The following is a 72,089-nucleotide window of genomic DNA, read 5'->3' on the forward strand; positions in this document are numbered from 1 at the left end:
TTAAACCAATAATCATGATTAATATTAAAATAAAGTATAAAAATATAGTCTTTGACGAAATCTTGAGAAAGAAGAAAAGAAAAAGAGTGAAATACTGAAATCGCGACTGAAATTTGGCAGCAAAATTGCGAAACTTGAAGAGGCCATAACTGATAGAATAATAATCTGAATCGAGTGATTCTTGAGCCTGAGTTCAATAACTTTTCGAGATCAACAATTTCTAAGAAATAAGTTTTGGCTAAAAATAAATGGAACTATGAGAAATCTGGACAATCAGATTCGGGTGAGAGAAAAAAAAACGAGTGAAGGGAGGAAACGAAAACCATGAGGAGAGAGAGAATACAAGGGTCGAAATTCTTGAGTGTGAGGAGAGAGAAAATAATCTTGTGGAATAAAATAATTGGGTATTAGGATATTTATAAAGGGCTTTCTTTTTGGGCTTACGAAAAGGAGATAAGGCTGAATGAAAATTGATGAGGAATAGGATAACAAATTAGAACTTTAATCATCAATATGACTCCTTTTCCTTATCCTTTTAGGACTTTGGGTTCCTCAAGTCCATTAGACTTTTTTTCCAATATAAATTAGTATTTAAAACTTTTATCAAAGCATGCTTAATTAAAATATTTTTCTCCTTTCTTAAATCCTTAAAATAATTTCATTTGACTTTTAAAATAGTCAACCTTTTTAAATAGTCAAATCATTTAAAAACTAGATTATGTTTAAATATAAATATATAAATACTAAAATATATTTACAAAATCCTTTAAAATTATGGGGGATTACACGTAGTGCATCTAGTTTGTTTTTATTTTATCGTAAGTATACTCTTGATATTGTTTCTAAAGCAGGTTTTCTTGGTGCCAAGCCCTCTGGTTTTCATATTGAGCAAAGCCATCGTTCAACACATGCTTCAGGCACACTTTTCGAGGATCTCGTGTCCTATAGGCAGCTCATTGGTCACTTGATTTATTTGTCAGTCACTCGTCCTGACTTGGCTTATGCAGTTCATGTACGTACTATCATAGTTTATGCAGGCACCTCGTTAGGAACATTGGGACGCTTGAAAGGTACCCCTGGTCAGGGTATTCTTCTTCGCGATGATAATGCTTTATCACTGCAGGGCTGGTATGATTCCGATTGGGCAGTCTGTCCTCTCACTCGTCGTTCTTTCACAGGTTGGGATTGTTTTCTTGGGTTCTTCTCCTATTTCTTGGAAGACCAAGAAATAACATACCGTTTCTCGTTCTTCTACAGAGGCTGAGTATCACTCTATGGCTGCTATTACTTGTGAGTTGAAGTGGATAGTCAATCGGCGTTGTATTTGGCTCATAATCTTGTTTTTCATGAACGCACAATTCACATTGAGGTTGATTGTCATTTTGTGCATGACGCCATCGCTGAAGGTCTCATTTCGCCATCTTATGTGTCTAATAAGTCACAGTTAGCTAATATTTTTACTAAGGCTCTAGACAAGTCTCAGGTTGATTTATTGCTGTTCAAGTTGGGCATTATGGAATATCCGTACTCCAGTTTGAGGGAGGGTATTGGAGATAAAATAGGACTCTATTTTGTTAGAGATAGTTTTTAGTTTGGTTTCCTTTTTCATATCGGATTCCTAAAACTATTGTATATATATTGTCATGGCTCAATGAGAAAAGGCAAGCTTGATGATTAATAATGTTTTATAGCCTTCGATTGGACATTCCAGGTTACAATTTGAAAATTTTGTTGTGTTTTTCTTCCATTAAGATTAGGTTTCAAATGACAACCTATTGCTGATGAATAATGCAGAGTTGGTCTTCAAGTAGTCTGGAGATTATAGTGGTGAGTTGAGTATTCAAATGATAGAGAGTCGTGGAAGTCCTTAAGTCCAAGAGGCTTCTTATTTGACGGTGCACGGGATGAAGAAAGCCTTCTAACAGCTTTTTGTAGATGAGATTCTTTTGAATCCTTCTTCTTTTGTCTAAAGTTAAAATTTGATATGATTCTCTTCCCTGTATGAATTTGCAATGTATTACAAGGTCTGAGCAGAAAGTACCAAAAAAAAAATACTTCCTCTGTTTTTTTTTCTATTACAACAATGTACCTCCATTTCTTTTTAATAGTTATGCTTACATTTTTCATGCATGTCAATGCACTAATTTGATTTTTTATATCTCTAGTTTTGTATTTGTAAAAAATATAAAAACTCGATACTGTAAAAGTACATATCGAGAAGAATCAGACAAGACCCGACATGATTATATATTTTCTTAACCATAAATAACAAATGATAATCAAAGGAAAATTTGTGAATAATGTCAAAAGTGAAAGTGTAACTATTATAAAAGAACAAAGTTAGTATTCACTCACCACCCTTTAACTATCTATTGTAATTTTTTATGTATGGAAAATATAATCATATGAAATCTTGTTAGTTTCGTCTCGATATATACTTTCAAATATCAAATTTGTATACTTGTTACTAAAAGATATTAAAAAATATTAATAGTTGAATTTGTGCATCGACAAACATGAAAACTCAATTGTTACAGTAGAAAAAGAACGGATGGAATATAGTAATAGTACAATAGAAAGACAAAGCAAATTTTGATTTGACCCAAAAGTAAACATATTGGGCAAAATGAGGAAATTAAGGTACATAAATAATATAACACAATGGTACAACAAAATCCGATATAAGCTAACACCCAACTTTGTACAACTTGTGATGTGGTCTAATTGAAAGTTTTGCTGCTCATCGCCCACTACGATGATGATATCTATCATCTCTATCCCTACCTCTGGAAGAATAATCAGATTGATCAACTCTGCTACCATCTGAACCGTTGTTATGCTCTGAAAAACGTCGACTCGAGTTATACGAATAGGAGTTGTATAGACGGGAAGTTAAAGAATCTTCCGCATCCAAAGGGTCATTTCTACCTCTATCAACCCCAGACCTTCCAGAACTAGGACTTCTTGATGCAGGAGCGTTTTTTCTTGAGCTGTTGGATGGGGAACTAAAGTCTTGATCTCCATACCTTGGTGTATACCTGGAAGCTCTCTCAAAGCCAAATGGGTCATCACCTCGGTTATTATGCTCTCGATTACGTCCCCTACTAAAAGGTTCTGAATAATGATTAGAGTGAGCATTGTCACCATTCCGATGACGGTCAGGATTTGAAGATCTTGCTGCCCATACTCTTTCATCTGCATCCTTCGGAATAGGTGCATTTAAACCAGGATACTTCACACTCATTTTCTGCGGCGTTTCAACGAGGTCCGCTTCAAGAATTTCACCATCCTCTTTGTCCTCTTTAATTTCCTCATCAGCATATATGGTAATTCCAGAAGGCAGCTTCTCATCTTCCGGCTCTGAATTTCAGTAGTTCACAAGTTAGCTATGATGATGAAGAGATTAAAGAAAAGATCAAGCAAGCAACAGAAATCAAAATAAAAAAAATGTGGTGTCCATTACCTGCATTTCAGCTAATATGCATTAAGCTATTAAAAAGAAAACTTGTCTTAACTCAAAGACACCGATTCAGATGATGACGTTATCTATAGGCTTCACAAGAAAACTGATTTTTCACACAAGTTACCCAAGCAGACATCATCACACAATATACAGACCCCAAAGGAGCATTCAAACAGCAGACATGATCATGTGAAGGTTTCTTCTGTTACCTCTTAACTCTTTAGAAGTACAGACAGTTTTGATCATAAAATACCATTCAAGGAAAAGCAGTAATTTTGACACATCCCCAATTATTCTAGCCCACTAGAAAACCTATTTTTCATGTATGTCTCAAAAGTGGAAGCAAGCCAGCTAATAAACAAACCAAACAAACACTTCTAAAGTGGAAGCAAGCCAACCGCCTGTACTGAAATCATTTTGGACTTATTATCTTAAAAACAAACAAGCAAAAGACCTGAAAACCAAAAAACATTTCGACTCCCCCTTCTCCAACATAAGTGTCTTTTAACAGAATGCAGGAGATACAAGGAGTTAGCTATTGCATTGCATTTCAAATTGAGAGGTAATAATACTTCTATATATTAAAGTTATAATTACCATGGGATGAGAAAAGTTAGTGGACAAAGAACGTGAAGATGGCATGGAGGGAGTTTCTGCTCAAAACTGGTCAAAAACCATGGAAATAGGCAAATCACTGGAAGATAAACCAATCAATTCAAATGACCGCACATAATTTTACTGTTGAAAGGAGAGAAAAAAAAAACAAATTAAGTGACGAACCATGCCAAGTACTCATGAATTCTATTTCACAGAAGTTACAACCAGCTAGGAGACCACCTTGTTATGATACATTTACCTAGTTGCATACACCTGTGAAACTTCTTGCAATCACCTCGTGTCCAGATTAATATTTCTACTACTAGCCTCCTAATTGATTATATTATACTCCCTCTTTCCCGGATCAAGAGTCACCGAATCTTTTTCTAGGATGTTTGGAGAAAGCCCTTCACATGTCCTAAGTACCAAGATCTGTCTCTATCACATGCTTCAATAAATTCCCGTAATAAAGGTTATAGCGAACTACAACTTCTGATAGCGAATTTCTTAGTACTCCCTCCACCCCACATTAGGTTTTAGACTTTCCTTTTTAATTCGTCCCGCATTAGATTTTACACATCCACTTTAAGAAAGATCCCCCTAATATTTTAATACATTTCTCTTCCCCACAATCAAGAAGTTAGAAACTTAAGGTCTGCTTGGTTCAAGTTATGGAACAGAAAGGGAATGAAATCAAAAAAAGGGGAATAGTCACAAAGATTGCTACCTTTATTAGGCGTTTGGTTTAAGCCATGGAATAGAAAGGGAGTAGTAACCATTACCACCATGAAATGAATTTTGTTACTTCAGGGGAGAAGGGGAGATGACAAACTAGGGAATCCATTAGTACCAAGTAAACTTCTACCATATCTACTTTTTTCAATAAAAAATATACCCGACTAACTCCTATGACATCTAAAGTTCTAATAAAATCACAATTGATGATTACACAAAAAATCAAAAGCTACGTACCGCAATAAACAAATGTAGGTTTCAAGGATTAATCTTTTATGATTTGATGATCAAAAAACACGGCTTCAATTATATAATGGAATAAGATCAAAATGACAATTATCATAAAAAGCTCCTCTCTATACAATCAAATAATATCCTTAATTATGTGGATTAGGACAAGGTGACAACAATTGGCAGACACAAAAAGAGTATTTAGAAATGTGTCACATAGTGCTTTAAGAGAAAACAATGACAAAGATTTAAGGCCTCTAGATCTAGCATCCAATGACTAATGAGCATGCTCCAACAAAACAATATGAATCAAGTAAATAAAACGAACACTTCTACCAGGGGAAGGGGGGGGGGGGGGGAGTGCTGCTGCTACTCACTCGCACTTCTCTTACCCCTCTCCAAAACAAAAATCCCCCAGCATGACCACTGAGATGTCACCAACAAGCTATGTTACCTGGTCTTGTCTGAGATTATTCTATACAGGTACATATATAAGTGCCTAATACTGCAATCAGATTTTGGGACACGGGGAATCTGTCTAAAATTTGGACAAGGGTACAAGGACACGACATTTATTATATTGTTTAATTTTTATTATATTTTTGAAGGATCATAATATCGTATCTATTCAGAAGTTAACTCCGTTTAATAAGCTAGTCCCCAAGTAGCCACTGGTAATAAAGCAGAACACTGAAAACCTAAACGAGCAGCACAGAAAGAGCCAAAAAACCAAAACAGCTTCATGTTTCCAAGTAATGAAGGATAAATGATAACAAAAGCATTAAGTATTCACATGCATAGGGAGGAATATAGAAAAAAAGATAGCAGCCCATCCACATGACTGAGAGAGAAACATTGAGAATCGTCACTGACGCCGGAAATGACAACCTGCTAGAGCACAGACCATAGCAGTTGCTTCTTCTTAGTCCCACAATTAAAAACCCCATATTTTACTTTCTATTTGAAGTATCTCCCTTTTTATTGGCAGATCTAGGTTTCAGACCCTGAATCTGAAAATTAGGTCGAATTTGGATAAATTCATTCGGCGAAGACCTTCTTATCTTCCTATCTTTATCCTTGTTTCATGGCCCTCACAAGCAGTATCCAAATGCATTTTTGCCGGATATGACAGTTATCATTGTCGTGTCGTATGAAGCAGGTACGTGAAGCTATCTACCTGAGTTCGGGTAACATAGCTGGCAGGATAAGGAGACTGTGATGTTGGTCATCCCCTAGAGCCACTACCGATATCTATCAATAAGGCTCAGCTGTCACAGTTTACATCAGCAGGCAGCAACTGCTGCCAGAAAAAAAAAATCGACAGTTACAATTTCTGAACCACCACAAGGCTAAACATTCTGACAACCTAAAACACAACCGGCTTCATTAGAGAGCTCCCTTGACACCTCTTTGCGGTGGTTCCTTATAATTTCCGCCAACATTTCCACAACCTTACTTTTCACAAAAGCCACCTTAGAACAGAGGTGGAGCCAGGATAGAAACAAGATACCCTATGCTTGGGTTAAAATATAGATAGACCTTAAATTCAAGGGGAAAGGAACTATTAGACCCAAAACCCTAGGCTCCATCACTCTTTTGGACAAACAGAGGGTGGCGTGCTCCTTTTCGATCATCGGGGTTCATATTAGAGGGAAGTCAAGAGAGAAAGAATGAAAGAAGAAGGCGCGGGCGCGAGCGCAGGCGCAAGCATATGCATATGCATATGCATATGGATATGGATATGGATATGGATATGGATATGGATATGGATATGGATATGGATATGGATATGGATATGGATATGGATATGGATATGGATATGGATATGGATATGGATAAGCATATGAATATGGATATGCATGTCTGTATTTTTTTTTCGAGGACCCCATGGTAAGATGAAGGGCCCTACTAGACCGGCACCTCTCACAAGTTAATCTGGCCTTGATTTGCGGGCTTACATTTTTAGATTGGGGGGATGGTAAGAGGAAAACCTCTCCCAAAGTGCCCCTAGTGGGGATCGATCTCCACTATGCATATGCATATGTATATGTATACACATGCACATATGCATGTAAGAATCAAGGTTGGCCTAGTTGGTTGGAGGCCCTCCTTCCAGTGACTGGGTTTAATTCTTTCCCCTCACGAAGTAGGATCCCCAAATTTCCCCCCACTTGTGCAAGGGATTTCATTAACAAAACTCATATTAATGTTAACCAGCAATTTACCAACGGTAATTATTAGTTAGTTCTTTTTCAAGCTGATGACTTACTGATGTGCATTGAAGTACAATAGGCTGAACTTCTTATGCAAGCACTTCAATATTCACTGATTTTGTACACATTCGCAGGGTAAACAGAAATCAACCAAACTCTTCTCCCCCCAAAGGAATAAGTGAGAAGATTATCGACAGAAGAGCAAAAGGGATTTCAGCACTAGAATTACATGCCAGGAAATATTACTAAGCTCATAAAACCTCATTGTAAACATTTTTGAGCGCCACAACCACAAATAAGGTCACAACTAGTGTTGGGGCCAAAAGAGCTTTGCCGAAGAGCGACACCAAATGCTAAACGGATGAATAATGAAGATAGAGAAGTGACAGATTGAAATAGCAATCTAGAGGATGATTTGATGTAGAGATTATTCATTTCTTGAGTTCTAGCTTAGAGACTATTGACTTGAAAACAAATAGAGCTCGCAACGATTATGCATTCTTAACTAAACTCATATTAATGTTAACCAGCAATTTAGCAACGGTAATTATTAGTTAGTTCGTTTTCAAGCTGATGACTTACTGATGTGCATTGAAGTACAATAGGCTGAGCTTCTTATGCAAGCACTTCAATATTCACTGATTTTGTACACATTCGTAGGGTAAACAGAAATCCAACAAACTCTTCTTCCCCCAAAGGAATAAGTGAGAAGATTATCAACAGAAGAGCAAAAGGGATTTCAGCACTAGAATTACATGCCAGGAAATATTACTAAGCTCATAAAACCTCATTGTAAACATTTTTGAGCGCCACAACCACAAATAAGGTCACAACAACCCCAAATAAAATCACAACTCACAATAGCCACAAACCATTTGCATTACCCATGAACAAGGTTCAGCGACCGCATCCAAGATTTAAAAACCATATTTTACCAAAATCCAAGATAGTGACTCAGATAGAAGAAAACAAACAACTTCAAAATGATATATGACAATCCACTTACCCATATATCCTGGAGGATAGCCAATTTCTCGCATTCTATTAAGCCATGGAGGTGGATCAAACTCCTGTTAATAGAGAAATACTAATAATTAACCGAAATTGGCAGAAACACTAAGCCTACTAAAAGCAACAAATTTAAAATTTAGAAGGAAGTTCATAGTTCCCATATGGTGAGTACCTTGAAATACTACATAGCGGTTGTACCTTTTTGCAGTAAACTTTTTGTTGTTAATATGTAAATTATACTAAATCGAGAACTAGAATTCCAGGTTTATTATAGGCTTTATACTACTTGTAAGTATAATAAATGAATCTGATTTAACCAGTGTTGAGTTATTCAGAAAGGGGCAAAGAAAGATCACAAGATTCTTATGGATTTAAAAGACCATATGAGTGCACACATAAACATATAAACAACAGAAATTCTAGGGTGCCCCCAAGGTTTAACAAAATTGCCAAATACCCTTATTTAAAGATGACAAGATTCTTATGGATTCAAAAGACCATATGAGTGCACACATAAAAACATAAACAGCAGAAATTTCTAGGGTGCCCCCAAGGTTTAACAAAATAGCCAAATACCCTTATTTCAAATAAATCCCCGTGAACCCCTTTGGTATTTAATAGCCAAAATACCCTTAGAGACAGGCCAATGGCGTTGAAGGTAGTTTTTCATAAATAAACCTTAGTCTGTTTTTCCCTCCTTTTTCTTTCTTTCTCTCCTTTACCCTCTCCCTTCCCTCACCCCTTCCCACATTGGACTAGCTCCAATATCTCCTCTATTGCCTCTGGGGTTTTCTACCCTCATCTGTCTTCAGATCCACCTCTTCATTTTCCCTTTTCTCATTCTTACTTCCAAATTTTGTCTAAAAACTTTTCTCAACAAGTCAAAGGGGTTGTTTGGCAATCGATTCTTGGCTATTACTTTTGGCTAGTTTAGTTGGCTTGTTTTACTGGCTCGAAGCATTGGTTGCATGTATTGGCCTTTTAAGTTGGCTATTTTGCAAAATTGTTTGGTAAAATTAGTTGTGGTTGTTGACTTTTAATTAGAGAGTTTGTGGGCCAACAAGCCAAAAGTCAATCCAAAAAACTGCTCCAGGTAGCTTTTTCATTTTCGCTTAAAAGTCAACTTTTCAACCAACCAAAAAGCCAATAACCAAATACGTTTTTGGACTCTTCGACCGAATTGAAAAGCCAAAAGCTAAAATCTAATGAAAAATTCATTTATCAAACATGACCAAAAACAATTTCAAACAAACATGGCCATCAAGTTCGGCCAAAGTACTTCATAGATATTGGTCCTTCAAAAGAAAAAGGTTTACTATTTACCACTCCTATTTACTAGACACTGCTCATATTTTGTATTTTTTAAAAAAAAAATATTTTTTAATTAAAAATTTCAAAAAAAATTGCATGGATTAAACCAATTTTTTGTTTCCACCATGGTGGAAACGACAATTCTTTTTTCTTCCACCGATTTCGGTTCCACAAACAGTGAAACTAAAAATTGAAATCTCAGAACATGGGAGGAGAAAGAGGGAGAAGAAGGGGTGGGGGGGATTCGCGGGGGGGGGGGGGGGGAGAGGAGAGGGGGCAAGGGCGCAACGGGGTGGAGGGTGAGGTGGGGTGGGGCCTGGGGGGCTGCGGCCTGAAGGGGTGGAGGGAGGAGTAGGGGCTACTGGTGGGGGTGGTGTGGGGGGCGGCGGCTGGTGGGGTTGAGGTGGGGACTGGGGTGGGGTGGGGGCTGGGGTGGGGTTGGGGCTGGCGGGAGGTGGTGGTAGTGGTGGCTAGTGGGTGTTATGGAGGAAGAAGAAGTAGAGAAGGGAGAAAGGAGAAAAACAAAAGACCGTATAAATACGTACGATATACTACAGCAGATAACATGGCATACAGAAAATATCCATATATTGTTGTAAAGCAAATACTTGAAACGAATAATTTACTTTTAGGCTGTCACTATTGACCTAATACACGTCAAACATGTTGTAGTGCTACATTTCAGCACTCAAGTTCCTTTGTGGACAGTTGGGAAAGGCCAGATAATGAGGTGTAATGTAAGAAGGTCGGGCTGGACCCGCATAGGTGGTTGAGTTGGCTGTTGTTACAGTTAAGGTGGTGGCACCACTAGTGTTGGGGCCAAAAGAGCTTTGCCGAAGAGCGACACCAAATGCTAAACGGATGAATAATGAAGACAGAGAAGTGACAGATTGAAATAGCAATCTAGAGGATGATTTGATGTAGAGATTATTCATTTCTTGAGTTCTAGCTTAGAGACTATTCACTTGAAAACAAATAGAGCTCGCAATGATTATGCATTCTTAACTAAAAGCTTGATTTATTTCTCCAGTATTAAATTTGTTTTCCAAGATCCAAGCCATCCAACAATCGAAAGAGGGGAAGGAGAGAGGGGACCCCATTGGTGATGGAAAGTGGAAAGAATGGAGCATCAGAGAGAGATGGAGAAAGAAGACAAGAAGAGCTGATTTCCCAGATAGTGTTACGAGTATGTTGGCTGCTAAACAACCTCAGGGGAAGCACAGGAGAAACTCAGACAATAAAATTAAAGATGATTAATCACTGCTGTACCTCTAGATATATAATTATTAATTATTGCATGGAATGACCAACTAAAACGTAAAAGGGTCCTTAACATCAGCAAACTTACATTTACATTTTTCAGTTCCCACTATTATGCAGAAACAGACTACAGATCTTTGAAGAGGGAAATATAGAAAAAAACTTAAGAAATCCTTACCCCGAGACCCAAAAGGCGCCTTGTTTCTGCATCAAGAACACCAGGCATTAATCCCTCATACTTTCCCCCAGGGGAGTCCTGATAATATCTAGTAAGATTGCGCATTCCAGAAGTCTGATTACGTTTGGACTTAAGCTCCTTCCGAGAGTTATTAACAGCAGCATTGTCCCGAGGCTTTGGACATTCCTTTAGAGAATGGCTATATGAACCACAATTGAAACAGCGTGGGGCATCCAATAGTTCCAATCCCCTAGAACATTGACAAAGAAAACGGAAAGTGCTACATCAATAAATAGCTCAATGACAAAATCAACATAGCACATACAATCTATGAAGCACAGAAACCTCAGGGTTTCCCATTTACATAACATTTTTATTCCTGAGACTCCAGCGGTATCCATGCTAGTGAAAAGCCTATAGCTGGAAGACGAGGTTTAACCGTTTTCCGAACATTTTCGACTCCAAAACCCAAGTAGTCTCCATGCTACACAGCATAAAACGAAAAGACACTACTGAAAATCATAAGCCACATATTGCTGACACTTAAAAAAATTAAAAGGGGTCAAGGAAGACAAGCAATTGGTACATGTGAGCTTTCTATTTATATTTGTTAGGCCAATTCATAAATACACCAACTTCGAATCAATTATTAAAAGGAATCCTTCCTGTTAGCATTGCAACATGTCTAAGTTTGAAAGGTGAAAATGAAGATTGGCATGGGTTAATTTTCAAGAGAAAAGCGAAAATAAATGAAAAAATAAAATGCCCAGGTTTCTATAGCCCATTCCATGGCATAAGAAAAATACAAGTCGAAATTCACAAACTCGCTATGGACTAGTAAACTGAAAAAAGACCAAAGAGTAGCATATTATAGCCAACAATTCCATGCCTTACAGCAACTGGACAAGTAGATATCAATAAGCCCACAAGTAAGACTCCAACTAAACTCCCAATCTCGATTGCTATTTCATGTATTTTAAATTTGTTTTCTGTGTTCAATATCAAACATGCCAAATGTCCTCCCACTTAAATATTTGAGGTCCTTCAAACTAGTATACCCAACTCATGCAAGCAAATTAATACTTCCTTTGCTTTCTAATGGTTGCAACGCTTTGACTTTAACATAATTCATGTACTTACTTTGACCGCGTGACTAATATACTTCTTCTGTTTCTTTTTTAGTTGCTACACTTCTTGTTTTCACGCCATCCAATGCATTGCTTTGGCTAATAATATCTTTAAGTATGCATAGCGAAAAAACTTAAAAAGTTTATATTATGAAAATATGCATTAAGATGAATCAAACAAGATTATGTTATTTCTTATATATAAGGAATAACAAATCAGACAAGGTTAGTTGGTGAATAGTAGTTAATATGCAAGTGTAGCATTTAAAAAAAATACAGAGAAAGTATCATACAAACTTTAGCATGTAATATGTTGTTGAATATATCTCGATTCTTGATATATATTTACAAGATTTCAACTATTTTATAATCTACAATCTTACTATGGTGAAGTATGTGAAGGATAGAAACCAAAGGACCTAAAGGATCCTAGTATAGCATAAAGAGATCAAGGATAGATAGAGGCAATATTTTGACGAGTTGTTTAATGACAATCAAATGGGTGTTACAGGAGACATATCTATCATGTAGAATTCTGATAATAGAAGTAAAGGCATACAAGAAATTGAAACTGAAGAATGCCGTACCTAAATGTTATTCCTACCAAGGTTTTGAGGTGCCTAGGGAATAGGGATTAGAGAATGTTGGTATTGATTGTTAACAAAATTATTATTTAGAAAGACATAAATATACTTCCTCCGTACCAAAACAGATGTTACACTTTCTAAATATGGTTGTAACAAAATAAATGTTACGCTTCCTTTTTAGGCAACAATCTCTCTCTATCTCTCTCCTATCACATGGGTTCCTTTTTTTCTTTCTCTCTATCTCTCTCCTCCTCAAAAGTTGCCTAGAAACAATGTGTTTTTGAAAGTGTAACATCTATTTTGTTACGGAGGAAGTATAATACTTGAACATTGGAGGAAAAGCACCTTGATAACAATTTACAAAAAACAAAGGAGCTGCCAAAAATGAAATTATTGGGGGATTAGACTTGTGATTCATACCATAGAATGGTGGAAGAGAGTGATAGAGTATCGATTTAGGAAATGTACTAGCACTATGGAGCACCTATTGGGTTAATGCTCAAACGATCCATCATAGATGACATAACAAGTATCAACATTTTTTTACTTCAATTGTTTAACCACCTTATAGAGTCAACCTTTTTCAAATAACCACCTTGTAAACACATTTTTTTATATAACCACATTACATAATTACTTTTACTTTAGAATGCTACCACTTGACAAATTCCGTCAAATAAACCGTAAATTTTTACACAAAATAATCCATTTTTTCTCATGGAATCCATCAATTGGTGGTAATCTAAAACAAAAAGAGCCATATAAGGTGGTTATTATATTAAAAAGAAGGAAAGAAAAATTGTTAACTTGTTGAGCCTATCAAAAGTGAACACCCCCATAAGCTTAGATTATCTTGAGTTAATTAATGACTTATTTTGAGTGGATGAGCCAAACGTTGGCTTATTTGTGACAATTTTTCCGGAAAAAAAAGGTGATTATTTAGAAAAATTCGCCTTCGTATGGTGGTTAAAGTAAAAAAATCCTAAATTTTCTAACACATGATGGAATATCACAAAAGTGATCTATTGACGATTTATATTCACCAAAAGTCAAACGATAAGGTACAGAAGAAATATGATTTTATAGGCAATGTGGAAAAAGAATATTCATAGACTTAGTTAATGGTATGTCATGTAACACGAAAACAAATATCAAGATTTGTGGAAGAGTGTGGAGTACATAAATATTTCCTTGTTACAACATGATTACACTTCCTCTTCGTGGCAGTAATAGAATAACACGCCCTACCGTATAGTATATGTTGTATGCGGATGACATTTTCTAGATGGACAACTGAGGTTAGTTCTATATTAGAGATATGGAGGCATGCATTTTATTTCAAGAGTTTAGGCTAAGTCAAGGCAAACGTAAGTACATGCAATCAGGGGCGGATCTACTAAGTAACAAGGGGTAGCATATGCTACCCCTAAAAAAAATACAAAAATTAAAAAAAAAAAAACTGGCTGGAAAAAAGAAAAAAACAAAAAACTAATATATACAAAATCCCGCAATAAGTTAGCGAAGAAATCCGCTTGCCGCAGTGGTAGGTAGTTTTATTCAGTTTGCGAAGACACGGAGGTCTTGGGTTCGATTCCTGTGTAACGTCTTTGTTGTTTTTAACTTTTTGTTCATCATGTTTTTTCTTTTTTCCTCTCTTTTTTTTTTTTTCTCTTTGTCTTTAATTTTCCCTATGCATTAGAAGAGAATCTTATTGGGGTTTTTTTAATAAAGTATTCATGTATTTTTCCATTTTCTACATTATATTCTGAATATTTTTTTCTTTTCAAAATGTAGCATTGATTTTTTTTAATTATTCTATATTGTGCCCCTCTATTAAATCAACGTTAAGTTTTTCATTAGTTTCTTATTTTTAGTTCTTCGGACTTATACATTATAAGGGAGAGAAAATTCTTCGGCTTTAAAACGGTTGGATACGATAGAGTAGTAGGGTACGAAGAGTTTTTATGGGAAAAACTCTCTCATAATGTAAATATAAAGAATATAGTATTATGAGCCATATAATAATATTATAAATACATCACACTCCTTTAACTTCGAACAAAAAAGGTTCAACCTTTCATACAGCACATATTATAAACTATAAAGCGAATCTTCTTAGATTTTTGTTTTATAAAGTATTCATGTTTTTTTCCATTTTCTACATTATATTCTTAATATTTCTTTCTTTTCAAAATGTAGCTTTGATTTATTTTTAATTATTCTATATTGTACCCCTCTATTAAATCAATGTTAAGTTTTTCATTAGTTTCTTATTTTTAGTTCTTCAGACTTACATTACAAGGGAGAGAAAATTCTTAGGCTTTAAAGCGGTTGGATACGATAGAGTAGTAGGATACGTAGAATTTTTATCGGAGAACTCTCTAATAATGTAAGTACAATGAATATAGTATTATGAAACATATAATTACAATACAGTGTCATATTTTTAAGAGGGTTATAACTAATAAGTGTAGTTTAACGTGAATTATGTTCAAGTATTATGAACGCTTATTTGGTTAGTTAACTTATGCTACCCCTAATTGAAAATCCTGGCTCCGCCACCGCATGCAATGCAAATTTAATAGCCAAGGGAGTCGATCGAGAATGTATTAAAATTGGACGGAAAAGAGTCCCATATTAGTGAATCATTTTACATACCCTGAGTCAATCTTGAATAGGAATGGAGATATTGACTAAGATGTGACTTAGAGGATACTGTGAGGGTGGCTAGACCGGACATTGTGTACCTCTAAGGTTAATAATAGATCCTAAAGGACATCGTTATTAAATGGGTTCAATGGTGGGGCATTTAGGAAAGATCATACTAGAAAGCTATCTTGTAAGTGGCGTCTCCGCACAGGGGACGATTTGGGGACGTACATCATCGTGACAGTGAACACCTTAAGAGAGAATATGGAACTAAAATATCCGGTAATGGTTTGGGGTTGCAAATATTAAGGATAAGATGAGAGAGAAACAACTATAGTGGTTTCGGCATGTGAGGCTTTGACAAGATGATATTTTGTTACGGGAGTGAAGAGTTGAGGTATTGCAGATTTTAAAAGAAGTGACGAGAGAGGCCAAAGATGACTTGGATAGAAGGCGTCAGGAATGACATGAATAAATTAGGTTTGTGTCTATTATGGAGACACAGTATCAATTGAAGACAAAATCTTGACTCATACAACCCACCCCTCCATATTGGGATTAAGATTTTGGCAATGTTGTTGTTATTGTCGTAGAAAAGCTATACCTGTGAGTAAACTCTGGTTCACTTTAATGTGGCCATCACACTTTTCCCATTTACATATTTTATTTGATACTCCCTCCATCCCAAAATACTCTTGACACTTATCAACGCACATAGTTTTAGATGAGTAAACCAATGACATGAAGTCGTCGAACTCTCCAAACCCATTTGGCCATTTCGAAGACAAAATATTGAAGATAACTTTTTGCCATTTCTACCCAAACCTTTTCTTGAGAGATAATGGTAGATATTAACAGGTCAAGCCCCAACAGTTATTGTGGAGTGTTGTCAAGTTCTGACAGGAGCTGTAAACATTAAAACTGACAATCTCTTTTCAGAATAATTCGTCTTAGTCCAATTGCAACTTAAGCTTTCATGCATGCAAAATTGGTTCTTGGGATCTTTTCGACTTAGGCATATTTCTCATCACATTGCAATCCTTTCCATGCAATTCTAGTTTGTGTAAAAAAATATAAGATAAGATGAAAATACAAACACAATTTGCTCAATTCAAAGAAATGCAACGAATCCGAAAATGCATCACTACGAAAAATATTGTAAAATTAGGCCAGGCGTGACCCTTTTACTATTTTCTGTATTTGTGTGTGTCGGAGAGGGTTTTAGGAACCTATATAACAGAAGAACAACAGTGCTCCAGGACTTGCTAAGTTTCTTGTTAGCTTTTTCTTCGGCAGTTGCAGCAATGTTGTTTCTTAAGAACTTAGTTTTGCCAACAGCACACACACACAAATTTGAGCATAGGCCAACCGAAAGAAGATAAAAAGTAGGACAACAAACACACAAACACAACCAAATACAACATAGAGAAAGTAGAAGACGGAAAAGACTATATATCTCTCAGGAGAAGTACATCTGGTTAGCTTATGATGTATACCAAGTAAATGTAATCAATAGAACTAAATAACAAATTTGGTAGGACAGAACCAATATACATGCAGAATTTTTTATTTAAAAAACACAGTAACTTGTAGAGAAAAAAGACATAGATGAAGGTATTATAGATGAAAAAAGCCTATACTCACTATATTGCCTAAGCACAAAAGGACTTCCACTGGGGAGATTCCAGAAGACCACAGAACTCATGAACCTTCATATGACAAGATAGCACGAAGTAAAGCTAGATAGTGATTAGTGGCAGAAAACAAATACAATCATTTCCCAGGAAGAACATGCTGCAAAATGCCCAACAAGATAGGACATCAATTTCCCTTGAGGTGGTTTTGATTGGATTCTATCTATCTCAGGAAATAACTATATCAAGTCATACTATTGAATCATAAGACAAGAATACAAGTTCTTCCTATCAAAAAATTTCAAAGCCCAGGCAATTATCGAGTGAACAAAGATAAGCAAAGAAATTGAAGGCCTTACCCCTCCAAGTTACTTGTTCCATCGACTGAGATTGAACCTAATGCAAATCCACGGTCATACAGAGGGACAGAAGCATCCTCCATCGGTATAAAATCCTTGTTATCTGGCTTCCATGTATCATTCTCCATCCAGAAGCTCTACAATCAGGTATAAAAACTCTAAAATCTCTGCATAGTGAAGTTCAAATCGAGAACAAACCAATACAACCAACCAATTTACACCCAAAATTGGTAAATATCTAGGGAAGTAAACATCAACACATCATTACCGCTCGTCAATTGACGGAACCTTACAAGAAACAATTTTCAGCAACAGGAAAAGAAATGAAACAAAGAAGGGGGAGAAGAAGTCCACCAACAATCAAGGCAGAGGAAAGAGACTTCAATCTGGCAATGCATCAAGAAGGGACATGCTGGGAATAGCACATGAGCATGAGCCGAAAAAGAAGCTAAATGCACCACTTACTCCCGTAAAAGACCACAGATGACTCCAACAACAGAAAATCCAGCATCTCACTCCAACCAGATTACACACACTGGCTATAAGAGCATCTTGCAAAAAAAAATGTTACATCCCTTTCACTTTGCCAAAAATGTTACGCCCTATCTAAGTTTGCCTGAGAGAGATGGACACAAGACAAGCCCGTTCCGTGACATGTCTACAGTCTATCAATGATCCTTTTCATTTTGAGGTGACTATCAATGATCTTAGACAAGCACGGATTGTTGACTATGAACCAAGATAACTAAGCAGATTAGTAAGGATCTATTATTAACACAGGCCAAGTAGCACATTAGCAATGTTCATTCTTATTAATTATGTTATCAAGGTCTAAAGGAAAGAGATGGAACTAAAGAAACCAAATGTCTTATTTACAGACACAATTACCATATGAAAGCCAAAACATTCAAGAATACTACAGGAAAGTGTTTCAATTATGTCGTAACTCATAGATTAGAAGAATCCTCACAGCGCATCATTTCCCATCCAAAGTATTTGGGGAAAAACAGCTAGACCTCTCAAAACCTCATTTCAACAATTTTTTCACACGGTAATTATTGTCGTCGTCGCAGCACCTAGGGAACAACATATCCATAATGGTGTACTCACTCTCAAACGCCTAAGTGTGCCAGAGAACAAGGGGTATAGTCTATGTTACTCCAGACTCTTCATTACGAGTACCCGTGTCGGATCCTCAACCCTTCAACATTGATATGGACACTTAATATTTATTTTTTGGACGAAAAGTATCATTAAATAGTTGAGTCTAACACATGGACACATACCCATATCTGACACAAGTATCCAAGTTCAAGTGACACAGAAATGGCAGGAGGAATAACTGACACAGAGAGCTCCATATGAGAACAAGCTAGCGACAATCATAGAGGTAAGCTGGCATCCCAAAGGTAGTGTTTCCAAAATATTGAACAAGTCTACTGATAAGTGTATTTCAAACGTACTTTATGGACTCCTTTTAGCTCATTTTGATCCTCTTTCTCCCCTTTCTTCCCTCTTTATTCTCCCTTTCCCCTTCTATTTCATTCACTTGATCATACTTGATCATAGTGAAATTTTGCTAGATTTTTAGTCATTTTTGACCGAATTTCTAGTACATTTGCTTTCACCTTGTTTTGCCATGTTCTTGATATAGGTGAAACTACTAAGATGGCTACGATTTGTAAAGTTGGAAAAGGTAGCAATGAAAACAAAGCACACATTGATAAATGGTGCGCTTGCACCATTCCCCATGTCCGCTCGTACAAAGGAGCACATTGCACAATGAAATCTTGAACGGAGAACTTCAAATGGACATAACTTTCAAACCACAAATCGGATGAAGGTAAATCTAGTTGGAGGTGAAAGCTCGTTTCGATATCTTTCCAACGACTGGTCATAAGCTTGATTTGGATATAAAACGAAAAAGTTATGCTCGTTTTAAGTTGAACTGTCCAGTTTGAGGCAGAAGGGTGAGGTGCGCCCGCACCTGATTTTGGTGCTCCCGCACCTCTGTTTGGTGCGCCCGCACCTCATCTTGGTGCGCCCGCACCTCATCTTGGTGCGCCCGCACCAATCGTTTCCGGAAAATGGAGCTCGTGGCTTCATTAAACGAGTTTTTGTTTTATTTCGAAGACTTACGCTTTCATTCTAGTTTTTAGAGAATATTTTAGGGTTTTGTATTAGAGAGAAAACACTTGAGTTTTTCATTGATAATTGAGATTAGAGATCATAGTTTGTGATTCCATTGATATTGAAGGTACTTTTCATTCATCTTAATTCAAAGTTTCAGTTTTTAATTCATTCTTTTGGTGTTTGTTTATGTTCTTATATTATTTAAGATCTTTATTCTCTTAGTTCCATAATTGCGATTTACATTAGTTTAATCATTACTTAATCATGTTTAGCCTTAGATTAGTCATAGATTCATTGTTTAATTGCTTTAACTCCATGATTAGTGAGTAGTTTCATAATCTAGGGTTAGGGTGAAAGTATGAATTAGGGTTTTAAATATGATGTTGATGTGATTGTGATATATGGAGAAGCTTATGCATTGATCTTGGTGTTTTGAGACCTTAGGATAGATATTGATCACATTTATACTTTGGTATTTTGATTTCAAATGTTCTTAAATCGGATTTTGAACTCTTTTATCATCCCCAAGAATCAACTTAATTTCTATACCAAGATATTGGATGGAAATTAAGGGGATCCTTCATTAGGGTTTTCCAAACTTATTGAATCTCTTAATCAATTAACTAAAGACCATTCGAGAGAGGATTTAGTTGATTGATTAAGTGATTACTCTTGAGGACCATTCGAGAGAGGACTCGAGTATTTTAGAGGAGAACTAAACCTTGCATAATCGTCTTTGTTGCTTCACAATCGCATTAACAATCATTATCCATTCTTATTCATACTAGTAACCTTAACTCTAGTGTTTTTTATTTGATATTTAAACTCGTGATATTTGCTTGTTCTAGTTGATAGTTAGTCTTAATTGTTACCAAACATCTTTCAAACCCCCAAATACCTTTCAATTAGGTAGTCTGGACTTGATAGACTTTAATCAATCCCATTTTCCCTGTGGACCGACCCTTGACTTGCCCTTACTATTCTCTTAGTAATTGCTTGTTAGGACTTATAAATATTGTTTGAAAAGCGGTTCTTAGTACCTTAACGACACACTAAAAACCTCTTATCATCTACTTGCTCATGGGAAAGAAAACCGATGCAGGAGGCCAGAGATGCTTCACAAAATGCGGTCTTGTGATGCTGATGTAAATTATCCCTAGAACCAAGTGACTTCATATAGATGAGAGCTAGTGAAGGTCAATTTTGGATTAGAGACTAAAGCTGACCACAAGTCATCCTGGATGATGGAAATGCAGGATTGTTGGCTTTCAGCAAACTCTAGTAACTCAAGCATGATGTGGCGACAGCTTAGGAACTAAAGAATCAAGATTCCTCCAAAAGGTCCATTTTTGAACTTGTCACATAATGAAACCAAGAAGAGCAGAGGTCCAATAAATGCACCTCAATTAGCCTAGGTGAACAACTTTGCTTGTTACCTTGGGTGTGGCTCATTGTCTAGCACTCATGAGGTACGGTAGCCATGGCTTAGGAAGTACGTGTGTGAGTGTCACACCTCTTCATTCAGAATGGCACCAGTTAATTATCCGAGTACCTGAAACCTACCATTATCTCTTGAAAGAATAACTTTCTAGATAACACAAAAATTTGAGGAGCAATAAGACTTCAACAACAAGTATTTATGCTTCCGCAAGTCTTAAGGGCATTCGTTCATCATGCAAAGAGATTGAGATAATTTTGACAGAATCCATTACAGTACTTTCTGCCAGCAACCAATAAACCTTTCAGTAAACAGGACATAGAGGTCTCAATTTGTAATTCAGATAGGAGCCCATCATCATCCGGCTAGCAACTCATCCCTTCCAACAACCCATTTCCCCAAAAAAAAAGGGGGGGGGGGGGGGGGGAGAACAAGCCATCAAAATCTTTCATAAACCAATCTTCTCAGTGTAGCATCATCATCAATGATATAAGAGAATATGTGGTCCCACATGCATCTCGATATGAATCTTCATAAACTCAGATACTGACAAAAGTGTAGATGCGTACAAAACAGACAATTTGTGCAGGGAATAGCAAATAATCTTCCAAATTGGATTGCCAGATAAAGCATACGCATGGACTATAAATTATCTCTCTGCAAAAACATCTCTTGACTTCGAGTATGATTCTCTTAACGATATGCAATACAGCCAGGCTGGCATAACACGCAGGCACTACAGCATCATTGAAACAAAGGTCCCTATCTTGGTCTACATATGTAAAAATATCTTAAATCAAATCGCATGTCTTTTCTAAGGTCTTTTCTCAGCATTAAATAGCTACTTTACATCAGGAAAAGAAGAGAGACACTCACCACAGCGGAAGTCTTTTCTGTGCCAACATCTAAAGCTGGAAAGTAAATTTCTTCCCCAGTTTCTGATCCTCCATTTTGATCCTAAATTTGTTGATGACATCCAAAAATTAAAATAAGATCAAAACATAAGAAAATTAATAACAACATTAATCATAGTAGACTCTAGTATAATTTCAAAAACAAGATGCTAAAAATTTCATTACATCCATTTTATAATAATAATAATCTTGTATGTTAATGAAACGTTCAAGTGAGAGCAAATGAGATCATAGTATTCATATGAAACCAGACAAAAAGAGTCACATCAGATATTCAGATTAGAGACTCTCATATCATCTCAGTAAAACTCAGAGGAACTTAACATAGCCTAACTCATCACAAAGAAGGATGCAGCTCAAAAGAGTCCAAGTATGGTATTAGATCTGGCCGCATCAACTCATTGTAAAGGTTTATGAGCTCAATGCAACCGAGATATAAGGCCGCAAGATGCGCAAACCATACGCATTTCCCGCAAAAGTGGTTCTGCGGGACTGCAACCACATCCGAGATTCAAAAAGATGCCTTCAACTACTTCTATTTGTAACAGATAAGCACAAAGCACAAACACGCATAGCAGTCATATCACCCAACTTCCCCCTTAGTGATATCAGAACAATCCTGAAAAAGGTGAGATTGTATCAATTACATTAACTTGACCTCTGCTTACCCCCTTCCTCATCCTTCCACTTCACTCATCATTTTCCAAAAACAATTAGGCTTGCAGCTATTCTCTATTTCTCTATCGTCCATCATTCTACATGATAAAATGATGAAGAGAAATAAATAACTTAAGGGATACATTGGCTTAGTAATTTCCTATCAAAGCAGGAGACCATCATCAAGAAAAAATACCTTTATCAGCTCGAATCTGAAAAAAGTAAATAAGGAAAAAGGGTTCATGTTAGAAATTTAAAAAGATGATATTTAAGTCTGTATACTCAACACATCCTTTCGAGAACAAAGCTCATTGTTGTATCGTTTAAAACTGCTTGTAGATGTTATGAGTAGATGGAACACAGGCTTGTGATGCAATTGGTATTAATGTGCATGTAACCAGCTTTGCTCCTTCAACCCATCCTAGAAGATGAAAAGAAGGGTGAAGCACTGATGCACTGCAAGTTTCCAGCCCATGCGAAAAGTATGAGACATATGTTGTCACTTGTCAGCATGGTATATATCCATCTACCTCGTATAATTATTTTCAGAACTTTTTTTTTTAATACCACAATAAGCCAGAATCTACCAGAGTAACAAGGTATAGTTGCCCAATAAGAAAAATTCAAAATTTAAGGGGACCAATGGACACCCCCCCCCCCCTTCCTCAAATTCACCCACCCAAAAAGAAAAAGCAGAAAAAAAAAAAAAAAAAAACCTAACATGTATAGAGGTTCTTAAATCCATATCTCAACCCCCTGCCCAGAACACCAACCCCTCTATAGCAGTATAGCTCTCTTCATTTCCTAAGCAAATAAACTAGTCGGCATTCTCTGCCTTTCCTCTTCTCCTTTCATCTTCATGAACAAAAGTTGCAGAGATAACCAAACAAAGAACAGAGTGTATCAAAAGCAAAACAGAAATTTGCCAGGATTTGTAAAATACTACTTCCTCCATTTCTTAATACTGGCAACCATTTGACTTTCGAATAATAAATCTATTAACTGTGATGATAACCTTTTTATGATCTATAAAATAAAATGCTATTAACTAAGATGTTGGATTAGTCTGAATACGTATTTTCCAAATGTCAAATTCTTATAATTTTTACTAATTGATAATTTGAGATATTAATGGTCACAACTCACATATGTGCATAGGTAAGCGTGGAAGTCAAACGCTTGGATGTATTTAGTATTGTGAAACAAAGGAAGTAATGACATTAGCAAAAAAATGTCGCTAAACAAGGGGAAACTACTCGTTATACAAACAAGAATAGCGTGCAAGGAAGAAGTAATGTCTGTGTGTAGGTAGACAATGAGAGTGAGAGAGAGAAAATTGACATGCTAGAGTGATGATCTTACTAGAGTTCCAGAGAAATTTTGCACATGCCACTCTGACCACTGTCGTAACAACTCCTCCAATTTGTGCTTGCTCTGTCTGCAGCAAAATAAACCATCAAAAAGTAGACCAACAAAAATGTGATCTAACACAAAAAGAATATTTAGTTGGTCAATCTTCAAAGGTAATGAGATATACAGCACTACCCAAGATATATATTACCCCCAAGATATATACCTTAAGATGTCCCTTGTGGATGTAGAGAGATTTGCCTGGCATTCCTATTAATGCTTCACTTTTCAAGACCAACTCTTTCACCACGCAGACATCCATCCCCTTTGCCCACCCTTCACAGTGGACTCTCCTAATTAGTTAATTTTATATACATACATAGATAATTCTAATTATTATCTTTCACTGTTATCACTATGCTACACAAGACATAAAATTGACACATTGACTTACTTGCATACTCCTAACACAAGTCAAAAGTCCAACAGGTCACTAACTTTGGGGTGGAGAGATTACACATTTCCTCATTTTTCACTCTCAAATTTTTTTTTTAACTTATGGTTTCAATACACCCCCATGAATCTCGAAAAGAAGGAAAAAGCATCAATCTCATAACAACCTTGACAAGCAAGAATACTTGACACGGACAGATGGCTGCTCCTCATCAGATGTCATTCGCATTCGTTTAATACCTGATATAGCTAGCATCTTGAATTAAGGATCACAAATCCACGAGGCACAACAAAAGAAATCAACAAAGAAAATCAACCAACAAGAGCATTATGATAACAATAGAAACCACTGCACAATTGTATTAACAATTCGGCTTTCCTCCAAAAACACATGAATACCAAGTCCAAAATCAGCTAACAAATTACAAAAAGCAACAAAAGAAAAGCAATCTAGGATATGTGAAATTCCATAAAATAGTAGGATACAACCAATATCTTGAAGACAACCCTCTGAAGCTTCGTGTTCGATAGTAAAACCGTTCTCAGATGACATCTCAGTATTGTTCCTTTCAAATTCAGCAACAGTTTTCACAGAAACAACGGCATTTTCAGCAGTATCAATAGTTTCAGTTAAAACTTGAGCAATCTCCATCTTCGAAATAAACTGGCCTTCTTCAATTTCAGCATCATTATCCAAATTTTGCTCCAGAATTTCTCCATCTGAAATACCTACTTTACCAACCTCAGCTTTATCGTCGTGAATTTCATTGTCAGAATCTCCACAAGAGGGAAGTGGAATCACATCTCCTGCTTCCATATCAAACGAGAAAATTATTTTTGAAAAATCTGCAAATCGGAAAAGCATGTTATTATCTTGGTGAAATTTTCCCATGATAAGTAAACGGATTGAAGTACAATGATATGAGTAGCGAAAAGTTTACCAGATCATTGACGAAATTTTAGTGAAGAAATCTAGTGATTCTGTAATAAATTAGGGTTTAGATCTGTAAATTGAGGGATTAAGTGAGGAAGATGAAGAATAAAAGGGAAGCTAGTACATTGGTGCCTTGGTGGTATTCTTGGTTTGTAATTGCCGGGAAGAAGCATCGGAGGCATAAGCGAGATAAATTCACTATCGTCACATTTTTGTAATTCCAACACTTGCTTATTTGGGCGAGCTACAAAAAAAACACGCCTATTTCTATTTGGACGAGTTACAAAAAATATGTCTATTTGGACGAGTTATAAAAAAAAAATATCTGTGGGCCACTCAAAAAAAAAATATGCCTATTTGAAAATTTACAAAATAAATACTTTTTTTTTTCTTTTTAAAAAGAATTTTTCTATCGAGTTAAGTATAAAAGAGGGTACTAAACTTTGAATAAAATTGCAGTTTACTCATCTAAGGTGTAAAAGTTGCACTTTACTCACTCAAAGTACAACTCTGTTAACTTTTCTGTTAACTTTGAATTTAATATATATATAAAAAGTTGTTTGGCCAAAGAACTAGAATGACAAACTTTCTTTCTCCACCTCTCTAAACCAGATTCACCACCTTCTATCCACAACTCCACCTCCTGTCGTTGTATTTTAGGATCTTGTTTCTTTAACAACCCCCCGAATCTTCTTTCTTAAAATTTTCTCTCTCCTCTCTTCAATCAACCATATATTCAGACGGAGCAAAGTACGTAAATCAACCATTTGTGCTATTAATTCAGACAACAAAGAAGGAGATCATTTTTTGGCATTGACTCCAAAACAAAAGGGGTCATCCATCAAAAATGACGCCAGAAAGTGTCGGAAATCCGCCACAAAGTAACTCCACCCATGATCATGAAGAGTCGAAAGCTAGGAAGTTATTGCCTCTTAAGAAACGAGGTCAAAAACCGAACCAAGAAAATAATGGAGAAGAGAGAAGAATGATTCTAGTACCCGAAAAAGGAAGTGGAAAAACTCAAAGATTGATGAAAGTGATGTAGGTTTTAATGAAGGAGTGAAGATCAAAGATGGGTTTTTGAGAAGTAGTTTAGGGGAGGTTGATCCTAAGGAGAAACCGGAATGCATAGAAAGTGTTTGTGAAAATGCTTCAAAGAAAAAAAAAAGTAATAATAATGGCAGACTTACAAGGGGTATGGGTGCATACCGCGCACCAATACAAGGGAAGAATAGGAAGAGGGAAGATGATGATGATGGGAATGAAATTGGTGGAAGTACTTGTCATTAGTGGAAGGTGCAATTCAAGAATTGTCAGAGAAGAAAAAAATTCAAGATTAGTGAGGATGATAGAAGGAAGCACACTTTGTATTTGTTGCAAGCAGTGTATCCTTACTTCAAGCAGTTTAATTAAGAGATGATGGAGAAAGAGATGGAGGCTCGAATTCAAGATATGTCACCAGCTAAGGTAAATGTAGAACATGTTGATTGCCCTCTTGATGAACGTATGTCTTGTAATAACTGTAGGACCTTGATTGTTGATATGCATATATAGAAGTTGTCCGCAATGTTGTTATGATTTATGTCTTGTTTGTTGTCGGAAAGTTCGAAATGGTAACTTTCGAGGGGTTGTTGAGGAGGTTGTGATGGAATTTGTGGTTCAAGAATGGTCGGTGTCATGGGTTGTTGATTGTCACCGGAGGAGAAGGGGGTTGGGTGGAGGGAGAAAGAAAAGTACAAAGTTATGGAGGAAGAGAGAGAAAATGGGCATATCTGTCCATTCTCGTTTTTTGTGCCAATCAGTATTTCTATTTAACTAATGGAAAGTTGCAAGCAAAGTTAACAGAGTTATGATTTGAGTGAGTAAACTGCAACTTTTATAACTAAGGTGAGTAAACTGCAACTTTTATAACTAAGATGAGTAAACTGCAACTTTGTGCAAAGCTTAGTACCCTGTTTTGTGCTTAACTTATTTTTTTATCTTATGCCACAAGCCATAGGATAAGAAGCTTGAATTAAGATAGTTTCTGCTCAAATTAATCTAGAAACGAATATTCCAATTAATGTCATAATTAAAAATCCCCTCATTTCTTTTCTCTCACCTCTTCATTCCTTTATTCAGTTGATTTCTCTCATCCTCTACGTGTCTTCTTATCTTGATTTTCTTAGTCCAATTAAAAATAGGATTCTTAATGTTATAGCAGCTCCTTAGTAGTATTATGCATTATAGCTTTAATGAGTGTGTTATGTAATGTAGCTAATGTGTGTTTTTACTAAACTGATCAATAGTACAGTTCAGTTACATTAGAGAACACATTAATCAAAGGATCATGTGCGGTAATGAGAACATATATATTTGAAAAAAAATCCTGTAACGAGATCATTATTTCATCAAAAATGATATACCTCACAAAAATTAACATACTATACTACTTAGTACTTATCATGAGTAAGGAACAAGTACTTGAGATCTAAATTTTAATGAAAAAATAGGATTTAAGTCTTCACAATCTTGGGCATCCATCTTCTCTTTTTTGCAATATCAGATGACAATTTATATTGCAATTCTCCTTCTTAGTGGCAAATTGTAATATTAATGACCGGTTCTCTTACAAAAGCTACAAGTCCTTACTTGTTTTGCTAATTCCTTCCCACCTTTTCCCCACTTGCCTTTTGGATTTCCTTTTATTTTTGATGGCAAAGTGTAATCCCCTGTAATTTTATAGATTGTATAAATATATTTTAGTATTTATATATTTATATTTAAACATAATTTAGTAAGAAATGATTTAAATATTTAAAGAAGGTTGACTATTTTAAAAGTCAAAGGAATTATTTTAAGGATTTAAGGAAGTTAAAATATTTTGTTTAGGCATGCTTTGAAAAATGTTTGAAATCCATTTATGCTTGTCTACGGCTCGGAAGCCGTCCTGCCTATTGAAATTGAAGAACCAACTCTGTGAGTCATGCTTTATTCGGAGGACGCCAACTGGGCTGCTCTTCGCACAGCTTTGGATCAGGTTCCTGAAGTCAGGGGCAATGCTCTATTAAGAATGCAGCTGTATAAGCCATGAATGGCTCAAGAGTTTAATAAAAGAGTGGCTAGGCGGCCATTGAAGGAGGGATACCTTGTTTTGAGGAAAATGGAAGCAGTCGGTTGTGCCAAAGAAATGGGTAAGCTCACACCAAACTGGGAAAGGTCCTACAAGATAGTCCAAGAAGTTCAAAGTGACACATTTCGTCTAGAAGATATGGATGGTCGTTCTGTTCCTCAGACGTGGAACTAAGACACTTTGAAAAAAATACTACATCTGATGTAATTGGAAAAGTGTAATTCCCTGCTAACTAAGTGCCATAGCACGATAATGAAAAAGTAGAAATGTATACATGTATCTTGGCTCCCAGCCAAGCAAAATTCATATAATACAAATCTACTTCAATACTACGACTTTTCTTGTTATGCCTTGTTCTTTGATTAAGGGCACACACCATCGGCCACGCCGGTATTCAAAAAAGAACAACAAAACAAAAACACTCTATTAGGAGATCGGCCAACATGTCAAAATCCTTTAAGGATTACACATGACGAAGGCCACCAATTGATAAACTTATAAAGTTAACATCAATCTCCTAAACGAAGGCGGCTGGAATCAAGAAACTTTAGTAAAAGGATCTTACTTTCCGTCGAAAGGTCACTCACTGTGATAACCACCTTAGTAAAGGAATAAGTTATTGAAAGCTTTAACAAGGATGAACGGATTGCCACAATCCTAGATTATAATTTGCATAGTATACCACCATTAAGCATGGTGGTTCTCCTTCTTAGAACAAAGAAATTTACTAAAATTTCTTCGTCCAAGAAGGGGGGATACATATTAAATATACTAATGCAAGTAGCAAAACGTCCTTGAACGGAAAACCAAGCCTTGGTGCAACCTTTAGTAAAATTCTGACGAACAACTCTAGCATTTCAGGCCGAACAATTTTGCACTTGGTGTTATTATTCTTATGATTGGATTAGATCGTCCATATGGGATTGTCGACATCTTCGACCAAAACAATTTGCTTATAATTGGGAAAGTTATTTGGATTCAATTATTAAAGTATGAGCAAAATGGAAATAAGAGACAAGAAGTGAAAAAAGAGATTCTCTTGTAAAAATGCAAAGAAGATTACAACTAGGCTAAAAACAAAAAACAAACAAAAAAAAAAAACTAATATGCTAAGTACAAAAGGCCTTCACCCAAGATCGAAAAGAAAAAAAAACTAAGCGTCCGGCTCGGGAGGATTGTTGGAAACATCTGCTTGAGTCTCTGGGTCGGCCTCCTCCTCCTCTCCCTCGCCGTCCGATTCTTCGGAGACTGGGAGCTCCCTTCCGGCCATGGTGGCTTGTGAAGGCTTTCCTAAAACTCCATAAACATTCATATCTGGGAACGTTGTCGGGTTCGGCAAGCATTTCAAAGGCCCTCACTGCCTAAGTATTGGAGGTGTATCACCTCATTCAGTGCCTCCTTGGCGCCTCAAAAGCCTCAGTGGCCTCCTTCTACAGCTCGTGATTTTTACCCGGAGTAGCAATTCTCTCTCCGAAGCTCAATACTACATCTGTTCCTCAGACGTGGAACTAAGACACTTTGAAAAAAATACTACATCTGATGTAATTGGAAAAGTGTAATTCCCTGCTAACTAAGTGCCATAGCACGATAATGAAAAAGTAGAAATGTATACATGTATCTTGGCTCCCAGCCAAGCAAAATTCATATAATACAAATCTACTTCAATACTACGACTTTTCTTGTTATGCCTTGTTCTTTGATTAAGGGCACACACCATCGGCCACGCCGGTATTCAAAAAAGAACAACAAAACAAAAACACTCTATTAGGAGATCGGCCAACATGTCAAAATCCTTTAAGGATTACACATGACGAAGGCCACCAATTGATAAACTTATAAAGTTAACATCAATCTCCAAACGAAGGCGGCTGGAATCAAGAAACTTTAGTAAAAGGATCTTACTTTCCGTCGAAAGGTCACTCACTGTGATAACCACCTTAGTAAAGGAATAAGTTATTGAAAGCTTTAACAAGGATGAACGGATTGCCACAATCCTAGATTATAATTTGCATAGTATACCACCATTAAGCATGGTGGTTCTCCTTCTTAGAACAAAGAAATTTACTAAAATTTCTTCGTCCAAGAAGGGGGGATACATATTAAATATACTAATGCAAGTAGCAAAACGTCCTTGAACGGAAAACCAAGCCTTGGTGCAACCTTTAGTAAAATTCTGACGAACAACTCTAGCATTTCAGGCCGAACAATTTTGCACTTGGTGTTATTATTCTTATGATTGGATTAGATCGTCCATATGGGATTGTCGACATCTTCGACCAAAACAATTTGCTTATAATTGGGAAAGTTATTTGGATTCAATTATTAAAGTATGAGCAAAATGGAAATAAGAGACAAGAAGTGAAAAAAGAGATTCTCTTGTAAAAATGCAAAGAAGATTACAACTAGGCTAAAAACAAAAAACAAACAAAAAAAAAAAACTAATATGCTAAGTACAAAAGGCCTTCACCCAAGATCGAAAAGAAAAAAAAAACTAAGCGTCCGGCTCGGGAGGATTGTTGGAAACATCTGCTTGAGTCTCTGGGTCGGCCTCCTCCTCCTCTCCCTCGCCGTCCGAGGATTCTTCGGAGACTGGGAGCTCCCTTCCGGCCATGGTGGCTTTGTGAAGGCTTTCCTAAAACTCCATACAACATTCATATCTGGGAACGTTGTCGGGTTCGGCAAGCATTTCAAAGGCCCTCACTGCCTAAGTATTGGAGGTGTTTATCACCTCATTCAGTGCCTCCTTGGCCGCCTCAAAAGCCTCAGTGGCCTCCTTCTACAGCTCGTGATTTTTACCCGGAGGTAGCAATTCTCTCTCCGAAGCTCAATACTACATCTGTTCCTCAGACGTGGAACTAAGACACTTTGAAAAAAATACTACATCTGATGTAATTGGAAAAGTGTAATTCCCTGCTAACTAAGTGCCATAGCACGATAATGAAAAAGTAGAAATGTATACATGTATCTTGGCTCCCAGCCAAGCAAAATTCATATAATACAAATCTACTTCAATACTACGACTTTTCTTGTTATGCCTTGTTCTTTGATTAAGGGCACACACCATCGGCCACGCCGGTATTCAAAAAAGAACAACAAAACAAAAACACTCTATTAGGAGATCGGCCAACATGTCAAAATCCTTTAAGGATTACACATGACGAAGGCCACCAATTGATAAACTTATAAAGTTAACATCAATCTCCTAAACGAAGCGGCTGGAATCAAGAAACTTTAGTAAAAGGATCTTACTTTCCGTCGAAAGGTCACTCACTGTGATAACCACCTTAGAAAGGAATAAGTTATTGAAAGCTTTAACAAGGATGAACGGATTGCCACAATCCTAGATTATAATTTGCATAGTATACCACCATTAAGCGTGGTTCTCCTTCTTAGAACAAAGAAATTTACTAAAATTTCTTCGTCCAAGAAGGGGGATACATATTAAATATACTAATGCAAGTAGAAAACGTCCTTGAACGGAAAACCAAGCCTTGGTGCAACCTTTAGTAAAATTCTGACGAACAACTCTAGCATTTCAGGCCGAACAATTTTGCACTTGGTTTATTATTCTTATGATTGGATTAGATCGTCCATATGGGATTGTCGACATCTTCGACCAAAACAATTTGCTTATAATTGGGAAAGTTATTTGGATTCAATTATTAAAGTATGAGCAAAATGGAAATAAGAGACAAGAAGTGAAAAAAGAGATTCTCTTGTAAAAATGCAAAGAAGATTACAACCTAGGCTAAAAACAAAAAACAAAAAAAAAAAAAAACTAATATGCTAAGTACAAAAGGCCTGCGGCCAAGATCGAAAAGAAAAAAAAACTAAGCGTCCGGCTCGGGAGGATTGTTGGAAACATCTGCTTGAGTCTCTGGGTCGGCCTCCTCCTCCTCTCCCTCGCCGTCCGAGGATTCTTCGGAGACTGGGAGCTCCCTTCCGGCCATGGTGGCTTTGTGAAGGCTTTCCTAAAACTCCATACAACGTTCATATCTGGGAACGTTGTCGGGTTCGGCAAGCATTTCAAAGGCCCTCACTGCCCAAGTATTGGAGGTGTTTATCACCTCATTCAATGCCTCCTTGGCCGCCTCAAAAGCCTCAGTGGCCTCCTTCTACAGCTCGTGATTTTTACCCGGAGGTAGCAATTCTCTCTCCGAAGCTCAACGACTGTCAAAAGGGGCGTGTTCCTTTCATCTTTGAGAGTTAGCTCAAGGGCGGCCTTTTCGTCTAAAAGCTCGGTTAGACGGAGGAGGTATCTCTGGTTGGCCGACTCCAGCTCGGTTGAACGCCTCTCCTAAGCTTCTCTTGACTGGCGATGCAAGACTTCCTACTCGGCCATGGAGAATTGAGCCTGGTCCGCAGCTTTGGTGGCATCCCGGACAAGTTTCTTATTCTCTTTTCTGAGCAACCTTGCCCAGTCCTCAGTTATTATACAGCGAGCAAAAAGCTGTAAAACAGAAGTTTAAGGCATGTCAGGACGATCGCAAAAGTTGTATAATTTGCTAAGTATAAAAAGGAAGACGGCGGAGAAATAAAGGCTGTACCTCAGCAGCTAGTTGAGACATGTAGCCTACATGCCCAGATGAACCCCCTCTTAAGCCTTTGATGTAAGGCTCAGGGAAGCATTTGAATAGCTCCTGTTTGAGCTTCTCACGATCGGTCGAAGTCATCCTCCCAAAGGCCGCTGAGGAATCGTCGTCCGATAAGATCGGAGAACCGTCAAGAGCTACTTTAGCTTCCCCTTTGCTTTTATCTGAAAGAGGAGACTCGTCAGTATATCGGACGGGTATAACCACGACCAGTTTGTTGGACAGACTCATTGGACGTCCGCCCACGCGCAGGATTCTAACTATGTTAGAATAGTAAGACTCACCAGAAGATCGAGAGGCCGATCTATAAGCCTAAGGCATCTGTGATACCAGCCTTGCTACCGGCCTAGAAAAAGCTGATCCGTGCACAGCCGCGTCCGGCTGAGAAGCTTGCTTTTCGGCCCCTTCTACCTCGTCCAGGAGTACAACCGCGCCTAGTTGCTCAGAAGTAATGGGGGGTGTCAAACCCACTAGGCCGATATAGATAACCATGGCCTTCTCTTCGGCTGAGGGGGGAACTTCCTCCGTTGAAAGGGGAATCTCGACCTTGGGCACAGGAGGCTGGTCAGTTTTCTTTTTCTTGGCCGTGAAGCCTTTGGATTTTTTGGGAGGAGGGGCGTCTCCCGTTGCGGTCGACCTATTCTTTGTGGCCGCCTTCTCCGCCAACGCCTTGGACGTTGCAACATTTATCTGAAAAGAGTCAAGTTAAATACAAACGCGTCAGAAAAAATAAGAGAGTAATCATAATAAGGATAGCAAAATCCCAACTTGGACGGGGCTTGCCCGAAAAAGGAGATCGGCAAGACTCAACTAAAGTTGGCCCCTGGACGAGGTCCTGCCAAAGAAGGAGACCATCATCAAATTTTTCCTAGCTGGGTGGGAGTTCGTCCAAGAAAGTTAAAAAAGCGTTATGGACGACGCTTTCCCCAAGAAGAAAACCGGCCACCAGAGGTTAGGGCGCCTTTATCTTGGAAGCTGCGAGCGAAGGAAGAACTCGTTTAGAAAATCAATTACACTATTACATCCAAGGACGAGGTCATGCAAGAGAGGGAAGCGACCTTATAAAGGTTGACCGCCTTCCTCTCCGGAGAAGGGGGCGTCCAGATGCGATGGCTCATCCCGTGGACGAGCCTCATGGGTCTAAGAAGACCGGCCTGATGCTTCTTGGACGCCTTTCGTTCTGAAGAAGGGTTCGTCCAAGAAAGAAAAGGAAAAAAAAAAGAAAGAAAAAAAAGAAAATTTTTACTTACCAAGGTGTGCGTCCTCTTTTCAGAGCCGGACTTATTGTACTCTTTCCACAACGTGCTAGTGAATTTAGACATACTTATGTCTCCTAGCCAAGACTTTTTCAGGAAGGCTTTGGCTGCAGCTGAAAAGGAAAAAATGCACTAAGGTTAAGATACAATTGTAAGACGAAGTTATTTACTTAGAGAAATCTGAGCAAATATACCTCTGTCCTCGGCCTGCCGCAAGCCTGCGGAAACCAGAAAGTTGTCATTATAAAACATCGCCTTAAAGGGAATCCAGTTGGACGAACCCTTAAAGGGCGAACTATTAGGGGTAGAGTACGCCGCAATTCGGACGTACTCCATCATTTCCTCCGCGAAATCATCTTCCACCTCCAGGAATGAAGCTGTTCAGCCGGTATTAGTGGGGGCTCGGCTGAAATAGCGGCAACGTCTGGCAACTGCTTCGGAGGGAGATTGGACGAATAGAAACTCTGCCTTCCAAGCATGCATCTTAGATGTTTTATCCCAAGACGTCAGGAAGTCATGACGGTTACAAACGCTGAACCAAGCTCCATTAATTATTCTGGGAAGTTTAGATACGTAATGTATCTGGGTAAAGGCAGCCAAAGAAGGATCAACACCCTTTAACTCACAGACGACCAAGAAAGTCAGAATATTCTGCCATGAGTTAGGGGCAAGCTGATTATGACCAATGTTGTAATGATGAAGTAAGCGGCTTATGAATGGATACAAGGGAAATTGTAACCCTATGTCCAAGGCTAGCCGATAAACGGCAAAGTGGCGGGCCGGCGCACTTACTATGGTATCCTCCCTACCTAGCAGTACGAAGGAGAACCCGACATTGGTATTGCAGAAGAAAAATGTCTGAGGTCCGATCCTACTCGTCCAAGCCAACTATCGTCGGCCAGGATGAATTTGGGGTCTGATAGGGGACCTGAACGCCGTCTAATTTAAGAAGACGTGGTACACGGCTCCTCCGAGTCATAAGACGGGTTTGAGGAGACTTCCACCTCATTAGGCTCGTCCATCGCCGCAACTTGTCCGGACGGGCTGGCCTCGGAGGTCCTTTGGGGGATCCTCTCTTCCTGGACGATCTCAGGAGAGGGAGTTCGGTTGGCTAGCCGAGCACTTTGAATCTCACGCTCCCCTCCTTCGGGGACTCGGCCTGTTGATACGTCCATTCCCGAGCTAGAAGGCCGGGAGATTCACCCCTCGTCTAATACGAGCTGTTTGTTTGACGCGCGCCAAATTACCCTGCAGAGGTAAAGACTGGGACATCTGACTTCGTCGTCCATGTCCAAATAAATAAAATGCATGTCCGGCCAGAATAAGCCAATCTCTAGAATATGCCGAGGAAGAAAGGCTCTCTGTTCTAGGGTTAAGACCAACCCTTAAGCGGTCGGGATTGTTCGATGAAGAGGACGAATCCATTTTTTCTTAAAAAGAATGAAAAAGGAAAAACACAAAGTAAGGATTAACAAAAGGAATACCTGTAGAAATTACTCGGACGGATGGAAAAACCTTAGCGAAGGTCTTGGACGGATTGAAGAAACTTAGCGAGGTCTTGGAAGAAGGCTCTTTCTCTCTCTAAGGATCAGTAAGGAATTGAGCAGAGTCTCTCTTTCTAAAAAGTTCTCTCAAGGATGTGAAAATGATTTCAGAAAGGACAAGGGAACATATTTATAAGGAGGTAAAAATGACCTCCATCTCCGGTAAAGTAACCGTTGCATTCAAAAAACTCTTGAGGGTTGACCTGTTAAGACCGGCTAAATGACGCCCATTTCATCTTGAAAAAGATAGGGCTTCATGTCGGTTAAAAGAGAATTCCAGCCGTCTTGGCGCCTAAGCTGGTAAAGATCCTCTTTTAAGGGGCAATCGTTGTAACCTGAAATATCAACGACTATAAATGGGACACGTGGCCTCATCACAACCCTACATGTGGCACTTTGCTGCTGCAGTAAAGTACATGGCCCAGAAAAATGTATGGACTAATGTACACCTTTCCTGAATAAAGGAAGTTGTACTAGCCCTTCTTCTGGCCCAATATGTACTTAGGCCCAGTAAAATCCAAGGGCATCTTTTTATAATAGGTGATATGTACTCTCCAATCAATGATCACCAAGTGTCATAATATTATTGCTTAGCCAATCAAATGCCCTCAAATTAGGGTGACATCAAGGTACAACAGTCATTTCAGACACTATAAATAGTCCTTGAAATCAGGGGAAAGATACATTTTTCAGAGGATAGTACTGTTATTCTGCCATAAATTCTTTCTCTCTCTTTACTTTCTCCCTTTAAAAGTTCCTTCATACTCCTGATACCTGACTTAAGCTTCAGAGGGGGAAATACCACCCAAACCTCCAGGTGGGTCCCTTTTTGCATGTTTGAAGGCACAACTCAGGATCTGGTTTTAAGTCCAGGCATTGTTGCACAAGTCTCATATAGTTGAACCTACTGTTGGGGATAGTAGTAATTATTTACGAGTCAAGCACTACGTTACATTTATCTTTTTCATATGGAGGTTTGTAGGGCATATATGATAATTGTAAAATTTGATGACCAATGACGAAGAAGATATTATAGGAACACAAATCATTACACATACACAATAGCCACTATGTTTTCTAAAATCACATATGATCATCATAAACTCTGTCAATATTACAAGGTCAGCATGCTTAATTTTTTAAGGAACCATAAGGAGCAAGGAGAAGTAAATGAACATCGACCTGGATCATGATCCAATATAAATGTCCCACGGTGAATTTCATGCTTTCCTTCCCTTAAAACTATAAAATTCTCAAATTGCAACTAAATGTCACTAGTAGAATAAATGCTACTTGCTGCGGTTAAAAAGTGCCCTATTGCTGCGGTTTGGGGCGCGCAACAATTAAGGGCGCAGCAATAGGTATTAATTATATTGCTGCGGTTTTAAATCGCAGCAATATATACCAATATTGCTGCGGTTTTTTAGGCCAAACCGCAGCAATAGATATTTTTTTAATAATAAAAATACAGGTATATTGCTGCGGTTTCTTCCCGAAACCGCAGCAATATATGCATGGCAGGTAAAAATTTTTTATTTTTTTTTTCATTACTCAAGGCCCATAAAGATCTTACCCACAAAGATCTGTTAACTCATAGGTAAAAACAGAAGCTTTATCAGCTTATATGAGAGGAAAATACAGAGATATTCAAGTGAAAGTTTATGAATATTTTAACTCACGCAATATTTTACAATTACTGAATTACAGATCTAAAAACAAATACAATTACTGAATTACAGATAATTAACAAAAAAAAAAAACAAAAAGAAAAGTGTGAACGACTTTGACGCAAACCAAGCTTTTCAACCCAAGCCATCTGATAAAACTGAACAGCATGACCTTTGCTTCTCATCCATGGTGGTGGCGCGATTCACGAGCGACAAAGGCCGGCGAAATCCAGCGAGCCACGAACGACGAAGGCCGACGACCACGAGCCACGAGCGACGCTCGCTCGCCCAACACTCGAACACGATGCTCGCCTTCACACCCTCGCTCACACGCACCACCTTCGTCGGTCTGCTTCGAACGACCACGCACATACACACACTCGAGCACTCCACTGCTTAAAAGACCAAGGGATTAGTGCTATTACTTTCGCTTTGTCAGTCGGGGAAAAGAATTGGAAAATAAAAGGATTTTTGTCAATTTCATGAACGGCCATACCTCCATGTCGCTTCCAGGAAGCTCTGAGGACTGATTTCATGGCTTCAATGTTGAAAGAGCTTTTTGTAAATAATTTACCAACAAGAGCCAGGCTTACTTGATGCGCCATTCCTCTGTAAGGCTAAATTTCTTCCATCCTTCCACTAAATCGTCTACCATAATTGAGCCTTACCGCAACAAGAAACGCAGATACAAGGACAAGAGTCTAGCGAGGCCTTGTAAAAACAAACTCACGGAACCCAGAACTCGGGGAAGAATTATACAGCAAAAACAAGAATGGACCGATAATTGCTTCGAAGGCGACGAGAGAGAACGATAGAGAGGAGACAAGACGGTTTAAGGAGACAGAGGGCGAAAGCAGCGCCGAAGAGGAGAGAGAGAGGGCGACCGAAGAGAGAGAGGAGAGAGGGCAAAAACCCTAGTGAGGAGAGAGAGGGGGAGAATGAGGAGAAACGGCTGAGGACATGTAATGAGAGGGAGAGAGGGAAACAAACCCTAACTGGGCCGAATTTTTTGTTTTATTTAAAACAGCATATACAGCTAATATTGCTGCGGTTGCCACGTAGGAACGCAACAATATATTAAAAAATATTTTTTTAATATATTGCTGCGGTCCTACGTGGAAACGCATAAATTAGTTGTTATGGGCCCCACATGTTTTTCAAAATTTATCCGTTGAACAATATTGCTGCGGTTTTTGGCGGGAACCGCAACAATATTGTCATTTTCTATTTTTTATTTCTTTTTGTGTGTTATATTGCTGCATATAGGTAAAACCGTAGCAATATCAGCGTAGCAAATAGCATTTATTCTACTAGTGTGTATCATCTTATAATCTTTGTTATCCATAAACAAAAATAATATTTAACACTAATATGGTACAAGCAAAACACATTCTCAAACTGCAATGTATGATTTTTTTACATGTTACTCTTTTCTTATTCATCAAACAAAAAATGTTGTAACACTGAATTCGTAGATAACCCACCCCCGGCCTCGAGATAAAAGGGAATCATACAGTAATTTCATCTTTTACAAAAATAATGACATCACTTATTGTGCATTATCTAAAACCACGTTAACCTTTCAAGAACACTCTACAAAAAACAAACTTTCACATTAATAGTATGTAACAAGAAAAACCCTAAAAATATTTGAAACTAAGATACATTAAAAACTCCGGCAACGCTGATGTGTTTATGAGATATCAGAATGTGAAAACTTCAATACTCTTGAAAACAACTTAGCCTTTAATTCTTTTCCTATCGCTATCTCCACCACCATTGTATCACACTACGATTAGTTATTATACGTCCCTATTGTCCCTTATGTTGTTTCTCAACTTCTGTTAGATTATTTCCTTACGGACAGCAGGCCGAGTTAATCAGCATCAAAGATTATCAACAATTCAGAAGTTTAGAAGTTGTTTTTGCTCCAATCAACCTACTCCACTTGACCATGTTGCAGTGTATCACTAAGCATAGCTTGCTTGGCGCAATCACTTGTGTTGTAGCCTGAAAATCAATGGCTACAGAGATGACACGTGGCACTATCCTAGCCTTACATGTAGCGTTTGCTTATGTAGGTAAAGTACATGGGTTAGCAGGTTGTATGGGCTAAAGTACACTTTTCTGAGGAAAAGATGTACTAAACACCCCCATTTTCGCAGAAGTGGTTTAACAATCTTCCTCCTAACTCAGTGAACAATTTCACTAAGCTTAGTATATTGTTTACCAGCCATTTCGTAGCTAATCGGCAAGAGAAGAAGACCAGCATGCATTTGGGCAAGGTTGTTCAGGGGCCTAAAGAAGCCTTGAGAAGCTATGTGAAGAGATTTAACCTAGAGGCATTGCAGATCCAGGATCTGAATGCTGGTGTGGCATTTGATGCTTTCATCCGAGGTTTGAGACCTGGAAGTTTTAAGTTCGATTTGGTTAAAAAGAAAATAACCACCCTAACTAAGGCCCTTAAGGAGGTCGAAGCTTTTATTCATGCTACGGAAGTTTATGCGGAAGCAAAACATCCGGAGGCAAAGAAAGTTGAAGAGGCTGGTCAGCCAAAAAAGAGTGTCCCCAAGAAAGCTGAAACTTGGGCAATGACCTCAATGACAACTTCGTCCAAAAGAAGCAGAAGACCTGAACCGGCAGCCTCAGCTGAGCCCATAGAGTTCAGCAAGGATCAGTATTCCATTCTCATGGAGATCAAGGATCAGCATGAGCTGAAAGCGCCGGTAGAAATGAAGACGCCCAACAGAAACAGGGACAAAAGTAAGTACTGTCATTTCCACAAAGATTGTGGTCATGAGATGAATGAGTGTAAGCATCTGAAAAGAGCATTGGAAGACTTAGCCCGCAAGGCTAAAATGAACTCTTATCTACCTCAATCCAGTAGAAAATTCCAGAAGAAGGACAATCGTCAGGGAAGAAGAAAAGATGATGAGAGCACTGATGAGGATGTGGTGATGGTAATTTCTGGAGGATTTGCAGCCGGAGGTCCTACAAATCACGGCCACAAAAACTATTTGCGGGAACTCAGCCAGGTGATGCTTACCAACCAGGCAGAGTTTGACCCTTTCCCCAAAATAGTGGTCAGCGAGCAAGACCAGTGGAAGATAAGAACGCCTCATGATGACCCACTGGAGGTAGAGATGAAAATTGCAAATCTCAGGGTAAGACGGATCCTGATTGATACAGGAAGTTCTACCGATATCATCAGTGCGGATTGTCTATCAAGGTTGAAGTTTGATGAAAATAATTTAGTTCCTGTCAATCATCCTTTTATTGGCTTCGGTGGAGGAGTCATTCATCCCATGGGGACGGTCACCTTACCCGTCAGGGTGGGAGATAAGGAGGTTGCCCGAATGCTTTTTGTAAAATTCTTGGTAGTACGAGATCTGACAGCTTATAATGTCATTCTCGGACGACCTACCTTGAATCACATCAAAGCCGTCATAGTGACTCATCTGATGCTTATGAAATTCGAGTGTGATGGTGGGAAGATTGGATCTCTTTATGGAGATCAGCAGGCCGCGAGAGAATGCTACCTTACCACCCTAAAACCATCATCATGGAAAGGAGAGAAGTCAGAGCGGCCAAGGGCCATGGAGGATGAACCAGCCGAGAAGTTAAAAGGCTAGATAAGTGAATTAAAGCAAGAAGTAGAAAAGGCACAAATGAAGCCCCTTCTAGAGAGCAAGCCGTCCATGCTCTTACCGAATAAGAAAAGAAGATGTTTGGCTATCAAGGAAGAGAAAAATTTTGGTCTGAGGAAGTAATGGCCATCATGAGCTTGGGACTAGATCGTCCAGAGCCAGTGGAAAGCCTAGTTGAGATTTGCTTGAGTCCAGAACGTCCAGAAAGGACGCTGAAAGTTGGATCCTACCTAAGTCCTCAAGACCAAGGACACCTTTATTATCTTGCTAAACAAATTTGAGGATGTTTTTGCATACACTGTTGAGGAAATGCCAGGGATTGATCCCGAAGTTGCTGTGCATAAGTTAAACATAGAGCTGGGGTAGAAGCCAGTCCGGCAGAAGAAGAGGCACCTGGGTCCGGCCAGGAACCAAGCGGTTGATCAGGAAGTCCAAAAGCTACTAAAATCCAAGTTTTTCCGGGAAACCTACTATCCGGATTGGATCGCCGACGTGGTCATGGTCCCCAAGCCGAATGGCACTTGGAGGATGTGTGTTGACTACACCGATTTGAACAAGGCCTGTCCTAAGGACAGTTTCCCTCTGCGTAAAATTGATCGGTTGGTTGACTCTACAGCAGGGCATGCACTACTTAGCTTTATGGACGCCTATTCAGGCTTTCACCAAATTCCTATGTGGCCTAAGGACCAAGATAATACCTCATTCATTACTGAAAAGGGTCTCTATGGCTGGCTTAGGATGCCTTTCGACCTAAGGAATGCACTAGCCACCTTTCAGAGGCTTATAAACACAGTCTTTCAGCCGCAATTAGGAAGGAATATGGAGGCTTATATTGACGATATGATTGTCAAAAGCCCGAAGGAGATGGATCATCTAGATGACTTAAGAGAAACATTCATGACTTTGAGGAAATACAAATTAAAGCTCATTCCGCAGAAGTGCGTTTTTGGAGTGGTAGCCGGGAAGTTTTTAGGGTTCTTAGTCAATCAACGAGGTATTGAGGCCAACCCTGACAAGATACAAGCAATTTTGTCTATGTCTTCTCCGTCCAAGATCAAGGAAGTCTAGCGTTTGACGGGGTGTCTGGCCGCCCTTGGACGATTCTTATCTAAATCTGGCGATAAGTGTCATCATTTCTTTGCAACAATAAAAAAGAATGCAAAATTTGAGTGGACGGATGAAGCAGAGAAAGCTCTTCAGCAGGTAAAGGAGCATCTTCGGCAATTTCCCAGGCTAATCATCCCGGCCGAAGGAGAAAAATTATATGTTTACGTGGCCGTGTCCCCGTTTGCGGTTAGTGCTGTTCTCTTAGCTGAAAGGGACTCAGTACAAACACTCGTCTACTTTGTTAGCCATGTGCTAAAGGACGCTGAGGGAAGGTATTCAATGATAGAGAAGTTCGGCCTGGCGCTGCTGATGGCCAGCCGAAAGCTGAGATCGTATTTCCTTGCTCACAGTATTCTAGTCTATACTGACCAGCCGTTGAAGCAAGTATTGCATAAGATAGATGCATCTAGACGAATGCTGAAGTGGGCCGTGGAGCTCAATATGTTTGATTTATCATTCGAGCCCTCAGAAAAGCAATTAAGGGGCAAGCCTTGGTAGACTTTATTGTAGAGCTTACTCGGCCTACGGTAGAATGCGTTCAAGATCCAGTAGAGGGGAAGCGGCATTGGACCTAATGGTGGATGGATCGTCCACGCCAATGGTTGTGGAGCTGGATCATCTTCCAATCACCAGAGGGGAAAAATTTGAGTATGCTATGAAATTTTAGTTCCAGGCTTCGAACAATGAAGCGGAGTATGAAGCTCTCTTAGCCGGCATCAGAATGTGCAAAGTGGCCGGTGTCTGGAAATTGAAGCAAAGACAGACTTTCTGCTGGTGGTCAGTCAAGTCAATGGGGATTTTGAATGCAAATAAGCATCTATGAGTAAGTACATGAATTTGATCAAAGAAGAAATAAAGTCATTAAAGCGATTTGTGCTCGACTAAGTGCCAAGGTCAGAAAATCATCAAGCTAATGCTCTCTCCAAGCTAGCCAGTTCGGCTGAAGGAGATGTGCCAAGAACTGTGTTCTGGGAGGCGAAGTCGGCCAAGAGCATTGATCCAGAGGAGTTCCTGTTTCTCAGCCGAGAAAACGATGTGATGAGGCCCATCATCGACTTTAAGAACACAGGCCGGCTACCCCTTGATCTCATGGAGGCCAAGTATGTAAAGGCTAGGGACAAGTGGTTTGAGTTGTGGAATGAAACTCTGTACAAGTAATCCTTCAACCGGCCTCTTCTCAAATGTATAACTAGAAAGGACGGGATGGAAGTCCTGAAAGAGCTGCATGAGGGAGCTTGTGCCTCCCACATTGGGGGAAGGGGGTTAGGAGAAAAATCTTTAAGGAGGACTTTGAAGGAGGACGCTTTGCTTTATGCAAAAAAATGTGATAGTTGTCAAAGGCATGGCAACGTCTATCAGAAGCCGTCCAACTACTTAACTCCAGTCCTTTTTCCCCTTCCCTTTGCCAAATTGGGAATAGATATTCTTGGCCCTTTTCCTATAGCAGCCGGCCAGAAAAAATTTGTGATAGTTGCCGTCGACTACTTCACAAAACGGATGGAAGCTGAAGCTATGAGGGGAATTACCACCAATGACGTCAAAGGGTTCGTCTAGAAAAACCTCATCACAAGGTTTGGTATGCCTCAATCCAGTGTTTTTGACAATGGACCACAGTTTGAGATGCCCAAGCTCCGTCAATGGTTGGCCGACCAAGGAATTAGGGCCCACTTTGCTGCAGTTGCCCATCCTCAGGCCAATGGCCAGGTCGAAGCTTTCAACAAGATCCTATGAGCTGGAATTAAAAAGAAGCTGGATAATGCAAGAGGATTATGGGTAGAAGAGTTACAGTTGATTTTATGGTTAATTAGAACAACAGCCAAGAACTCAACTGGAGAAACTCCGTTCATGCTCGTCTATGGCGCTGAGGCCGTTCTCCCTATTGAAGTTGAGGAGCCGACTGTGCGAGTCATGTTGTATTCAGAGGACACCAACTGGGCTGCCCTCCGGACGGCATTGGATCAGGTTCCTGAAGTCAGGGGCAATGCGCTTCTAAGGATGCAACTTTACAAATTAAGAATGGCTCGAGAATTTAACAAACGAGTGGCTAGACAGCCATTGAAAGTAGGAGATTTCGTCCTGAAAAAAATGGAAGCAATAGGCCGGGCCAAGGAGCTGGGCAAGCTCACTCCGAACTGGGAGGGACCCTACAAAATCGTCCAAGAAGTTCAAAGTGGCACCTTTCGTCTGGAGTGTATGGACAGTCGTTATGTTCCTAGGACGTGGAACTTTGACACTTTGAAAAAATACTTTGTTTAAGATATAGCTCAAGGAAGTGTAATCTTTTCTTAGTGCCTAATAATGAAAAAGTAGAAATGTATACATGTATCTTGGCTCCCAGCTAAGCAAAATTCATATAATACAAATCTACTTCTCTCCTATGACTGTCTCTCTGTTTGATATGTTTGCCTTATTTTGTTGTCTAAAGATGCATGCAATTGGCCAAACAGACTTATAAAGCAGAAGAGCAAGTAAAAACTTCTATTAGGAGACCGGCCAACATGTTATCATCCTATAAAGGATAGCCCATGATATAGGCCTGCAATTTGTTAACTTAAAGAGTTAAACATCTCCTAAACGAAGTCGGCTGGAATTAGGACGCTTTAGTAAAAGTGTCCTACTTTCCGTCCAAAAGCCATACCCTGAGATAACAACCTTAGTAAAGGAACAAGTTATTTCATATTTTTAACAAGGATGGACGAGTTTCCATAGCTTTCATCAAATGTCCAAGTTATCTAGCAAATTATGGTCATTCTCCTTCTTGAACTAAAAAGAGGGCACTGACTTCTCTTTGTCCAAGAAGGGGGGCATATATGGACCTAATATACTGCAGATAACCAAGTTCTTGTACAAAAAGATAGTATTGCAAATTCTGACGAAGGATAGCCAAATTTCAGGCTGAACAGGTTTTTAACTTGGCATATCTGATAATTGAATTAAAGTATTCGGCTAATTAGAGCTGATTGCGCTGGTTGAGGTGTTTTAGGCCGAGTTGTTTTTCGTACTTTGCATTTTTGCCCAAAATTGGATTAAAAGATAGGTGTCATATGTATGAAATTACGAAGCTTTGTAGCAAGAAAAAAGACAACTCTTTTATATATGATTAAAAGAGAAAAATTATAAACTAGTCTAAAGATACACAAAAAACTAAAAAACTACAAAGTACAAGTGGCCTGCGGCCAAGACAGAGAATAGGAGAGTTAAGCTTCTGGAGGTGTTTTGTTTTCTTCGTCATGGGCCTCGGTCTCTTCTTCCTCCTCCTCATCTTCTGAGGACTCTTTGAAGACGGGAGGTTCCTCCCCTTTAATGCCGGCTTTATGAAGACTCTCCTGAAATTCTAGCCGACGAACATATCTGGGGATGTCGTCCTCTTCGGCCAGCATCTCGAAGGCCTTCATTGCCCAGGATTTCAAAGTATCTAACACTTCGTTTAGAGCTTCCTTGGCCGCCTCTTCAGTAGCACTAACCTCTGCTTTCAGCGCATGGATCTTCGCCCGAAGATAGCGGTTTTCTTTGCGAAGTTTCGCGGCCGCCAGCAGTACTGCGTCCCTTTCAGCTTTAAGAGCCAGCTCAAGGGCTGCTTTTTCGTCCAGCAACTCAGTCAGCCGGACCAGGTACCTTTTGTTCTCGGCCTCCATTTTGGCCGAGCGTGTATCCCAAGCCTTTTTGGACTGGAGATGCAGTATTTCTTGCTCGGCCATGGCAAATTGGGCCAGGTCCGCTGCCGTTGTAGCATCACAGACGATCTGCTTATTCTCCTTTCTTAGCAGCCGGGCCCAGTCTTCAGTTATTATACTGCGAGCAAAGAGCTAAAGAAAGAAAGACGAAGAAATGTTAGGACGATAGCAGGACAAAAATATTTACAAGTATAGAAATCAAGCGGCTAAAGAAGAAAGGTATACCTCAGCAATAAGTTGAGACATATAGCCTACATGTCCTGAAGAAGCCCCTCTCAAACCCTTGATGTAAGGTTCAGGGAAGCATTTGAAAAGCTCCTGCTTGAGCTTTTCACGGTCGGCGAGGTCATCCTCGCGAAAGCGGCAGAGGATTCGTCGTCCGAGAGAGTGGGAGACCCTTTAGGAGCTGCTTCAGCTGCCCCTTTCCCTTTATCTGAAAGAGGAGACTCGTCAATATTACGTACGGGTATGACTACGGCCTGTCTGTTGGACGGACTCATAGGTCGACCGCCAACGCGCAAAGTTCTAAACACATTCGAATAGTAAGACTCACCAGAAGTTCGGGAGGCCGTCCTATATGCCTCGGCATCTGGGATACCAGTTTAGCAACTGGCCTAGAAAAGGTTGACCTGTCCAGAGCCGCGTCCGGCTGGGGAGACTGAGTCCCTGCCTCGTCCAAGTGGCAACCACGTCTGGCTGCTCCGTAGTGAGGGGGAGAGTAGGGTCGGCATGACCCGTATAAGTTACCAGGGCTCTCTCCTCGGCGACAGGAGGGTCATCCTCGGCCGGGATATTGATCACGACCCTGGGAATAGGCCGTGATGCTTTCTTCTTCTTGGTGGTGAAGCCTTTGGATTTTTTGGGTGGAGGTGCGTCACCCGTAGTGGCCGGCCTCTTCTTCGAAGCCGCCTTCTCCGCCAGTGCCTTGGATGTTGGGGCATTTTTCTGAAAAAGAGAAGTAAATATGTCAGGCAAAATAGGATAAACGGCCAGGAATATGTTAGTTTTCGTGGACGGAGCTCTCTCAAAAGAGGAGCCCGTCCTACAAAAAAATAAAGCCAGGCGAAGGTTTTTCTTTGTATAAGGAATTTGTCCAACAAAGCTGAACGACTTCCCATCCAAATGGAGGAAATTTTTTTGGTTTCATGGCCGAGTTCCCCTTTGGAGCAAGGTTCGTCCCAGCAGCAACACCCGCCTAGAAGGACGGAAGATGTGCACATAGACGAATCTTGTGAGTTAAAGGAAAGCGGCCAAGTTATCCAAGGACGATATGCTTTACAAAACGAAAATCCGTCCAAAAAAAAAAATATTTAAGAAGAAGAGAAAAAATGTATACAACTACTAAGTATACCAGGGTATCCGTCCTCTTCTCAGCACCAGATTTGCTATACTCCTTCTAGAGTGAGTCTGTAAACTTGGCCGAGCTCATGTTTCCTGACCACGATTTCTTAAGCTTGGCTCTGGCCGAGTCTGCAAGAGAAAAAATATGATTTAGACGAATGGGAATGAAAACGAAAGTATTACTTAGAAAATAAAGCAGGTTATACCTCTATCCTCGGCCTACCGCAAGCCGGCAGCAACCAGGAAATCATTGTTGTATTCCATCATTTCTTCGGCTGAAGTACTTTCCAGCTCCAGGTAGGACGCTGTTCGTCCAGTGTTGGTGGTGGCCTGGTTAAAGTAACGATACCGTCTGGTCACGGCTTCGTTAGGCGCTTGGACGAACAGGAATTCGGCCTTCCAGGCATGCATCTTGGACGTTTTGTCCCAAGATGTCAGGAAACCCTGACGGTTGCATACACTGAACCAAGCTCCATCCACTATTTTGGGAACCTTGGAAATGTAGTGAATTTAGGAAAAGGCGGCCAATGACGGGTCGACGCCCTTCAGTTCGCAAATGGTTAAGAATGTTAAAATATTTTGCCACGAGTTTGGGGCAATTTGGTTATGACCTATACTATAGTATTGGAGAAGGCGGCTGATGAAGGGGTGCAATGGAAATCACAACCCGACATCTAAAGCTAGCCGATAAACAGCAAAGTGGCCAGAAGGAGCACTAAGTATAGCGTCCTCCCGGCCAGGAAGGACGAACCGATACCCCGGCATGGGCATGGCTACAGAAAAGGGTTTGAGATTGGGACCTACCCGTCCTAGCCAACTGTTGTCGGCTAGGATGAACCTGGGGTCAGATAAAGGGCCCAGCCGCCGCCTTATCTCAGAGGAAGTGGTGGACGGCTCCTCAGAGTCGCTAGACGGACTGGGGGAGGCCTCCTCCTCATTGATCTCATCGGTGGCCGTCTCTTGTTTGGACGGGCTGGGTTCTGGAGAACCTCTGGCTATAATTTCCTCCTGGACGCTCCCAGGAGAAGGATTTCTGTTTGCTGGACGAGCGCTCTAGATTCCGCGATCCCCGTCTTCGGGAATTCGTTTAGTAGATGCCTCCATCTCTGAGCTGGAAGCCGGGAGGTGTACCCCTCGTCTGACGCGAGCTGTCTGCTTGACGCGCGCCAGATTACCCTGCACAGGTAAAGACTGGGTCGTCTGACTTTACCGTCCATGTCCAATATAAAAGAATGCACGGCCGGCCGAGATAGGTCCAACTTTAGAATGTGCCGAAGATGAAAGGCTCTCTGTCCTAGGGTCAGTATCAGCCCTTGAGCGGCCGGGAATATTCGTTGAAGAGGACGAGTCCATTTTTCTAAAAAATGCATGAAAATACAAGGGAGGTAAAACAAAGAAAATACCTGCTGTAGGTGCTTGGACGAACGTTAAGGACGAGTTGGATGAAACTTCGACCGGATCGAAAAGCACTGGTCAAGAGCTTGGACGAATAGATTTTCTCTCTCTAAGAACTCAGTAAAAATTTGCAGAGTCTCTCTCTCTAGAAAATCTCTCAAGGATGATAAAATGAATCCAGAAGCGACAAAGGGTTATATTTATAGAGGAGTGAAAGTGAACCCCTCATCCGGTAAAAATAATCGTTGTCCTCCCAATGCCTTTGAAGGTTGACCTATTGAGACCGGCTAAATGACGCCTCTTTTTTGAAAAAAGGAAGGGCAGTTCTTGGTCGGTTAAAAGAGGAAACCAACCGTCTTGGGGCCCAATTGGTAACTTCCTGTTTTAAGGGGCAAATGTTGTAGCCTAAAAATCAATGGCTACAGAGATGACACGTGGCACTATCCTAGCCTTACATGTAGCATTCGCTTATGTAGGTAAAGTACATGGGTCAGCAGGTTGTATGGGCTAAAGTACACTTTTCTGAGGAAAAGATTTACTAAAAACCCCCCTTATGGGCCTTAATTGTACTTAGGCCCAGTAAAGGTAAAGCCTAATTCTGCAAAAGAGTGAGGTGTACTCACCAATCAGCACCTGCCATGTGTCATAGTATTATTAGGGTGACATCAAGGTACAACAGTCATTTCAAACAGTATAAAAAGTCCTTGAAATCAGGGGAAAGGTACGTTTTTCAGAGCATAGTACTGTTATTCTGCCATAAACTCTCTCTCTGCTTTCTCTCCCTAAAAGTTCCTTCATATCCCTGATACCTGACTTAAGCTTCGGAGGGGGAAATACCACCCAAACCTCCAGGGTAGGTCCCTTTTTTGCAGGTTGCTAGTCGGAGCTTAGGATCGGGATTCGAGTCCAGGTGTTGTTGCACAAGTCTCCAAATTGAGAACCTTTTGTTGGGAATAGTTGTATTGGTTTACTAGTTTTACACTACGTAACAACTTGTAAATATAGAATTAAAAAAATTATATTCCACATTTTATCACGAAATTTAATGATTAACAATACCCAACATTTTATCAATAATTTCTACAACATTCCAAATTCTATAATAACTAGCTAGTGTAGGGGCACCTTTAGTACGAAAAAATTAGTGAGAAGGTAAAATATTCCAGATTTGCGAGAAGTGTTGTGATATCCTAGAAAGGGTTACGAGTATGAGCGTATAACATTCGTATGCATTGACATGCTTTAACTGAAATTAACAAAAGAACAATCCAGACAACTGGATACTAACCGAACAAGAATTCTACATTATGACTTAGAGAAAATAGTTATGATGGAAGACTGTTTTTTGTATTATAGTATTTCAACCAACAAAAATTCATAAGCTCCTAGTGTGCATGCAAGAGAGTGGTAGAATAGGGTTTTTTTCGATTTCATTTTTTAAGATCTTGATTTTGTTTTTTCGTGATATTATACGCACCTTTGAGTTCTATCTTGGTTGAATTTTTTGTGGGTTTGACGGATTATGAATTTTTTGGTAGTTCAAGTAACAATTATTTTTAATTTGTAAATAAGGTAATAAGCTCCTAAAAATCTTCAAATTAATCGAAATTCTCAAGTCTATAAAGTTTCTAAAACAAAAAATTACAAGTATTGGCATTTTTTTAGGGGAAACAAGAAGCCATATTATTAATTAACATCCAACTTCGCTAAGGCTAATACACCTTGCGGAAACAAGTCCACAAATATCTGTTCCACCCCATTTGATGGATGTAAACGGGGAACAAAATGTGCTACTGTATTCCCTCCCCGTTTAACATGACAAACATGAAAATTAGACAAACTATCCCCAAGCAAACAAATGTCTTCTATAACAAGGTCAAGAGGAGAGCGCCCAAATTTCTTCCTAACAATCGCCTTGGTAATAGTAGTTGCATCACACTCCAGCTCGACCGCGTCAAAGCCATGATGCTTAGCCACCTCCATCCCAAAACGAGCTCCCATTGCAAGAGACACTAACCAACGTGCCTGATATCTCTTTACTGCGACTTGCAGCACGGTACCAGATTCATCCCTCACCACTGCTCCAACACCAACATACCCCTCCTCCAACATATCAGCATCTGTGTTGATGCGAACACATCCTGCACGAGGTCCTATCCAGCTAGACCGAGGGGGGAAATCCAGCCCAGCAGGAACACGAAAAATCAACGCTGCATAGCTCTTATATTCATTCACAAGTTTTAAAAAACCCATTACACTTACTAACACATTGCGCCATGGTTCATTAAAGGTGACAGAGTTTCGGAACGACCAAGCCGCCCATGCGAGGGCCATGAAAGAGAGCAGGTCTTGTTTTTCCAATCTTGATCAAAGCCACACAAAGAAATCCATGAAAGAAGAGCTTGGACCATCCCTCACATAATGTATGAAGGGAAGTTTTCCCATATAGAAGAGACAAGAGAACATATAAGAATAGCATGACTGATAGACTCGTCCTATATTTCACAGTGAACGCACCGTCCATGTAATAGCCCTGTTTTGAAGAGTGTTTTCCTCATACCTCGTGAAAAACCCGAAACCCCAAACAAGTTTTCACTCTCTCATTCCTCCCCGTCAAACCCTTTGTCTTTTTTTCGCCTACGTCGTGCCTCGATGGCGTTTTCTGAGGTTGCCGGAGTTTTGCGCCGTTCCCTTTTCTGTTTCGTTGATGCTCTGTACTTTCTTCGCTCTTCTTAAGGTTCGATTCCCTCCCTTGTTCGCGTTGCTCGACGCTGCCCTCGTGTCACCCCGCGCCACCTTGTTGTCGCCGGTGCTACTGTTGTCGTTGTTGCTCCGGTGGCTACGTGATGGTGATGTTGCTACTGCTGTTGTCGCCCTTCCTTTGACACCGTCACTGTTGACGTTTGTTGGTGGTTCGAAGAGTACCATAGGTTCTAACCCTTTTATGTTGTTATCGTTGTTATTGTTCTTGGTTGATGTTAGTATTGTTCTGGGTTGCTGTTGTTATTGTTTGTTGTTGCTGTGTTGTTATTGGTTTCAATCTTAAGGACACTAAAATATCAAGGTGATTATTTGCAAACAGAATGAGTTTGTGGATTAGTTTGGGTATTGAAGCCTAGGTCGATGAAATCAATCGTATCTTCAAATAGTTATCAAATCAGTTTCTTGTTGGTTGAATAGGGTTATTAAGCTAACATAAGTTGGTATTACTAGATGGTTATTTATTACTACTTGTGGTTACTAAGTTAATTAAAGACAACATATAAGGATAGCGAATTGTGATTGTTGTTGCAATGATGTGAGTTAGTAAGAGGTAGTTCAAGTATCTCTAGTTTAATATTGATAGAAAGTTACTAATAAATGTGGTAGTAATTGAAGTTCATGGTTGTATTATAAGCTATAATAAAAGTAATTAAGAAGTGTATGATGCTCGTATGTGTAATTAGTTAAGAACTATTGATCTAGTCTTTGAGAAAGAACAAATTCCGCTACCTTACTTAATTAAAGGGAGGAAAAGGACTACACAATAGTGCTAATAACATGGAGTTAGTCTTGGGTAGTTTTATAGCTCATAAGTCCAGTAGTGATTTGAACAATCCTCTTGGTTGATGTGTTGAAATTTGATATTGAACCTATTTGTTTACTTCAGATTTAATTGATAGTATCAAGTTAACGTAATTCTGGTTATACATGGGTATACTTGATGACGTTGTTGATATTGTTGTGGATATGTATTGGATCGACTTATAACATTATTATTTAGTTATTAATTTGGAATTAAGTAATTTGATTATAGGATTGAGATTATATTCGTTATTAAACGAGAGTACCTACTAAGATGTATTAATGGATTAAAGAATTAGTATATAAAAGAGCATAGTATATGATTTAAATTGTTCAATGAGTTGAGTATCATATGAATTAGACTTTAAGTGTGGATTTGACTTAATTAGTAGTCTCACATGAAGTCGAAGAGAGGATTAACAAATTTCTACTAATAATATGAAGAGTATGGGATATAGTTTACTTTTAACTATGAATTAGATTAGTGAAGATGTGGTTAATAAAGTACTTTAGCTCGATAACTATAAATGGAACAATATAATAAAGCTGGGCTATTTGACTCGTGTTCGCTAAAATGAGGTTATGGGTTTAATAATTGTACATGGGAAGCCAGACTATTCAATTAGCGTTCATTAAAACAAGTTAGTGCAAGAGTTCGTGTGAGTATAAGTTCATAAATTGCTTAAAAGAAGCTCCACTTATATGGTTGCATAACTTCCTAATTGGGATGATGCAGACACGATTTATATGATTACGAGTGTGTTATGTAAATTGATTTTGTTATTGAATATGTTATTTGGAATTCAATAAATGGTATATTATGAAGCATATTTAATTGTTTTCATTAATCAACTCTTAATTTATGAACCCTGAGAGTGGTGTTAAGTTAACTCTCATTAGTTAATTCTAAGAGATAGATTTGTAGTAATTGTTGTTGGTGCTTAATAAAAGTTTGTATCATTGTTGAGGTAAATGAAGACTGATAATCATAAAGTTTGTAAAAGAATATAAGCTATTCATATGCAAGAATATGAATTAAGTTTAAGGGGTTTAGTAACTCTCGTTAGTTAATTCTAACTGAGAAACTTTTGTCATTGTGCTGAATATGTTGTTGCATATGATTGTGGTTATAAGTTTTGTAATTGGAAATTGAGTTTGAACGTAAATGCATAAATGTAGTGAGTTCGAAATATGTTTGAAGGTATTATGATAAATGAGTATAGCTCTCTAAAGTAAAGTCCTTAGCGTGATTGGTTGTTCAAAAGATGATAAGAGTTAGATGTTAAAAGATTATGGTTATCTACGAGGGAAATCACTTGGTTTGGTTCGTTATTCAAAGATTGTTGTTAAGAATTACTAAATTATTGGATGAGTTATATGAATGATCTGATTGAGTTATGAACGATAATCGAAAGGAATCTAAAAGGGGAAAGTAGCCTCGGCTGAGTCGACGGATGAGGTGACATGAACAGGGCCCCATGGACTGTGAACCTTGGGCGCCCCACAGGGAAACCTGCCCATTGCTCTGTGGGGCGATAATCGAGTGTTATATCAGGTAATGTGAAACTTGTGGATGGCTGATGAAATCAGCAGAAAAATGTACTCCGGACTAGTCGCGGTTATTGGCCAAAAGTAAAGCGAATGGTTGGGTTACGACCCCCACTGTCGGAGTGTAAGCTTTGTCTCCTCCGTCGCGTTCTCTTTCTCCTTGGTTAAAAAAAATGTTATCGCAAAGTATGAAAGTTATATTGATAAGAGATTTCCGATGAGGAATCGTATCGTGGTAAGTTATTTCGATATTGGATTCCTGATAAGGAATCATATCAGGTAAGTTATGAATGTATGTTTATTCAATATTTGAATATGAATATCGATATTGGTTTCCTGATAAGGAAGCATATTATGGTAAGTTATACTGATGGTGGATTCTCGATAAGGAATCATGTGACGTAGTGTTGTCATGTTATTTAGTTCCTGATAAGGAATTTGTTGTAAAGGTATACGGAAATGATTGATATGGTATTTGAGAATCTAAGTTGGATTTATTATAAGAAATTGATTAAAGGGAACAAGTCATACAACCTATATCAAAGTTGGTCAACTTAGATTCCTCATAAGTAATTATGATGTCTTGAAGGCTAAGTAAGTAAATATATATGAAATATATATCTCTTATGTGATTGCTTGGAAGTTGTTTTCTAGTATTTGTTGTTTTGTGAACGATGGTGTAATATAAATGAAATAATCATATAAAGATATAATAAGTATGTGGTCAACACGAGTTGATGTGATGCATGTTGTGATAGTGTAACAATATTGATTGTTGAGTCGTTTTGAAGTAAAAGCCACCAAAGCATGTGTTAAGCATATTTACGGCTTTAGTACTCAGCTTCGCTGATATGTCTACACTGTTTTGTCATTTCTGTGGCCTGTCACTTGGTGGGTGGCAATTTTCCTAAATGTTTTAGGTTGAAGCCGTGAGTTAATCTTTTGCAAGTTGAAGCTGATACGAGACGGTGTAGTATTGTAGTTGTCACTAAAGTTAGGACGCTTTACTTTGTAATAGTTAGCTATCAATCTTTAGTTAAATTCTTTATATTTAAGAGTCATTAGTGCTCCTGATTCTTTGTTGGTTGATGCTCCGCGAAAGCGTTGAGGTTGATGAGTTTGGGATTTGGGATTGAAATTGTAATAGGTTCATATTATTTCTCGCTTTAAAGTTGTCCTATTTTCAAAGGAAACTCTGCTGGATTTTCTATAGAAATTTATTGGAACAGTTTGAGAATCAGGGCATTGTTGTAATAGTTAATTTGAATAGAATAGAATTGAGTTCCACACTCTCCGATGTAGTTCGGTGAGTGTGATGGTAATAGTTCGGGTTATCTCGACTAGAGTTTCTTCCATTGTGCTTGATCCTCTGTAAGCTGGTCGGGAGAATTCGGGCTGTTACATGTGGTATCAGAGCTTGATTAGTTTTGGATACGCTGTGATCTTCATATCATAGTGTAAGAGTTGAAAAATACTTTAATGTATTGACTAAAGGGTTAGGTATAAATGAATCAAGATGTATGAGTGTTTTCGGTTATGCGTGTGCTATATGGATCTATTCTTATGAATAGGTATTACTTGAGCATATATTTGCTATTGTGTATATTGTTATCTTGTTATAACTTGATTGTTTTTGATATTATTTACTTGAAAGTGTGTATTTCGAGAAAACTTATATGATTTGCTTTATTAAATGAATTTCAAACGAGACCTCTGTAAATGAGATGATTGAAATCTAATGCCAACAAGTTTTCTCCTTTTGCTCTTTGCTCCTTGATATTGCAAGTTAAGTCGAAGTAGAGATTTTCTTTGCTCTTTGATTTTGCGAATCAATTTAAAATAGAGAACCAACAGATGATGGTAGAATGGAGGCTAGATTCCTACCGTCTTGCGAGTTTGAGATTTTGGTTTTATTCAAATAATTATTTGCAAGTTTCGAGGACGAAACTTTTGATAAAGGTGGTAGTATGTAATAGCCCCGTTTTTAAGAGTGTTTTTTTTAAAAGCTAATTATAATTATTAAGTTAATTATGTTATGGATACTCTTATTTTATTTGAGTTGGAGAATGAATTTTTAAGTATCGTATTTGTAATATATTTATTTGTTTAATTTTATGAAGTTATTTATATTATACATTTCAGATTTTAAGTTTATATTGAGTAATATTTGGCCAAAACGAAAAACAAAGTCGGTATATATTTTCATTCTTATATTTGGAAACCCCAAATACCCATCCCCCATTCCGTCGGTTGTTCTAGAAACCCCATACCTCCCTCATACCTCGTGAAAAACCCGGAACCCATTCTCACTTTCTCACTCCTCCCCGTCAAACCCTCTGTTCCTTTCTCGCCTGCGTCGCGCCTCTTAGGCATTTTCAGAGGTTGCCAGAGTTTCGCGCCGTTCCCTTCTCTGTTTCGTTGCTGCTCTGTCCTTTCTTCGCTCTCCTTAAGGTTCGATTCCTTCCCTTGTTCGTGTTTCTCGAAGCTGCCCTCGCGTCACCCCGCGCCACCTTGTCGTCGTCAGTGCTACTGTTGTCATTGTTGTTCCGGTTGCTACATGATGGTGTTGTTGTTGCTGCTGTTGTCGCCCTTCCTTTGTCACTGTCACCGCCGACGTTTGTTGCTGGTTCAAAGAGTACCATAGGTACTAACCCTTTTATGTTGTTATCGTTGTTATTGTTGTTTGTTGCTGTTGTTATTGCTTGTTGTTGTTGTGTTGTTATTGGTTTCAATTCTAAGGACACTAAAATATTAAGTTGATTATTTGCAAAACAGAATGAGTTTGTGGATTAGTTTGGGTATTGAAGCCTAGGTGGATGAAATAAATTGTATCTTCAAATAGTTATGAAATGAGTTTCTTGTTGGTTGAATAAGCTTATTAAGCTAGGATAAGTTGGTATTACTAGATGGTTATTTATTACTACTTGTTGTTAATAAGTTGATTAAAGACAAATATAAGGATAGCAAATTGTGATTGTTGTTGGAATGATGTGAGTTAGTAAGAGGTAGTTTAAGTATCTTTAGTTTAATGTTGATAGAAAGTTACTAATAAGTGTGGTAGTAATTCAAGTTCATGGTTGTATTATAAGCTAAAAGGATAGTAATTAAGAAGTGTATGATGCTCGTATGTGTAATTAGTTAAGAACTATTGATCTTGTCTTTGAGAAAGAACAGATTCTACTACCTTACTTAATTAAAGGGAGGAAAAGGACTACACAATTATGCTAAGAATATGGAGTTAGTCTGGAGTAGTTTTATAGCTCATAAGTCCAGTAGTGATTTGAACATTCCTCTTGGTTGATGTGTTGAAATTTGATGTTGAACCTATTTGTTTAATTCAGATTTAATTGATAGTATCAAGTTAGCGTAATTCAGGTTATACATGGGTATACTTGATGATGATGTTGATATTGTTGTGGATATGTATTGGATCGACTTATAACATTATTATTTAGTTATTAATTTGGAATTAAGCAATTTGATTATAGGATTGAGATTATATTCATTATTAAACGAGAGTACCTACTAAGATGTAATAATGGATTAAATAATTAGTATATAAAAGAGCATAGTATATGATTGAAATTGCTCAATGAGTTGAGTATCATAGGAATTAGACTTTAAGTGTGGATTTGACTTATATAGTAGTCTCACATGAAGTCGAAGAGAGGATTAACTAATTACTACTAATAATAAGAAGAGCATGGGAGATAGTTTACTTTTAATTATGAATTAGATTAGTGAAGATGTGGTTAATAAAGTATTTTAGTTCGATAACTATAAATGGAATAATATAATAAAGCTTGGCTATTTGACTCATGTTCCTTAAAACGAGATTGTGGGTTGAATAATTGTACATGTGAAGGCAGACTATTCAATTAGCGTTCACTAAAACAAGTTAGTGCAAGAGTCGTGTGAGTATAAGTTCTTAAATTGCTTAAAAGAAGCTCCACTTATATGGTTGCATAACTTCCTAATTGGGATGATGCAGACACGATTTATAGGATTACGAGTGTGTTATGTAAATTGATTTTGTTATTTAATATGTTATTTGGAATTCAATAAATGGTATAGTATGAAGCATATTTAATTGTTTTCATTAATCAACTCTTAATTTATGAACCCTGAGAGTGGTGTTAAGTTGACTCTCATTAGTTAATTCTAAGAGAGAGATCTGTTGTAATTGGTGTTGGTGCTTAATAAAAGTTCTTATCATTGTTGAGGTAAATGAAGACTGATAATCATAAAGTTTGTAAAAGAATGTAAACTATTCATTTGCAAGAATATGAATTAAGTATAAGTGGTTTAGTAACTCTCGTTAGTTAATCCTAACTGAGAGACTTTTGTCATTGTGCTGAATATGCTGTTGAATATGATTGTGGTTATAAGTTTTGTAATTGGAAATTGAGTTTGAACGTAAATGCATAAATTTAGTGAGTTCGAAATATGTTTGAAGGTATTATGATAAATGAGTATAGATCTCTAAAGTAAAGTCCTTAGTGTGGTTGGTTGTTCAAAAGATGATAAGAGTTATATGTTCAAAAGATTATGGTTATCTACGAGGGAAATTACATGGTTTGGTTCGTTATTCAAAGATCGTGATTAAGAACTACTAAATTATTGGAGGAGTTATATGAATGATCTGATTGCGCTACGAACAATGATCGAAAGGAATCTAAAATGGGAAAGTAGCCTCATCTGAGTCGATGGATGAGGTGATATGAATAGTTCCCCATGGACTATAAACCTTGGGGGCCCCACAGGAAAACCTGTCCATTGCTCTGTGGGGCGATAATCGGGCATTATATCAGGTAATATGAAAACTGTGGATGGCTGATGAAATCAGCGGAAAAATGTACTCCGGATTAGTCTCGGTTATTGGCCAAAAGTAAAGCGAATGATTGGGTGACGACCCCCACTGTCGAAGTGTAAGCTTTGTCTTCTCCGCCGCGTTCTCTTTCCCCCTGGTTAAAAAGAATGTTATCGCAAAGTATGAAAGTTATATTGATAATGGATTCCTGAGGAATCGTATCGTGGTAAGTTATTTAGATATTGGATTCCCAATAAAGAATCATATCAGGTAAGTTATGAATGTTTATTCAATATTTGAATATGAATATCGATATTGGTTTCCTGATAAGGAAACATATTATGGTAACACTAGTGGAAAAAAGCCCACCTGATGCGGTCAAAATCGGGCTTATGGATGCGGTTTTGGGCCGCATCAGGTGGGCTCGCAGCAGGTATGAGAAGGAATCTGATGCGGTCCAAAACCGCATCAGATTTGTCAGATTTGATGCGGTTTTGAACAAGAGCACATCAGAAAATAAGGGAAGGTTTTTTAAAAAAAATAGGTGCGAAAATTTAATATACCAACAGCCATCAACAACCCAAAAAGAGCAGTATATCAAAACAAAAAAAAATTGGACGAATATTATACAAACAAAGGACGAAAAAAAATTAAGAAATTAATAAAAAAAAGGATGAAGAGGAACGAATTTATACAAATAAAAATTAAATTCGATTATAAAAATTAAAAATGAATTTCATTATACTATATACGAATTACACGAATTACAAATAGGAAGAAACGAAATAAAAAAACCGATTAAAAATCGAACGAAGAACGACATAGGAACGAAATAAAAACGAGCAGATCTGAAGAAGAACGACGGTGATAAAAACGAGCAGATCTGAAGAAGAACGACGATGATAAAAACGAGCAGATCTTCGTGGGTTCGTGATAAAAACGAAGAACGACGAGAAGGACGACGGTGAACGAACGACGAGAACAAATTAAACGATGGTGAATGAACAACAAGAACAAACGACTATTATTTTCGCGGGTTTGAGAGGAAGGAAGAGCATATTTGAAAAGGAGAGAGAGGAGGGATTAGAGTTTGAGGAGAGAGAGAGGGATTAGGCGCTGTGGGAGGAGAGCAAGGTTAGGGTTGAGTGAGGAGAGAGAGGGGGATTAGGGTTTGAGGACACTAGTAGAATAAATGCTTATTGCTGCGGTCAAAAAGTGGCCTATTGCGGCGGTTTTGGGCGCGCAGCAATTAAGGGGGCAACAATAGGTATTAATTATATTGCTGCGGTTTTAAACCGCATCAATATTTGAACATATTGTTGTGGTTTCTAGGGTAGAAACCGCAGCAATATATTTATTTTATATCAGATTTACAAAGCATATTGCTGCGGTTTCTATGGAAAACCGCAGCAATATGTTGTATTTAATAAGAAAAAATAGACATATTGCTGCGGTTTTGGTTAAAAACCGCATCAATTGGTCATAGTACAACTATTTTTTTTATTTTTTTTATTTTGTAATCAAATTTGAAATATTAAAACTAAGCCATTAATCCATCCACTATCTACCCAATTCACAGACAAAAAGAAAGATGAAATGAGTCGATAACTTATAATCCAATAAAAAAATAACTAAAAGATGAAAAAACAGACTATGAAATTATATAAACTAACAAAAAAATTCTAAATGGTAAAAACAGACTATGAAAATTACATAGCAAGTCGTCCATACAGGTAACAATAGAACTTCATAGCAACAGACTATGAAATTACATAGCCATTCCATAACAACAAAATTACATAGCTTTCAGACTTTAGAATTTTCATAGCAACAGACTATGTAACAGTAAAACCATTCACATTATACACAAAATAATTTTCGAGCTTTGACTTCAATTGAATCAGCAAGTCAGAAAATACAACAACTAAAATAGAATATCACAACAATACTCTTTACTCCAAACTATATAAAACAAATACAAGAATTCTGAGTGTAAGATAGATCCAAACTTTAAATCCGTAAATTGCAAATTTTTCGAGCTTAACCATTGTAGAAGAAAAATAAAAAATAATTCTGAATTCCTACTCAATAATGTGTAAGATCCAAACTTTAAATCTAAAAACTTATATCAAAATTAATCCTAAATAACCTTCAAATTTCAGGAAGATCTGATCTTCGTCGAGTCGAACTGAAGAGGCAAACGAGTCGCCATCCCCATTTCCACTTTCTTGGTCTTCGTCATCGTCGAATTGAAGAAGCAAACGAGCGACTGGGTACTTGGACTCTGGTCTTCGTTGTTTCTCAAAATCGCGTCGTCCTTGAACTGAAGAAGCAAACGAGCGAAGGAGGGGATCGTCGTTGTGCGAAGTAGGACCGTAGCAGGCGTTGGTCCATTGATAAGACCGATGAACGAACGGTTGACGAAGGTTGGTGGAACAAACGACCGATGAAGGTTGGTGGAACGAAGGACGAACAAAAAGGAAGAGAGAGAGGGAGATTTTCGGGAGTGAGAGAGAGGGATGATGACCGGAGGTTTATAGGAGAGAGAGAGAGGGAGAAAAAAGAGAGAGGGAACAGAGAGAGAGCGACTGGAGCATTTTTTTAGGGTTTACGAGAGAGAGAGAGAGAGGGCGATATTTGAGAGGGAGAGAGGCGCCCACTTAACTTAGATTATTTAGGGTTTCGTTTTTTTTTGTTAGATATATTGCTGCGGTTTCTGATAATAACCGCAACAATATATTAAAATATTAGTTTTTTAATATATTGCTGCGGTTTTTGTCAGAAACCGCAGCAATATATCTGGTCAAATGTCAACTTTTTTTCAAACTTTTTTCCATCGAAACAATATTGCTACGGTTTCTATTGAGAACCGCAGCAATATGGTTATTTTATATTTTATCTTTCCTTTTAACGTGATATATTGCTGCGTATGGGTAAAACCGCAGCAATATTAGCGCAACAATAAGCAATAATTCTACTAGTGGGAGGGGGCCAGGTTTTTGAGAGGGGGGAGTTGAGGAGTTTTAGGGTAGTTTAGAGGAGAGAGGGAGATAAAAAAATGGCGCGGGTTTGTTAATATAACATGGGCCACGCACACATGGGCCGTGACAAACATTTGAGCTTCAAAAAATTAAGAAAATCTGATGCGGTCCATCAAACCGCATCAGATTCTTAAAAATCGCATCAATTTTTTTAATCCGATGCGGTTTTTAATGGACCGCATCCGATTTTTTTTTTTTTTTTTTACAAATTTCCCTCCTATTTTTTGAAGCATTTTCGGATGCGATTTTCCAAAAACCGCATCTGATACAAAGTGATATATAAGGTTTTTTTCACTAGTGTAAGTTATACTGATGTTGGATTCCCGATAAGGAATCATGTCACGAAGTGTTGTCATGTTATTTAATTCATGATAAGGAATTTGTTGTAAAGGTATACAAAAATGATTAATATGGTATTTGAGAATCTAAGTTGGATTTCTGATAAGAAATCGATTAAAGGGAACACATACAACCTATATTGGTGGTTAACTTAGATTCCTCATAAGTAATTATGATGTCTTGAAAGCTAAGTAAGTAAATATATATGAAATATGTCTCTTATGTGATTGCTTGGAAGTTGTTTTCTAGTATTTATTGTTATGTGAATGATGGTGTAATATAAATGAAATAATTAGATAAATATATAATAAGTATGTGGTCAACATGAGTTGATGTGATGCATGTTGTGACAGTGTAACAATGTTGACTGTGGAGTCGTTTTGAAGTAAAAGCCACCAAAGCATGTGTTAAGCATATTTACGGGTTTAATCAGCTTTGAAGATGTGTCTATGTTGTTTTGTCATTTCTGTGGCCTGTCACTTGGTGGGTGGCAGTTTCCCTAAATGTTTCAGGTTGAAGCCGTGAGTTAATCTTTTGCAAGTTGAAGTTGATACGAAACGGTGTAGTATTATAGTTGTCACCAAAGTGCGGACGCTTGACTTTGTAATAGTTAGTTATCAATCTTTTGTTTAAATTCTTTATCTTTAAGAGTCGTTAGTGCTCCTGATTCTCTGTTAGTTGTTGCTCCGCGAAAGCGTTAAGGTTGATGAGCTTTGGGATTTAGGATTGAAATTGTAACAGGTTCATATTATTTCTCGCTTTGGAGTTGTCCTATTTTCAAAGGAAACTCTGCTGGATTTTCTATAGAAATTTTTGGAACAGTGTCTGAGAATCAGGGCATTGTTATAATAGTTAATTTGAATAGAATAGAATTGAGAATTGAGTTCCACACACTCCGATGTAGTTCAGTGAGTGTGATGTTAATAGTTCGGGTTATCTCGATTAGAGTGTCTTCCGTTGCGCTTAATCCTTTGTAAGTTGGTTGGGAGAATTCGGGCTGTTACAATCCATCATCAAGGATGTGACGATCTTTGAGTCATCCTTTTGTTGCCAAGGTCCCCGTACACGCTCGCCAAAGGAAATGATGGAGCTTCGATGGCCCCTCCATATTCCAAACTGCTCGCCATACCTCCTCATTATCTCCCTCAAAACGATCCATCCATCCCCGCAAGTGACCAATTCGACCCAACAATAGCCCGACTTGGTCGAATAAACTCCATCCACTGCAGGCCACCTGAACTGAACATCTGAGGGCTTACGTGTACTAAGCGGAATCTCGCGAACCAATCTAGAATCATCCTCTGTGAAGTGAGTCACAATTGTTGCTTCATTCCATCTCCCATCGTCACCAATGAGGTCAGACACTCGAAGATCTGCAAGACTTTTTAAGTTAGGAGTAGGAGTAACTGAAGAAGACTCCCCCGGAAGCCAAGCATCATCCCATACCCCAATACTTCGACCATCTCCCACTCTCCACTTCAACCCCTCTAGAAACAAAGCTTTCGCTCCCGAAATACTTCTCCATACATAAGTAGGACCAAAACCCCTCAAAGCACTCAAGAAAGTAGAGTGGGGAAAATACCTAGCCTTTAACACCTGATGAGCTATAAAACTCATATCACACAACCTCCACCCTTGTTTAGTAAGCAAATCTTGGTTAAACACCTTGAGATCTCTAAACCCCATCCCCCCATGAGACTTTGGCAAACACAACTTCTCCCAGCTCACCCAATGCATTTTCCGTTCAGTTCCCCGAGCACCCCACCAAAACCTAGCACACATGGAATTAATTTCATTCAAAATATAATCCAGAATAGCAAACAAACTCATCATATAGGTGGGAATAGATTGTATGACCACCTTCAATAATACTTCTTTTCCAACTCTAGACAACAACTTCTCCTTCCAACCCTGTAGCTTCTTCCATACTCTCTCCTTAAGGACTGTGAAAACCATCTTTTTCGAACGACCAATCACTGTCGGTAGACCTAAGTATTTTTCATGTCTCTCAACATCCTTGACATCAAACAACGAACGAATTTCCAACTTCCTGCTATCATTCACATGTACTAAAAGACACTTCAGATTTATCAAAGTTAATCTTCTGTCCAGATGCTCTTTCATATGTACTGAGAATATCAGCCACAACAGAGCATTCCTGAAATGTAGCTCTAATAAACAATATAGTGTTGATAAGTCATATTTATATAGTTTTTGGGTGCATTTAGGTTGCATTTTAGAGCATTTAGTTTCATATTTAGGTTTATTGTTGCATTATATTCTTAAGTTATGCTTTTCTACTCCTATTCGGTATGTTTTCTTGTTTTTGATGAATTTTAGGCATTGAGGATGTATTTGGAGTATTATTAGCTAAACTTGAGGATTAGGAGCACTTGGAAAGGAGTTACAATGCATAAGGATCGTATGGATATGTCATAGTACGAGTTTGAGCAAAAACGAAGCGGAAAATCATTAGAAAAAATGTGAAAAAGGAGTCACGTATACTCTTCTGATCATAACTTTTGATACAACAACAACAACAACTAAGCCTTATTCCCAAGGTGATTTGGGGTCGGCTAACATGAATCGTCAACTGGAATCGTGACCGGAGGAGATGGCATCGTCAAGAGATAAAAGTTTTTTTTTTTTTTTTTTTTTTTTTGAAAACAAGGTTTACACCAAAAAATGTTTAGAAGAGGTTTTCAGCAAAAGGTTTTAATACCAACACAATTGAGAAAAATGAATAAATGCAGTTTTCAGACCCCTTCCTCCACATAGATACTGCCCCTCCACCCATTTCTATCCAACGTCATGCTCTCCTCAATCCCAAGTAACCTCATATCACTTTCAATTACCCTCAGCTAAGTCATCTTAGGTCTTCCCTCTACCCTTTACAATTTGATTACTCCTCCACTCTTCAATTCTTCTCACCGGTGCATCTCCTGATCTCCTTTTCACATGACCAAACCATCTTAATTGATTCTCCCTCATTTTTTCTTCAATGGATGCAACTCCAACTTTTTCCCGGATCACTTCATTTCTTAATCGGTCCTTCCTTGTGTGGCCACACATCCACCGTAACATACGCATCTCCGCCACGTCATCTTATGAACGTGGCATTGTTTCACCGCCCAACATTCGATGCCATATAACAAAGCAGGCCTAATTGCAGTGCGGTAGAACTTTCCCTTCAATCTTTGGGGAATGCCGGAATCACAAAGGAATCCGGTGGCGCTTTTCCACTTTAACCAACCCGCGTTAATTCTATGCGCCACATCTCTATCCAGTTCTCCATCCTTTTGGAGAATGGATCCTAGGTAACGGAAGACGTTCGATCTTTAAACCACTTTGCTATCCAAAGTGATCGCCCCCGCCTCGTTGCTTGTAACCCCAATGAACTTGCACTCTAGATACTCTGTCTTACTTATGCTCAATCTAAAACACGGGCTTCTAATGTATGCCTCCACAATTCCAACTTACTCTCAACACCTTCCTTTTCTCATCAATCAACACAATATCATCCGCAAACATCATACACCATGGTATTCATCTTGAACTGACCTTGTTAGTTCGTCCATGACTAGAGCAAAGAGAAAGGGACTAAGTGCAGAACCTTGATGCACTCCAATCGTAATAGGAAACTCTTCTGTCCTCCCCACCGTAGTCCGCACACTCGTAGTTGCCCCTTCATACATATCCTTGATGATATCTATATATTTTAGTGGAACACCTTTCCTTGCCAATACCCACCAAATTAAAGTATTTCTTTTGGTACTCTATCATATGCCTTCTCCAAATCAATGAAAATTATATGTAGATCCTTCTTCCTATCACGGTAATGATCATAACTTTTGATGTGATTCCTGAAATCGAGTAATTCCAGCAGATTCGGAAACTAGACTTGAAGAGCTTTCCAACGGTAGGTGGCACGCTCCGAGGAGACTTCTAGTCAAGGAGTTATGCCTTTCGGAAGATTGCACTGTTTCTGCTGGAATCTGCCACGCGTACGCGCGGATCACTAATCCGCCTATTAATGATTTATTTAAGACATTCTTTATCTTGTAAATTACTTTACAAGTCATATTAGGTTATTGACTATTATTTAGATTAGTTTTCATTCTTTCTCTCTCTCCCCTTCTCCCTCTATCACGTTATTTTCTTATTTTTCTAGCCTTCTAGGTTTTTGTTAGTTTTCTTCTGCTCTTTTTTCGCTCTAGTTTTTAGTAGTAAACCCTAGTTTTTATTCTTCTTCATTAATTCATGAGTTTCTTTAGTTTCTTTCCTTGATTTATTTGATTATGCTTTTCTTTGTAGATTTAGATTTCATTATTTATTTCATGATAGAGTAGTTTTTTATTTCTAGGGTTGGGAATCCATGTTTATATGATATGATTATTGATTGATATTTATTCATGGTTTGATTAGTTAATGATTTCTCTAATTGATTTGTGTTTTATTGTTAATTTTTTGCAATCTGATCAATTATCTGATTAAATATTGCTAATATTGAGTCATAAATCGAAAGATAGTACTCTTTAGAGGCATACCTACAATCATCAAATCTGATTATGTTGAGCGACCGTACTAGCATATGTTGATTTGAGAGCGTTAATGCCTGACCAAGGATTAACCTATGCTATAGATATATGATTAATTGAACTGTGATGATATTTTGATAGTTTATAAGTATAAATATGGTGAACCATTGCCCTAGAACCTTTTTAGTTTGATTTTCGTAGTTTGATTAATTTAGAACTTTAATTCAATTATTTCTGATCTTGTTTAGTTTTTCCATATATTAGAAACTACATAAAACGACCATCTCTCTGTGGATTCGACCCTAAAGCCCTGCTACATTGTTAGAAGGTTTTGCAGGAATTATTTTTGACGGGTGTACGACAACCTATCAACTGTCATCAGCAAAAAAAACAAGTGAGAGATACGAGGTTTAGTACAACCTACACTAGTAGAAAAAGGACGATTTGCGTCCCCTCAATTGCGTCGCACTTAAATGGAAACGACGCACAGTTAGGATTTGTGTCGCATGTGGGGAGCTGTGCGACGCAAATCACAAAAATATGCGTCGCACCCTCCTCACATGCGACGCAAATTAACAATGTGCGTCGTTTGTTGCGAAGGTGCGACGCATATTCCACACACCAGTTAGAGAGATTGGTTCCCAATGTGCGTCGCACAATATAAAGGTGCGTTGCAAAAGGCTAATGTGCGTCGGACCCCTAGGCCCATCCGACGCACATCAGCCCAAAAGACCCAATAACTCGCTCCCTCTCCTTTTAATTTTCCCAGCCAAACCCTAAAAATACTCTTAAACCTCTCTTTCACTCGCCGCGTCTCTCTCTCTCTCCCCCTCTCCCTCTCTCTCTCCCCTCCTCTCCCTCTCTCTCTCCCTCTCTTTCACTCGCCAAAATTTAACTTCGTTTCGCTTTGATATTCGTTTGATATTCGTTCAATTCACTTCGTTTCGCTTGGAAATTCGTTCGTCGAAATTCTTTTCGTTTCATTCGTTTACAGATCAAGGGAGTCGAAGGTATTCTTTCTTTTTCATTTCATTCGTTGAAGGTTTCGTTTCATTCGTCGAAGGTTTCGTTTCATTCGTCGAAGGTTTCATTTCATTCGTTTCACCTCAAACTCAAACGCAATCGAAGGTATTCTTTCTTTTTCTTTATTTTTCTTTATATCTGATTTTTTTGTTTATTTTTATGGCATTGACCTTCTCTCGTTTTCAGATCTGAAATTTTCGGTAAGGGGATGGTATTTTCCTATGAACTTTGATTTTGATTCTTAATCTTTTCTCCTTTGCACCGAGGTTGAATTTTGATTCTTAATCTTTTCTCGTTTTTAGATCTGGTTGTTCTCGAAATCTTGTTGTTGCGTTTGAGGTGAAGATATGGATTGCTATGAAATTACAAGAAATTTTCGAAGATCTGGATTGCGTTTTTTTATTTTTATTTGTAATTTTATCTCCCCTTCATCTTCTGGTTAGGGTTAGAATTTCTTATTTTTTTTTATGTTTTAGTTATAGATCTGATGTTAATTGTAATGGTAATATTTTTTTCTTCTTGAAATTATAGATCTTGAGGCTGTTGATGTTAGTCTGGTTGTGAGGCTTGTCAATTATATCACCATTTTTGGCGTATCTTCTCCATTTTTTATGTAACTAAATTACTGCACGCCACTATCGTTCTAAATGGATGTCCTGCATTCCTTTTCCTGCATTCGTTAGTTTTTTTAATTAAAAAAAAAAATTTTTTTTTTTATAAAATTGCAATTTGCGTCGCACGTAGCCCAAGGTGCGACGCAAATCACTCATCTGCGTCGCACCCTAGGCGATGTGCGACGCACATTACCCTTTGAAGTGGGCTGGGGAGAGCCATCTGCGTCGCACCGTATAAATGTGCGACGCAAATAGCTCAACCATCTGCGTCGTTTCCGCATACGACGCAGATCATTTTTGGTTATTTGCGTTGAGGCCTTTGGCGTCGTACCGGAGTCCGATGCAAATAGGCGCCTCGCATCTGACGCAAATTGCCTTTTCTGTAACAGAAACAAAGAAAGGAAAAGAAAAAGGATTAAACAAAAGTCGTGTTCCTTGAAAAGGAAACAGGAACAACAACAAAAAAACTAAGAAAGGGAAGGGGAATGGTGTTCCTCTACAACTTCTTCTTCAACCACATCTCCCTTCTTTTCATCACCACCCCATGATTGAACCAACTTGTTCCTTCAACTCCTCCAAGCTAGGGCCATATATCCATCTTCTTTTGTTGCGCAACACGTATCACTTAATCTTCATAAGACTCATCATTTGTTCAGTTTTAGCATCCAAAGTCCAGTGAAGTGATTAAAAATTTATCATGTGTTGAGCAGGAAGACAAACATCATTAACCCACTACAGTCATCCGGAGATTCTTGTTCCTTACCCTTGGAACTGAGGCAGAGGTGATTTGTGAAGGAACTGGAGAGGTTGAGTGGAAGGCTCATCTGTTCCGGAATGGAAACAGAAGGGAAGGGTGATAAATGGGAGGAAGAAATGGTGGTTGGTGGAAGAGTTGTGGAGGTGGAAGCAAAAGGTTGGTCCTTTTATTTCATCCTTCAACTGCTCAAAACTGGAAGGAACAGAGAAGGATGAGGTGAAATGGAGGTCAGTTTTGTGAAAGGAACAGAGAGTTTGGGATGGTGGTGGAGTGGTTCCTTGAGAGTGAGGGTTCCTGTTCCTCTCATCCGAAAGGACTAAAGGGAGTCCTTGTTGGAAGGAACAGAAACATAGGAGCAATTTTCAACGATTGCTCTTCCTCACTCTATGAGGAACAGAGGGTAGGCTCTTTTGGCAATGTGTTTGCGCCTCTTTGGTTTCGGTTCCTCCGGTTAGGAACAGGTTCTCCAAGATAACATCATCATCTTTTCTCTAATGTCAACCGTTAGGCATTTTCTTTTCTTGAGGAACTGGAGCTATTCTCCTTGAATGAGTACTCCTTCTTGGACAGAAGACCAAGTCCATTTAGAGTCTTCTCATTCAAGATGTTCCCTTGTTTGACTCCTAATGTAGGCCAACCAGTAAGTCTTACTTCAAAGTGATGAAGTAGAGATGTATCAAGCCCATACCCAATAACACAATGATTTTCAATACAGTGGGTAGAATGTTGATAAAGAGAGAAGGGAATTGATTTGAATGTGTGGTCCAAGCAAAACATGTAACACATATCTAAGAGACCCACTTCATTCCTCTTTTCAGTCGAGGAATGAGTGCTCTCCATACCAAGTTAATAGACTTTGTGAAGGGGAGAGAGTAGGTTATGGTTTATTTTTTTGACCAGCAGTTCCTCCAAAATATTCAAATTTTGTCTGAGGAAAATTCGGAAAAGAAACAGTTCCTTTCCGTTTAAAATAAAATCAGTTCCTTTGCAAGGAACTTCCCAAACTTTGCCCAATGTGGCTTGATTAAACTTAATTTTTTTCCTCTAACCTCAGTTGTGCAAGTCCATTATTTGTAAAAATTTGCACAAAATTCTCCATGCTAAAGGAACAATGCTTTTAAAGGCGAATTCAAACAAGAATTCCATGCCTTGTTCCTTTAGAATGGAGTTAATTCTGAAATTCACTTTATTTGCCCATTCTAAATCTCACGCAAAAACCCAAACATACCTAGATTCACTTCGTTCGACCTCGTTCTTGGAAGAGAAGAAACAGTTCCTTTGGAAGGAACAGCGTATTCTTCTTCTTCCCCCTGAGTTGTTCCGGGGTTTCTTCTTCATCATCTTCCCCAATTAATTTTCTTCTTCGCACTCTTCTTTGGAGATTCTAATTGTTGTTCCTCATGGGGTTTTCTTGAATTGTTGTTTCAAGGGTTTTGTTGGAGAAGAGAATTTTCCATTTTTGAAGGTGTTGGTTTTTGATGTTGGAAAAGGAGAGTTTCTTGAAGTTTTTGCCATGATTTGAGAAGAGTTTGAGGTTTTTATGGAGTATAAGAGGTGTGATGATTTCGGCATTGGTGAAGATGAAGAGTTGAGGAACACGGTTTCTATTAATGGTAATTAAGAGGGAGTTTTGCATGTAATATGTTTTGACACGCGGGAAAAAAAAAAAAAAAAATAAAAAAAAAGAAAAAGAAAACGAAAAGATAAATAAGAACAAGATTTAATTAAACTGTTCCCTTATTTTTGGGATTTTTCGGATTTTTCGGATTTTTATGAGATTTAAATTTTTGAAAGAAAATAAATGCTAAGGAACTTGTGCTATAGGAACAACTAATGCTACATATCAATGTCCTTCATACATGCATGTTTCTTACCTTAGGAACAGTAAGGGGAGTATTATGTGACATTTGTGAGTTGTTTAATTTCTTTGAATTCATGTTTATGTTTTGTAACATTCCAATTTGCAATGGTCTTAGGCAATTAAACACAATTTTTTTTTAGCACACAAAGTCACTCAAATTGATTCAAACATGGGGGAATGACATAGGAACAATCACTTAATTTTTATTAACCCTAACTCAAGCCTTAATTTTTCATATCTATCTCTTTGCAAAGGCTTAGTTAGATATCAGCAATCTGATTCTCAGTTTGACAAAACTCAAGTTTAATCAAACCTTTTTAACATTTTCTCTTAAAAAGTGATGTCTGATATGTATATGTTTACTCTAGAATGATGCACTGGATCTTTAGAATACTATAGCACTTGTATTGTCACAATAAATAGGAACACATTCAAAGTTTATTCCATAGTCACTAAGTTGTTGTTTTATCCAAAGCATTTGAGAGCAACATGCAGCAGCAGCTACATATTCTGCTTCAGCAGTGGATAAAGCAACTGTGTTTTGTTTCTTGGTACTCCAAGAAACTAAACTATGACAAGGAATTGTGCCATACCTGAGGTGCTTTTCCTATTTACAAGATCTCCAGCATAATCTGCATCTGCATATCCTTTTAGTCGAATGTATCACTTCTTGGATAGTAGAGTCCAAGATCATCTGTTCCTTTAAGATATCTAAGAATTCTCTTCACAGCAGTAGGTGAGACTCCTTTGGATTTGCTTGAAATCTAGCACACAAACCAACACTGAAAGCTATGTCTGGACGACTAGCAGTTAGATACAAAAGTGAACCAATCATTCCTCTATATTTTGTTTGATCAACACTTGTTCCTATGGAGTCTTCATCTAATCTAGTTGAAGTTCCCATAGGAGTGTGATTTATCTTTGAATTTTCGAGGCCATATTTCTTTAATAGTTCCTTTATGTATTTTTGTTGGTGAACAATTATCCTTTTCAGTTTGTTTGATTTGTAGTCCAAGAAAGAAATTTAACTCACCCATCATACTCATTTCAAATTCATTCTCATGAGACTTGAGAATTCTTTGCACAATGTTTCATTAGTAGCTCCGAATATGATGTCATCAACATATATTTGAACAAGCAAAATTCAGTTCCTTTAGATTTTAGGAACAAGGTTTTATCAACCTTTCCTCTTTTAAAATTGTTTTCTAAAAGGAACTTTGATAATCTCTCATACCATGATCTAGGTGCTTGTTTTAACCCATAAAGAGCTTTATCAAGCTTGTAGACATGATTTGGGAGATTATTATTTTCAAACCGGGGGTTGTTCAACATATACATCTTCTTTAGATAGCCATTTAAAAATGCACACTTAACATCCATTTGATATATTTAAATCCCATGTAAGCAGCAAATGCAATTAAAATT

General features: G+C 38.4%; 2 protein-coding genes across 4 annotated transcripts; one reads left to right on the top strand and one right to left on the bottom strand.

Annotated features, from left to right (window-relative positions):
- Positions 1 to 2,554: 2,554 nt before the first annotated feature.
- On the bottom strand, positions 2,555 to 25,502 carry LOC104893569 (uncharacterized). 3 transcript variants are annotated; one of them, XM_010679692.4, is made up of 9 exons: positions 25,242 to 25,502; positions 24,787 to 25,146; positions 24,468 to 24,540; positions 23,860 to 23,935; positions 21,803 to 21,883; positions 17,356 to 17,492; positions 11,000 to 11,249; positions 8,246 to 8,309; positions 2,555 to 3,360 (listed from the first exon to the last, which is right to left on the bottom strand). In XM_010679692.4, exons 2-9 carry the CDS (start codon positions 25,115 to 25,117, stop codon positions 2,741 to 2,743), a joined length of 1,632 nt encoding a protein of 543 aa, XP_010677994.2. In that variant the 5' UTR covers positions 25,118 to 25,146; positions 25,242 to 25,502; the 3' UTR covers positions 2,555 to 2,740. The 3 variants fall into 3 exon arrangements, with proteins under 3 accessions (XP_010677994.2, XP_010677995.2, XP_010677993.2); XM_010679693.4 differs by having other exon boundaries at positions 24,468 to 24,549; positions 24,787 to 25,107; positions 25,242 to 25,501; XM_010679691.4 differs by having other exon boundaries at positions 24,468 to 24,549; positions 25,242 to 25,501.
- A 13,923-nt stretch (positions 25,503 to 39,425) lies between these two features.
- Positions 39,426 to 41,037, top strand: LOC104893605 (uncharacterized). The gene is made up of 2 exons (XM_010679731.2): positions 39,426 to 39,482; positions 39,757 to 41,037. The coding sequence occupies exons 1-2, from the start codon at positions 39,426 to 39,428 to the stop codon at positions 41,035 to 41,037; spliced, it is 1,338 nt and encodes a 445-aa protein (XP_010678033.2).
- Positions 41,038 to 72,089: the final 31,052 nt, after the last annotated feature.

Source organism: Beta vulgaris, chromosome 5 (genome assembly GCF_026745355.1).
Source record: "Beta vulgaris subsp. vulgaris cultivar EL10 chromosome 5, EL10.2, whole genome shotgun sequence".
In the NCBI taxonomy this organism is placed as follows: Eukaryota; Viridiplantae; Streptophyta; class Magnoliopsida; order Caryophyllales; family Amaranthaceae; genus Beta; species Beta vulgaris.

Bases quoted from the DNA above. Each gene is read 5' to 3' on its own strand.
- LOC104893569 (XM_010679691.4), bottom strand. From the start codon at position 25,117: ATGGAAGCAGGAGATGTGATTCCACTTCCCTCTTGTGGAGATTCTGAC. The intron at 24,550-24,786 runs GTATCCTACTAT...TCAAGATGCTAG, and splicing joins TTGTCTTCAAGATATTGGTT to CTATATCAGGTATTAAACGA. The intron at 3,361-8,245 runs GTAAGTGGATTG...ACTGAAATTCAG, and splicing joins CTATCCTCCAGGATATATGG to AGCCGGAAGATGAGAAGCTG.
- LOC104893605 (XM_010679731.2), top strand. From the start codon at position 39,426: ATGGCTACAGAGATGACACGTGGCACTATCCTAGCCTTACATGTAGCG. The intron at 39,483-39,756 runs GTAGGTAAAGTA...GAGGCATTGCAG, and splicing joins TACATGTAGCGTTTGCTTAT to ATCCAGGATCTGAATGCTGG.